The sequence below is a fragment of the Arachis hypogaea genome, chromosome 15, assembly GCF_003086295.3.
Source record: "Arachis hypogaea cultivar Tifrunner chromosome 15, arahy.Tifrunner.gnm2.J5K5, whole genome shotgun sequence".
NCBI classification, from domain to species: Eukaryota; Viridiplantae; Streptophyta; class Magnoliopsida; order Fabales; family Fabaceae; genus Arachis; species Arachis hypogaea.
In genome coordinates this window covers 115,417,947-115,490,035 of record NC_092050.1, presented here as the reverse complement: position 1 = coordinate 115,490,035, position 72,089 = coordinate 115,417,947, and the positions used below count along the sequence as shown (strand labels likewise).

Genomic DNA, 72,089 nt, shown 5'->3' with positions numbered 1-72,089 from the left:
TAGGTTATTAGGTAGCTTAGGCTGTGGTTAGTGGATCTAGGTCTGTTTACTTGCACTGTTCCTGTTTATGTTTTATCATAACTGCAATTCTGCTGTTCCTGTGACCTCGTTCATATGCTGTGCTTTCTTGCAATTGCTGCTTGTTACTCTAAATTTTCCTGTTTCTATTCATTACTGGTAACTGCAGCAAGTTTTTAATTCATATGAACTGCTATGATTGCTGTTTATTTTCCGGGACAATCCAATTTTAGCCGGAATGCTACCCAAATTGTTTTAAAAAAATTGTTTTCTTTCATGTTCTGGTTTGGCATTTCTGAACTCTGTTTTACTCTGCTTTACCCGAACCATTTCATGAATGCTATGGCAGACTTTCTTATCCTCTTTGATTTCCTGGTTCATAAACTGCATTTGTGATTAACTGATTCCAATTTGTGCTTTCTTTATTTCTATTCGAATCAGCATCACCCTGTTTTCCTTGTTCGATTATGAGTACTTCTATTCTTACCTGTGAATCCTTGTTATATGGAATTTTTCTATGCCACTTACTTTAACCCGCACTTTACTAACTCACTAACTTTAATTTACTAATTTCTTTTTCAAATTCTACCCATACTAACCCTTTTAATCTATTTTCTGATTATTTTCACTTTCCTCTAACTTTCTAACCATGGCATATTGATTATTTTTCCATTTAACATAAATTCAATCATATTTCATATACTCATTTTCCTTATTTTACTTCTCCTTTGCCGCTTTGAGTTTCCTTTGTTTAATTGCCTATTTGCTTTCCTATTTTATCCATATCCTGGTTTTCTGTTTTTCAGGATGTCTGCCTCACAGAGGAAAGGCAAAAGCAAGGCTACTGGCAAGCGCAAGCGAGGATATTCCTCCCAGTCCATCATTGCTCTAATGCATGATTCTTCATGGCGGGAGAAGAACTTCACACAGCAGGAGAAAGCTGACCAGCTGCTCCCTGCAAATGATCCTATCAAATTTGCAAACCGGTACTGTGAATTGAGGTACCCAACTTTTGCAAACTCCAGAAATCTATACCTGGAACGAAGTCTGAAGATTCCAGAAGCCCTTCAGCAGTACACCGCTGAGCAAATCAAGCAATGGGGCTGGTTCTTTCTGGAGAGAACATTGACAGAGGTCAATTCCTCTTGGGTCCGGGAATTCTACTGCAACTACTACCTCACCACCCTAGATGCAGTGAACCTGAGAGGAAAACAAATTCTGGTCACTGAGGAGGCCTTAGAGGACATTCTCCGGCTCCCAGCCAAGTCCGATCAGCCTGATGGTTATTAAAAGGCTGAGGAGGACATGCGTCAGATGCAGTTTGATTGGGATGCTGTAAAGGCACGGATAGCTCTCAACCCGACAGTCCCTTGGGAGATGGGTCAGGACACCACCATGCCTAGAGGGATCAAGAGAGCGTACTTAAACGATGAGGCTCGGTTATGGCATCAGATCTTGAGTAATTATGTGATGCCGAGTACTCACGAGACGGAGATCCCGGCTGCTATGATCACCCTCCTTTGGTGTGTGCTGGAGGGTAAGGACCTTTATCTGCCACGTTTCATTCGGCACTATATGGCCAGGGTCCACGTCCGAGGCACCCTCCCTTTTCCATATCTGGTTACACAGCTTGGCTGTCGAGCTGACGTGCCATGGGAGGATGCCGATGAGAGACCACCAGCGACGGATTGCAGGAAGATCATTCCGCGCAGCCGGAACTTCTTAGCCCTGGGCCACAGACCACCACCATTCACTGCTACTGATGAGTCAGCCCCACCATCTGCTGGACCCTCTTCCTCCACTGCTGCTCCACCTACCCCTACTACCACCACTGCACCTCCACCTGCCACAGAGCCCGTCTATCATCTGGTGCACCGCTTGTTCCGACGAATTGACCAGATGGAGCGTCGCAACAAGCGGCGCTATGAGCACCTAAAGCTGATGATACGATCCGGTGACATTCCTTCCGAGCCCGACACACCGTCCGAGGCATCTGAGGAGGAGGCGGATGCGCCCGAGGCAGAGACCCATCCCCAGGAGGCAGCACCAGTCGCACCACAGGCAGCGGTCCCACATCAGATTGAGGCTGCGGATCTTGAGATTCCGATCCAGTCAGCACCGCCTCCACAGCAGCCAGACCCTCAGCCCATCACCACTGAGACTCCAGCTACCATCCCTCCCAGTGATGACACTCCTTCACACCAGGCTTGATTGAGCATCGGAGACGATGCTTCCTTTTAAGTGTGGGGAGGTCGTCATCTCTGGCGTTTATTTTGGTGAACCACTACATACTTTTTCTTTTATTTTGGATATTTTTTCTGTATTTCTCTTTTTACTGTTATTTTCTGAGTACTTATACATTGCTTTTATGTATTTTTACTCTATTTTCTGCATTTTGCATCTTTAGTTCATATTTTAGCCATTTAGTTTATTTTAGTTATTTAGTTTAGTTTGCAATTCTGATTTATTAAGTGGATTAATTAGTATAGTTTACCCTTTTTAGCATAAGATAGTATAATTTAAAATTGAAAAATATAAAAAGGAAGTAAGCTAGGAAATTGAACATATCAGATTTAAATCCACAAACCTTATATATAGCATTACATGATGTAGTTAAGCTGACAACATTTCATCAAGGAAGAACATTAAAACTTTAAAAGTTACCCTAAATAATTTTTTTATGAGAATAATGGGAATTTTTAACTAAACCTGTATACAATATATAAATGATATATGATGCTTGAGTTAGAGAACACACAGCCTGTGAGTCTTGAGCTTAATTGTATGGTTGTATTCAAACCATAATTTCATTTCTGTGTGTTTCATTTCTTTTTATTCTGATGTTCTTTACTTTGCTTTAATCTATATGTCCAATTATAGAATATAGAATAGATACATACCAGGAGAATGATTGAGGCCATCATTTGATTTCAGCTCACTTACCCCAAATTAGCCTACCTTTTACATCACCCTTGTTAGCCCCCTTGAGCCTTTTAAAACCCCTTTATTCTATCTAGCCAAATTACTAGCCTTAAGCAGAAAAACAAAAGAAAATTCCAAGTGAATCCTTGGTTAGCTTAAGATAGAAAATCATGAATAGAGTTAAATGTGGGAAACCTTTTAGGAACATGGATGATAGAAACAAAAGGTAGAAAATTTAAAAGGAATAAAATAAATTTGGGAAGCATGCTCATGAGAAAATCTAAGTGATTCAATTACCATGTGCATTAAAAAAAATTTCAGCATTTAATAAAAGGGGATACAAAAGAAATTCCCGAATGCAAAATAAAAACAATGCACATGGGATAAAAATAAAAAGTGAAACATGAGCATGTAACAATAAGTGGGATAATATGGGAGAATGGGTAAAGAAGTTTATCTTGCTAAATATGTATGTTAGGTGAGATCTTAGTCTAATTAAGGATTCACTTATTAGCTCACTTAGCCCTATACATAAATCCTTACCTTTACCTTGGCCCCATTACAACCTCAATTAAAGACCTCATGACTTTTTGGTATGACTATATTCTATAATTGTTGATTGGTTAGATGAAGAACAAAGCTATAAAAAGCAAGAATGAAAAGAAAAATAGAGTGAATAAACCCAATAAACACTGAGTGACTAGAGAGTAAACACAAAATTCAGTGAGGGTTCTATAACTCATCAACATATATCTGTACTTATATTTACTAATTGTTTTGCAAGTTTGTACAATGTTTTCTTTCCCATCTCATTTGCTAAAATGCTTTATTATTTAAGGGTTAGCTATATATATATATATATATATATATATATATATATATATATATATATATATATATATATATATATATATATATATATATATATACATGACTCCTTGAGAATGTGAATTAACTTCACTACATGTAAGCTCTATATATAAGTGAATAAATTAGAGTTGCATGATGCATCATCCATTTAGGTAGTTGCATTTAAATTAGGTTGCATTGCATGACATTCCATCACTTTGACCTTAATTATTTACCTTGGATTTAGCATGAGGACATGCTAGTGTTTAAGTGTGGGGAGGTTGATAAACCCATATTTCATGAGTTTTTTTGTGCCTAATTTGAGTGGTTCATACAATCCTTCACCTACTTATTCACATTAATTGCATGGTTTTACTTTCCCTTCCTTATTATGTGATGTAAATGAAAAACATGTTTCCTAAGCTTTAAAATTAATTAATTTAATTACCTTTATTTTCATTCGATGCCGTGATTAGTGTGTTGAGTAGTTTCAGATTTTCTAAGGCAGAATGACTTAAAGAATGGAAAAGGAAACATACTAAAATGGAAGGAGAAAGCAAAACGGAGCTTTAAGGAAACTGGTATCCACGTGATCGCATGGATGACGCGATCGCGTGCCAAGCACGAATCAGCAGCGACGCGGCCGCATGACTGACGCGACCGCGCGCCTTAAGCAGAACGCACATGACGCGGTCGCATGACTGACGCGACCGCGTGGCAAGGAAAAGCTCCAAATGACGCGACCGCGTGACCCACGCGGACGCGTGACAAAGGCCACGTATCAGAATTTACAGAATACGCCCCCAGCGAATTCTGAAGCCCCTTTTTGGCCCAGATCCAAGTACAGACAGCATAGACCAGAGGTTATAAAGTGTGGGAATGCATCCATTCAGAGAGAGCTCGCATATTTTACTTTTCAATGATTTAGATTTAGTTGAGAGGGAGATCTTCTCTCTCTCTCTTAGGATTTAGGATTTCTTCTTGTTTTAAGAGTGACTCTCAATCCAGGTTTTATATTTCTTTGTTTTAAACTTCCCTTTTACTTTATTTATTTATTCCAGTATCTGAGTTGGCTGTTTACCTTTATAATTGGATTTATGAATTTCTCCCATGTTACAGACTGTTATTCGAATTAATGATAATTGAGGTATTTTCAGTTTATGATTGTTCTCTTTAATTTAAGTTACCATTGCTTCCCATCCAAGGATATTTTTATTATTCCAGCAATTTTACTTTTTCCCCTTTTGGTCTTGGTTAAGAATTCAGTAACTCAACAGTTATTAAACTCAACATAATTGATAATCGTTATCTTGCTAATTGAGCTGAACTTAAGTAATCCCAACCTCTTCTTAGGAAATAAATAGGATTCAAAGGTCAATTAAATTAGTCCCTTGACTTTCCTGTGCCCTAGTACAGGTTGATCAAGTGGAGTTTAGATTCAACTTTCATTATAGTTGAGAGAGATAACTACGTTGGACCTCCAACTTCTCTTACCTTGCCAAAAGTCTGCTTTATAGTATTTATTTATTCTAATTGCCATTTACTTTACTTGTCATTCAAATTACTTGCTTCTCATCTTCTAAACCCCGATTACAACCTTTATAGCCAATAATAAGAACATACTTCCTTGCAGTTCCTTGAGAAGACGACCCGAGGTTTGAATACTCGGTTAACAATTTCTAAAGGGGTTTGTTACTTGTGACACCCAACACGTTTGTACGAAGGGATTTTTGTCGGTTTAGAGACTATATCTACAATGCAACTGTTTCTATGAATCTCTTTACTGGTAAAAATCCCGACGTCAATGTTCCTTATGAAATACTTCATAATAGTCGATTCTAATCCGTTTTTCAAGGTACTAAATCTTTTGATTTACTTGGTGAATTTTATGTAATTGTCAACGAAATAATGATAAAACTATTATGTTAATATGTCAATATAATTTCTAAAAAAGGATTGCATTGGAGCCATAGATGGTACTCATAGTCGTGTGAAGGTACCAAGGATAGAAGCCCCTCGTTTTTGCGGAAGAAAAGATCACACCCTATACAAAATGTATTAGCTGCCTGTGGGTTTGATATGAAATTCACTTATGTGTTGTCTGGTTGGGAAGGAACTGCCTCTGACTCGAGAATTTTGAAAGATGCTCTAAGTAGGGAATATCCACTTTGAATCTCCTAAGGTTTGTAATAGTGTAATTTATAAAATTGTCTACATAAATTCAAATTCATAGACACAGTATGTTATACTTTAATTTGTGTATGCAACTGTTGTAGGAAAATTTTATCTAGACGATGTTGGATTTATGTTAAAGCCTGTGATACTTACACCATATATAGGTATTCAGTATCATCTAAAAGAGTATTCAGTATGTGAGCTCCAAAATCCAAAAGAACTATTCAAAAGATGCTTCGGAGTTCTAAAGAAAAGATTCCCAATTATAGCTGGCGATACTGAACCTTATTATTCATTTGAAACTATGAGAGACATTTTTTGGCATGTTGTATATTGCATAACTTTTTGATGGGTGTCGATGTTGATCAATCTATAATTGATGCAGTTAACCGAGAATTGCTACAAGAATGCAACATAGATAGATCACAATCAAATCAACAATGTGATGAGGAATATAGATATACAGCAATGCTACGAGATAATATTGCAGCTGAAATGTGGAATGTGTATCAAACTTTATGAGTGATGATATGTTTCATATATATATATATATATATATATATATATATATATATATATATATATATATATATATATATATATATATATATATATATATTACATTCAGAATTGTTTAATTAGATTTTTTAAGGGATTTTTTTACAGGTTAAATAATGCCAAATAAAGAAAATAAAACAACAGAAGCTAATCAACCTTCTAAAGACAACTTAAGATGGTCTGATGAGATGGATGAAGTTCTGCTGAATGCATTAGTAGAAGAAGCATTGAAAGGTAATAGATATGATGGCTCGTGGACAACTGAAGCATATGCCAATGTTGTGAAGACTTTGAGTATAGCAATAGATCCACACATAACAAAGAATCACATTAAGAATAGAATGAAGACATTGAAAGATCATTTTGCTGAGGCATATGACTTATTTCATCACTTAAGTGAATTTGCGTGGAATCCTGTTATTAGACAGTTTGAAGCTGAAGAAGAAGTGTGGCAATACTTTATTAAGGTATCTTATACTTTTTTATTACTTATACGAATGACCAAGTTAGTCACAAAATAATTTTAACATTTCTTTATGCAGGAGAAACCACATGCAAAAAAATGGAAGAAAATGCAAATTAAGCATTATGATACTTTGAAGTTGTTTGGAGCTGATAGAGCTACCGGTAAAGGGGCTGCTACTTCACGAGAAAGAATTCAACAACTTGATAGAGATTCCATTGATTTGAATGACTCATTTGAAAATATTAGATTTTCTAACATAGATATTAATATGGGACATGATACCCCAACATTTTCTGCTAATTTAGATTCACCAAGTGCTCCTCATAGTCAGCCAAATCAATTAGGTGGGACTTCAACGTCAAGAGGAACAAAGCATAAGTCTCCTATGAATGATTTTTTGGAGGTACAATATGAGAAAGTTGTTTTGGGAATTACTACCATGGCCGATGCTGTCAAAGAGGGTAGTTATCTGTCTAGCAAGCTACATGACGTAGCTCAGAGGCAGGTTGAATCAGTTGAGAGACAAGCTTCTGTGGCTGAGAGGCAAGTTTCGGTTGCCGAAAAACAAGTCTCATTAATTGAAAGACAAGTTGCAATTGCTGAAAAAGGGTTGGCTATTATGCAACAAAGTAGACCCTGCCTTTACAACAAATCAGATGTATGGGATATGTTGACTTAATTGGGTCTGATAGGTTCAACTCGGATACTGTGTTATAAGTTTTTATGTGAAAATGAGCAGAAAAAGCGCCAAATTTTTGGGATCCCACCTGAAATGCGATTGGATGCTCTTTTTCATTTCATGACAGCTGCTGGTGTTCACTTAGGAGATATGGTACTTTCAGAAAATATCCACCATTACAGGTATAACTTTTATACGCACTTAATTTCTGGTTAATTTGAGGTTATTGCTTTCATTAATTGATTATGTGTTTCTGAGTGTCGTATACTATGGGTATATCTTCATGTATTTAAAGAAGATATCATTTTCTGTTTTATTTATGTTAACCATGGTTGGAAATCACTTTATGTATATATACTTTGAGATTGATTGGTTGTTTTAATAGAAAGACATCGATAAAATAGATTATCATGATCAACTCTGATCTTTGAATTAATTTGTCTTTATTGTATATGCTCGTGCAGGAATCATAATACTTGAAAATGTTTGGGAACAACGAGTACACTGCTTAGTACAAGTAGAAATCGATCATGTGTTAATATCTTTAATTCGGAAAAACTTTATTTTTTTGAAGTAGATGGGTACAGATGGCTCAAGTTATGTAGAATTGATTTTTTAGAAGTAGGCGATGACTCTGACTATGAAGAATTGCCCTTTTGAAAAGTATTATGTGGAGATAAAATAGTACTCTCCCTAGGAGTCCTGGTCGTCGTTACTTTTTTGACATTTTGTTATATGTTTATAAAAATTGTATATGATTTTTTGTCGCACGTAGTAAGAAAGAAATGCTACCCACTTTTGATAATATTTTATTTTGTAAGTATAATTTAGTGAAACTTTTTCTTAAATATGCTTAAGGAGATTAATGATGTAAAGTATGAGTAGTTTTATTATTCTTTTAGGAGATTATTTATTTATATATTTTTAAAAAGAATAATATATATTTTTATTTATGACATTAAAAGATAATTCAAAAAAGTATTATTGTTAATAAAGATAACACGTTAAAATTCTAAAATATAATTGGGATAATTTTTTTATTAGAAAAATAATTTAAATACATACATTGATATATTATAATTTATATATAATATAAGGAAGGGTATTAATGTAATTTCACTTAGTTATGATTTTTTTTCTTCTTACTTTTCCTTTCATCCAAACAAAAGAAAATTGTTCTCCTATTTTTTTTTCCATTCATTTTCTCTTCATCCAAATAACATAAAAAAAAAAAATCAACTTTTCCTTTCATTTTCTTTCCTTTTATTTTCTTTTCTCTCATTTTCCATCTTCCATCCAAACAAAACATTAGTAACAAATTCAATCCATTAAGGTTGGGTTTAAATTCTATCTTACCCTATCTATTGCTACCCCTAACTCCATTCTCACTTTTTCTGTCAACATGTTAAAATCTATGGCAGTGGTAGTCCCCCCAATAATGCTCTTTTGCAGCCAGTTTTAATTTTTTTTTTGCAACTGAAACTTTTATCTTCTTCATTCATCCATTTCCGTGCGGATCTATCACCTTTTCTGTCCTCTTTGTGTTGTCTAGACCATCTGCTCCTAATTCAACGTTTGTTCCACATTCAACTATACTTTTTTCGATGTATCTCATGTTATCTTCTTCTTTCTTAACTTTGTTCCCCTTAACTTCTACTTTCCTTCTATACTTGGCTTCTCTTACAAATATCTTCTTATCCCTTAATCACATTCTATTCATATCTGCTATTGCCTTTAAAATCCTTTTTTCCATAGTATATTGTATGAACGCAAATAAATAAATCTTTTCATTCCTTTCCTTCTATGACAGATATATGTCATTTATCCGACATATCCATTTAAACATATGGAACAACTCTTTCTTGGAGACATCTTTTGGTAGATTATCCACAAAGACCATGAACGATTCACTCTTCAATCATTAGTACTCCTTTTGATTCTAAACCCTCGGATCCTTTTTATAGTGTTGTGGTTGCCTAATTCTACCTCACCTTGTGTTTCCCATCTCTCTCGTTCTCTCATTGTTTTAGTGCCACTTAATTAATAAAGTAGGACTTGGGACTTGAGAAACTTCACCTGTAGTCTTTTCTGAATCACAATATACAAAAGCAGAGATGTAATTTAAAAGGACAAGTCAACATGCAGTTTTTTATTATGACAAATATCCTTTCATTTTATGTTTACTCTTTTATATACTAGTGGATTGATAGTCTTATTGTTTTGTTGATCATTTATAACTTGTATCACGTGTAGTTTCAATGAAGCCAAATTTGTTTGTTGCTGCACATGTTGGATCACTGGAACTGTTAATCGAATATCATCCATGCTAGTTCTCCCTTTAAGTATATGCACTCCAAACATGATATCATGATTCTTTAGCTTCGGTTGTGTCTATACATTCCAGATATACTTGAAAAAGAAATCACTATTTGATTCCATTCTTTTCCTAGAAGCTCTTCATTGGCATAGCCTTCTAAGTCATAAATATAAATATGGCTGGGACAAATCCTGACACTAATGTCAAAGAATCTGAAGTGAACATTGTCATTAGTGAACAGTGTTATTCAATGAAAAAGTGAGCAATCATTTGCAAAATCTTCCTTCAAAAGAAAAGACAAAAGATATGGCAGGGATCTTGTTATGAAACCAGAACAAAATTATTTGTCCACTGCTCTGATGCTCAAACCAATTTGGAATCCTTGTTTCTAGCAAATTGAATGTCTTGTTTCCTCCTTCTTCATGCAATTTTTTCTAGTCAATAATAATTTTATAATCAATTATTAATTTGGGATTTCATTAGTAATGTAAAAAATAACTAAAATAGATAGATACCTTATTCAATAACATCCTCTTAGTTGAGCAACTGAGAAAACACAGTAACTTGCATAGAAGCATTCTACGTTGCATTGGGTGGGATCCCACTAACTTCTTCAAGTAACTTGCAGCCATCCACCAAAAGAAACCTCAAAAAGCAACAATATTTGACGCAAGCTGGCAGAACTGTGAAACTACTATCTGACAAGTCTAATAATTTCACATTCAAAAACCGAGAAAGAAATTTTTTGAAGGAATTCATTTGATAGATTTCAAGCTCGCAAATAAACTTGTGTTGTGGTATTAGTTGACAATACTGGCACTACTGAGTTCACTTGCACTTCTTGTTGATCTTCCTCTTCTTCGCTTGGTAATAGCAAATCTTTATATTCTCAAAGTTTCAAGTCATTAAGTTCTGGCATCATGACAATGCTGCTTGGCAATTGAATGATTCCACAATAATACAGACCCGAGTAAGATTACAAATGGAATAAGGCAATTCTTTTATAGAAGTTTCATGCAAATCGAGCTGTGTTATTTTTTTCATTTTCTCTAATATTCTAGGAAAACTCTCAAGATTTGTAGAAAAAGGATTGAATCTAGGGCCATTTTTTGTGCTTTTTAACTTAAACATCAAAATAAATTTAAAACTTAGTTGATTTGGTGTCTGCAAAAATAATTATGTAAAAGACATTTTATTTTTGTCTCATAAAATTTAAAAAGACAAAGCAGAAAAAAAGAGCTTGCACCATCATATATCTTGGTTTAGTCACTTAGTATAATGTAATTTACATTCAATTTCCACCATAACAATAGTAGAATTTTTACTATAATTTCAGAGAAATTACATTTACCAATTCTTTAGAATTCTTCTTAATCCTAGTAAGGAACACACAAACTTCTAACTAAGCTTGTCACCACTAAACTAACTTAGCTTAGACTTTAACATTAAATACTCTCTTAACTTAACAAAAAAAAAATTTCTCAAACTCATGACATAAAATATAAAAATACATTAAAAGAGTTTGGCATATTAATGACATTTTCTTTAAGTTAAATTCTGTTTATTTTTTCTCTCTATAGCTTTTACATATTCCCATATTTACCTTTTTTTCTAGTTAATTAATATATACATTAAATGAACTATTATTTGAATTTTTTATTTATATTCTTTATTTTTTATTTTTTTATAGGTGATTTTATTAAAAATGTCAAGACAATGTCTTATAAATTAAAAATATAAACGGAAAGTATAAAGTATATTTTGAAGTATTGGTTGTTTAAAAAAAAATGTGCATATATTTCCTTATAAATTTGGTATTTTTGTTTATTGTATTAGATCTTTTTCTTGCTTAAAATCAAATACTTTATATATTTTTATTTTATACCGTTATTTAGCATTTATATAAATAATAAAAAATATACAAACTAACTTATTTTATATGAGTTAAATATGTCTATAAATGTTTATTTTAAAAATTATTTTAAACATAAATAATAATTAATGATTTCTTAAACTAGTTTATATTATTATTATTATTATTATTATTATTATTATTATTATTATTATCATTATTATTATTATCATTATTATGCACAATCGTGCAGTACATCTAATAGTCAAACACAAAAGTCAGATGAAATCACCATAGAATTAGTTTTGTTTGAAGGGCAAACTCATCGTGCCTTTGATTTCTTAAACTAATTTATATTTTTCTTTTTTTTAAGCCAATGTTTTATTTTTTTTTTCTGTTAATAACACATGGTTACGCTCATAATACAAAATTAGTGCATTTTCTATCTTTTCTTTGGTTTATCAATTAGTTGTGAAGTTTCTAAAAGAGAGACACCTTGTTACCCTTAACAAGCTCCATAGTTTTTCTGCAAAACAAAGAGAGAGAGAAAGAGAAAGAGAGAAAAAATAGAACAAACACGAAGAAGGAAAGAAAATACATAACTCTTTTTTTTCTCTCTTTCCAAAAGAAAATCTCGATCTTCATTTGTCCTCTCTTCGTGTTTCTTCCCATTTTTCATTTCTTCTTCATCATTTCCCTTTTCTCACGAAATTTCATTCCTTTTCAAAAATTTAAAAAGAAATTCCTTTTGAACGAATTCCAGTTATTAAACTGTTTTGTTCCCTCATTATTGCACCGTGGTTTCTGTGAAAATAGCGTATGCTTGAATTCGTCACGTCCAAAACAAAAAAGATACAATGCGCAAATCTCTTGGAAGGTCAAAATGCAAGATCCAATCCAATTCTTTGCTCAACCCTTTCGCCTTCTTCGAATCCTTCCTATTATTGTTCTTCATGCACGTGTGAAACCGTTAGAGAATTTATCAAATGCCATAAATTTTCAGGCTTATTTTGTGCCAGCCTCTATTTTGGTGCAAAGATGTTTCTATGAGGGAGTTGAAGATATAACACAAAGGGGAAATAGTTTCCAATTCGGGTTGTGAATAACAACCAAAATTCTAATCGAGTCATTATATTAGTTTGACTCCTCCCTTTTTTCTGCATATAGAAAGAAAAAACAAGACATTGAAATAAAAATGAGGAAGGGTACTAGAAAATTAAGAAAGCTACGTCTGAGCAAGATCTACACTTTCGCATGTGGTAAGAAATCATTACTGAATGAAGAACATTCTCGAATTGGAAGTCCTGGCTTTTCAAGGGTGGTTCTGTTGAATGAGCCTTCAGAGAGCTCTGAAAATGCTTCTGGGAACAACAATGACAACCACCACTATGCAGATAATGTTGTGAGATCCACAAAGTACACTGTTGCAAATTTCTTACCCAAGTCACTATTTGAGCAGTTTAGGAGAGTGGCAAATTTCTTTTTCTTGGTGACCGGTGTATTGTCCTTTACCAAGCTTGCGCCTTATACAGCTGTCAGTGCCATTCTGCCCTTGATTGTTGTCATTACTGCAACAATGGTCAAAGAGGGTATTGAAGATATGCGTCGCAAAAAGCAGGTACTACATTCATAAACAGTTATTTAAAGCTAAATGTTGGATTTATTACTTTAATACTTAATTTAAATTCAATTTGAATCTTACATTATTTTTAACAAAAATACTATGTACACATACAAAATTAATTATCAAATTAGTCATTATGTATTTGTATATAAATATTTAATTTATTTTTAATATATATTTTATACTGCTAATTGAATTGATAGCCAATTTTTTGTATATATATAATATAATTATATTCTTAATTTTTCTATCAAGATAGTTCATAGTTATATAAGTGATAAATTTTTATTAGATCTCTATAAAGATTGATAGTACTATTTTTCTAAAATAAGATCAGTTTCATTTTATCAATCAATTTCAATGTAAATTTTAATTCTGAAGTCGCTAATTTGTTGTAAGTGTAAAAAATGAGACACCAAAGCATTCCATTATAGTACCTGTTTTTATCTTTTTTATTTTTAGTTGGAAGGAAGTGATTTCATAAATGAGTCTTGCATTGGTGTTAAAAGAAAGTTATTATGTGATAGTAGATAACTTTCCTAGTCGGAATATGAGCATTGCAGGATATTGAGGTGAACAATAGAATAGTGGAAGTGCATAAAGGGGATGGAGTTTTTGAATGTACTGAGTGGAAGAACCTAAAGGTGGGTGACATAGTTAAGGTTGAAAAGGATGAGTTCTTCCCTGCAGACCTACTACTTCTTTCATCAAGTTATGAGGATGCAGTTTGTTATGTTGAGACCATGAACTTAGATGGAGAAACAAACTTGAAGTTGAAACAAGGCTTGGAAGTTACTTGCTCCTTAACGGAAGACAACTTGAGTGATTTCAGAGCTTCAATCAAATGTGAAGACCCCAATGCAAACTTGTATACATTTGTTGGAAGCATAGAGTTTAAGGAGCAAGTTTATGCACTTTCTCCCCAGCAGCTTCTCCTAAGAGATTCCAAACTGCGCAACACGGACTACATATTTGGAGCTGTCATCTTCACCGGTCATGACACAAAGGTTATCCAAAACTCGGTTTCTCCACCTTCCAAGAGAAGCAAGATCGAGAGGAAGATGGATCGGGTTATCTATTTCATGTTCTTAATCTTGTTCCTAATGGCATTTGTTGGATCAGTTTTCTTTGGCATTGAAACTAAACAAGACTTGAACAATAATGTGATGAAAAGATGGTATCTAAGGCCAGATGATTCTACAATTTTCTTTGATCCGAAAAGAGCACCTGCTGCTGCTTTCTTCCATTGTTTAACAGCCTTAATGTTATACAGCTTCTTTATTCCGATCTCATTGTATGTATCCATCGAAGTTGTTAAGGTCCTTCAGAGCATTTTCATAAACCAAGATATCCTAATGTATCATGAAGAAACAGACAAGCCGGCTCATGCCATCACTTCCAACTTGAATGAGGAACTCGGCCAAGTTCACACAATTCTTTCTGATAAAACTGGAACTCTCACTTGCAATTCAATGGAGTTCATCAAATGTTCTATTGCCGGAGTCGCTTATGGTCGTGGAGTCACAGAGGTCGAGAAGGCCATGAACAGAAGAAATGGATTGGAATTTGATGACTTAAGAAACTCTCCTGATAGAAAGGCACCAATCAAAGGTTTTAATTTTACAGATGAAAGGATCATGGATGGAAATTGGGTTAATGAGCCTCATGCAAATGTTATCCAGAATTTCTTTCGATTATTGGCAATTTGTCATACAGCTATACCAGAAATTAATGAAGACACAGGAAATATCTCTTATGAAGCTGAATCTCCAGATGAAGCAGCATTCGTCATTGCCGCCAAAGAACTTGGCTTTGAATTCTACAAAAGGACTCAGACTAGTTTATCAATCTTTGAGTTGGATCCTGTTTCTCAAGAAAAAGTTAAAAGGCAAGCTTCTTTGTTTTTATATTATTTGTTTCTTTGTATGTTTGCCAATCAACTTTTTAAGGTGAATTCTTGTTGGAAACCTACATGAATTACATATTAACCATTTTGGTCTTTCAAAACAAAACATCAAGTGTCCCCAACGTTGTTGCTAGACCAATTAAAAACTACAAGGAGTGGGATTGTGTCAATTCCAACAATAATTAATGACAATGTTAGAGATAACGAAGAAATTAAAGATTTTTTTTTCACATATGTTTCATCTTGTTGTCTTGAGTTTTTTTGTTTAAAAAAAAAATTATTGATATGATAGGTAAATTGTATCAGTAATGTACATTTCTGGATTAAAAATTATTGACTAAATTTTCTTTGATGACATCTAACTTCTAGTTTATGCATTGGCATAAATGGTGGAAAAAGTTGTCCCTATTGTTTTGGATAAGACAATTTTGTAATCTAGCACTTTTTAAGCTTCTTTGTTGATTTTCTATTATTTGCCTATTATTTTTTTTGTTGTCTTTCAATTTAAGGAATTCACTTGTAAAGAAAATACATTTACGATGTTATATTCCAAATTTTCTTATTGTTTATAGCTACTGCTTTTGGAATTTTCAATTTTCAAGGTAAGATTGATTAATACACCATATATGTACTGACTAATCATATTTTACAGGACATACATGCTTCTCCATGTTTTAGAATTCAATAGCACAAGAAAGCGAATGTCAGTCATAGTAAAAGATGAAAAGGGAAGAATTTTGCTACTTTGTAAAGGTGCTGACAGGTTTGTGATATTTTTTAAAAATAAAAGTAATTTAAAGATACAATAATATAAAATTATATTTTTGTTCATTTATTATGCTAAAACATATTTACTTTTGCTTGAAAAAAATTGCCTAACACAATAAATTTTTGAATCACTTAATGGGTTCAAAGTTCAAACACACACTATATACATTTAATATTCGATATGCAAACTTTGCTTATGTCATTTTTATTTTCCTTGGAAGTGTCATGTTTGAAAGACTTGCAAACAATGGAAGAAAGTTTGAAGAGAAAATCTTGGAACATGTACATGAGTATGCCGATGCAGGTTTGAGGACATTGATACTAGCGTTCCGTGAACTTGATGAAGAAGAATACAAGGAGTTTCATGATAAATTTACCGAAGCAAAAAATTCAGTTTCAGCAGATCGAGAAACAATGATTGAGGAAGTATCAGATAACATCGAGAGGAATATGATTCTACTTGGTGCCACTGCAATAGAGGACAAGCTCCAACACGGGGTACGTTAGGGGGATAGAATTTAGGGCTTATAATTTAGAAGGTAGAGGTAAAAGATTTATGACGCAGAGTCAAAAATTTAAGATAAGTAAAATAAAAAAAAAATGATTAATATTGGCCGAAAAAAATTAATTTCCTAGCATTATTACTCGTATTTATCATATGAAATAGGACTTCAAAATGATGCTTCTATGTTTTGCTAGGTTCCGAATTGCATTGACAAGCTTTCTCAAGCAGGAATTAAAATCTGGGTTTTGACAGGGGATAAAATGGAGACTGCCATCAATATTGGGTATGACATTTTGGTTATGCAGTTTTTATAGTGGCTTCAGCATGAAAATTATTTTTCAAGATGTTTGACTACAACATACACTACAGTTTTGCTTGTAGTTTACTTAGAGAAGGAATGACGCAAATCATAATTCATTTGGATACTCCAGAAATTCGATCACTAGAGAAGGTTGGAGATAAGAGAGAAATTTTCAAGGTAAAAATAAATTCCAGCCTTAATTTTATGTTCTTTTACCCTAAATTTTATGTGCTAACCCATCAACTCATGGGTTTTGACCCAATCCAACTAGAAAATATGGGTTGGTTCAAACTCGAAAAAATAGCATCCCATGATTTTGGTAGACAGGTACAGCCTACTAGTAAAAGCAATACAAATATCTAACAAAAGCAATAGGGATGGCAAAATTTCCCGAGACGCGGGGATCCCTGCGGGGACTGCCCCGAATGGGGATCCGATTGTGGGGAATTTTCCCCGCGGGGATGGGGATGGGGGACAAAATTCCCCCGAAGCAGGCGTGGGGACCCGAGCGGGGATCCCCGCCCCGTCCCCGCTATTCCCCGAAATTTATGAATTCCTTAAATTATCCTTAATAGTTTATTTCTCATATATGTTTTTTAGTCATTTCTCACACATACATATATAGAAACCCAAAACTCCTAATCTTTATTTGCATAACCCTTCTTCAATTCAGAGATCTCTAAGGCTGTCCATACTCCATCTAACCTCTCTGCAGCCACCCCCTCGTCACCCTTCTCACTGAATCGTCACACCTCACCGTGCCATCACCTTTATCGCGTCGTAATTTCTATTTGCGGCGTTCTTTTTCATAACTCTGCCGTCGTGTCCATTCTCCTCTCTATTGCCACGTCTCTTACCTCGTCCACTGCTTTGTCGTTTGACTCGTCGTTGCGTCCCCCTATTGCGTTATTTCGAGAGAAGTCACCATCGTATCATTTAGACTTTTTGTATAAAATCTTGCAGTTTTTGTATAAGATAGATACTTGCAACTCTATTCATATGGAAATTAATAATTAGTTAGAACTATTATGTAGATGGGGAATGGGGTCCCCGCGGGGAATGGGGCCCCGTGGGGAATGGGGATGGGGAGCAATATTCCCCCACGGCGGGAAATGGGGCGGGGATGGGGAGCAAATCTGAGGGCGGGGATGGGGAGCAGGGAGGCATCCCCCGCCCCTGCCCTGCCCCATTGACATCCCTAAAAAGCAATGAGTAATATTTTCAATAAGGCAGCCATTATTATCAAGCAAATATATTAAATAGAATAATAATAAAAATATACTAAAATTTTAATATGAAAAACTTTTTTAACGTGAGAAGTAAAAATAATACTAAAAAATATATTTTTTATAATTAAATATAGAGTATAAGAAGAGAATCTTTAATAAAACACAAATTATACATACACCAGCAGCCAAAATAATAAAACTTACAAATAAGAGATAAGAAAATGAAAATATCTAAAATTCAGAATTACTTTGTAACAACAAATTTTATTTTTATAGACTCATACCAATGATCCAACTATTCAAAATGAAGAACCAAATAATCAGTCTAAATTTTAGGCCAATCTAATGGTAAATAAACAAAAAAATTGTTGTTAAAAAATGACAGCTCTGCACAAAAAACAGATATAATATTTTCACTCTTCTCTCGTTCTATAGTTGTTCTCTCTCACTCACAATAATCTCCCAAAAACCTAATTAGAGAATTGCAAGTGGGTGCAAAGAAAAAATTTCAAATTTTTTATTTGGGCGAGAAGAGAAATCAGTTCAATTGATTTGTGGGTGGATTTAATCATATATAACCTATGCCACCCACCAATAATGTAATCTTAAAACAAAGAAAACAATATATATATATATTTTTTGTTAGTTGATGGCAAAAAACAAATATATATATTATAATATTTCATTTTAAAAAAGATGAAAAGGACTAATACTGTTGTAAAAATTGGACTTTGTCATTGATCAAGTACGCATAATTTCTATATATACCTTCTTATAGTTACACACATATATATAATTCTTTTAAGGTGGAAAGAATTAAGGTCGAAAGGTTAAAAAAAATGACAAAAAGAAAACTTACCCAACCCAACCCACATACGTCTTTTAAGCGGTGTTTGTTTATATAGACAGGACACTGAGATAGAGATACAGAGACACAAAATCATGTTTGACAAAAGAGACAGAGTAACACGAATTATGGCCCGAACCGATCCGAAATAATGACTGGGTCTATTTTTGAGACCCTAACCCAACCCTAGACATGATGAAATCACACCAAATTAACATCTAAAGAGTTTGTGGCCGGGCCGAGTCTTCGGGTCAGGCCGCGTCGGACCATGAACACCCCTAACGTCCATACATATAATGATATGGTCCACTTATTTACTTTCAATATATTCTTCAATACGCTCCTTTATTTATCTTTTTTATTTTTTATGTCTTCCTTTTCACGTTATAAATCGTCTTTGTTGCTCGTGTTTTATGGAATTCACTAGAATTCAAATGTCTTGATGAAACTATAAAGCTATGATAATTTTGTTCCAACTTATATTATATCTTAGGCTTCAAGAAAAAGTATTCACCGTCAACTATCACAAGGTGCTCAACAAATTGCAGCTGCTAGTGGAACCCCTGAGCAAGCATTTGCTCTAATTATTGATGGCAAATCACTTACTTATGCTTTAGAGGATGATATGAAGGACTTACTTCTGGATTTAGCAACTAAATGTGCATCTGTTATTTGTTGTCGCTCATCGCCAAAACAGAAAGCATTGGTATGTTTTGGTCTATTGGGTTTCTTCTCCATTTGGCATCATCTCTTTTTTATTCTACTCCTTATGATAAGAATTTTAAGAGTAATATTCCAAGTCAACCTAAAGAATTTTTAGTTAAACACTTATTATTCAACAAATTTTAATGGCCAATTAGTCTCCAAACTTTTATTTTGTTATACAAATTGGTTCTCATATTATATTTTGCCTTTTTAAAAGGACTGATTTAAAAATGTTAAAAATGCTTAAAGACTATTATGTCTTTACTAAATAAACAATAAAGACTAATTTGTCTAACTTCTTAAAAACTAATTTGGTGATTAAAATTTGTTGATGATCACGACTAAAAATTCGTTAGGAACTGATTTAGAATATTACCCTCATTCTAATTATATTGTTAAAAAGGCTGGCTTAAAATAATTTTTCTTGGTTATTCTTTTAAAGGTGACCAGACTTGTAAAATCTAGAACCGGTAAAACTACGTTAGCTATTGGGGATGGAGCTAATGATGTGGGAATGCTTCAAGAAGCGGACATAGGGATTGGAATCAGTGGTGTTGAAGGAATGCAGGTTATTCACAAAAAAAAAAAGGATAAATTGTTCTCGTTTTGCTCTTTTCGTTGGTCTTTGCTTCCATTTCCTTTGTTTTTATTGCATGTTGTTATTTGTATCTTACAGGCTGTTATGTCCAGTGATGTTGCAATTGCACAGTTTTGTTATTTGGAACGACTACTTCTTGTGCATGGACATTGGTGTTACCGAAGAATCTCATCAATGGTATAGGCAACAATAAATATATTAGGAAAAGTATATTTTTTTTCTTAACATTTTGGGGTGATTTCAATTTTCTTCCAAACATTTTCTTTTTCTATTTTTATCTCTTAGCATCTTCAATGCAGTTTAATTTTCAAATCATTTTAAAAACTAAAAAGTAATATAAAAGTAATGGAAAAGTATAGGGTAGCAAGCAAAAATGCTGTTAGTAACATTGCGGGATTGAAAAGTAATTATATATGTTATTAAGGTTAGGATAAAAAATAAAACCAAAATAATGATTAGGAACAAAGTCGAAATCACCCCTAAAAGGTCACCTTGACTTTTATTTGGTATATTAACTTGCTCATTCTTCTTATTACAGATATGTTATTTCTTTTACAAGAATATCACATTTGGCTTCACTTTATTCTTGTTTGAGGTCCATGCGTCGTTTTCTGGAGAACCTGCATATAATGATTGGTTTTTGTCTCTGTATAATGTCTTTTTTTCGTCACTTCCAGTCATTGCCCTTGGGGTCTTTGACCAGGATGTATCAGCCCGGTTTTGTTTGAGGGTAAGCTTATTGTTCAAATATTTTATTAGGGTTTTCATGTTTCTAATAATGTTTTTCAAATGAAAATTCAATAGCCCTATTTTGGTTGACAGAATAGCAAAGATAGAGAGTCCATATAAAGAAGCTAGAAAAAAAACTTGCAATAATTTGTACATGATTAGGCCTTTCTTGACATATTGATTGATGAGTAAATTTCCTTTTTGATTTTTATCGTTTGTCGTAAAGACAAAATGCCTTTTCACAATTCAAAAATTTTAATCAGTTTTTAATTATTCAAGTGATTAGTTTAAGAAGCCTTTAATACATCAGTAAATTACTATTTATAGGAAGTATTTAGACCAATTATTTGAATGGTTGAAAACTAATTAAAAATTTTTAAATATGGAGAGACGCTTTGTCTTTTAGACAAATGATTAGGAATTAGAAAAGACATTTATTCTTGATTGCTTTTTAACTCTCATGGTGACTTTTCGATATTATCTTGACATTGACATAATAGAAATATGATATGGTTCGTGTTGAACACTTTACACACTAGCCTTAAAAAGTCTGGTGTAATCTTTCACTCTTGATCAAGTTTGTGGGATTTGAATTAGGCTTATTCAGTTTTGGTATCCAGAGAGCCCATTATAAAGGGAAGTAAATAGAACCCTTTCCATGTTGATCACTTGTATCTTACCATGTAAATAAATCCTCATGCTTATATGAAGTAAAATTCACTAATCATTGATTTATCTTATATTGGTTTCTGGTTTTCATTTCTTCGATAATCGGTTTCTGTTATTTTTTTATTGATGTGGCAGTTTCCTATGTTATATCGAGAAGGTGTAGAAAACATCCTCTTTAGCTGGCGTCGAATACTTAGTTGGATGCTTAATGGATTTATTAGCTCCATACTAATTTTCTTCTTCTGCACAAAAGCTATGGAGATTCAAGCCTTTGATGAAGGAGGAAGAACGGCAGGAAGAGATATACTAGGAGCAACAATGTACACTTGTGTGGTTTGGGTAGTAAACCTGCAAATGGCACTTGCTGTAAATTACTTCACCCTGATTCAACATGTTTTAATATGGGGCTCCATTGTTATCTGGTATATCTTCCTCCTTGCCTATGGAGCAATGGCCTCATCGTTTTCTGGAAACGCTTACCATGTCTTTGTTGAAACTCTGGCTCCGACTCCATGCTATTGGCTGTTGATATTTTTTGTGGTAATCACAACTCTTGTACCATACTTCACTTTCTCAGCACTACAGATGCGATTCTTTCCCATGTATCATGAAATAGTGCAGTGGTTAAGGCACAAAGGAAAGACGAATGATCCCGAGTTTTGCGCTATGGTGCGGCAAAGTTCATTGAGGCCGACAACTGTTGGATCAACGGCACGCAGAGTGGCCAAGACTAACAGCCTTAGAGGCAGCTTCACTGACCATAGATGATATCTATATTTTTGACTATTCTTTTTTCCATATTCAAAAAAGAAATGTAGTTTTGTGTATAGAAAGTTGAAAATATATTTGTTGTGCATATAATTTTTGAATTGCTTACTCACTACAAGGGAATGTTGCTTGTATATCCACTTTCATGGTAAGCGCATAATGCACAAAACCTTTTTTCATTTTGGGGGATTGTTTTTTTGTGGATTGGGGGAGTTGAAGTTTGATTGCAGAATGGAGAATAAACTATCTATTTGTTTTATTTGTTAATTTGTCTTCGTCACGGAGTAAGTATTATTTCAAATGGTTCTGCTAAGATTTTTAACTTAATAGAATTTCTATACCGTCAAGATCAACGTTTTTTTACATATACCACAATTTCCTTCCTAACCCAGAGTCATCAAACAAAGTTAAGTTCTTCTCTATCTTTTTCTCTTAGCATTACTTCCCTACAGAAAGTGGAGGAAATTTAATTGGTTCTGCTCTTTTGAGTAATGAAGAGAGCAAAGTTCTGAAAATCGGACCGATCATCGAACCGTTTTAGTGATTGGTTCATTAGTTTATTAGTCCAATCGATTCAATCGTGGTTCAACTAAAATAACCGTTTTATAATAAAATAATAAATAAAATATAAATAAACACACTAAAATTAATAAAAACTAACTATATTTAACTAAGATTAACAAAATTTTCAAACATAATTTTAACAAGATCAACACAATAATTAACGCGCTTTAACAAAAATCAACAGTTTTCAAACCAATTTTAACAAGTTCAGCACAATGCTTATTAACAAAAAAAAAAAAGCATTGAATGAGCACTATTAACTCTCTAATAGCTTAATAACATCCTTTCCTTCCCAATAGTTTCAAAGTAATCTCTAGCTCATCCCACAATAAATTATATCAATTAGAAATTATCAAACCACATTCATTTTGTATGCAAAAACAGTTTTATCATGGAAAGCTTCATTGCAAGAGTGCAAGAATTCGAGTTGGTGTGCAGGTCCTCAGACAACAAATCAATACAAACATTCGAGAAAAAGAAAGACAACACAACAACAACGCAACAAAGAATCAAGAGAACTTTAAAACACAGCAATAACACAACATCTATAGGAACATTTAAAACAAAGCAACAAAAAAAGAAATATCTAAGAATCACCATTGTTGAGAACAATAACTTAAATGTGTATGCTCAAAGATCAAAGGCTAAGTTTCACTGGAAAAGTGAAGAACACCCAAATGAAGGAAACTTCAATCACAGCTTAAACCAAACTTCACAATCCCTTTAAATTAAAGCAGCAAGCAACTTGAGAACTAAAGCAAGGTTAGCAAGGTTAAGTAGTAAACTAAATCAACGTAGTTTTAACAAAGATTAACCGAACTAAATCAACTAATTTTTTATGATTTAATCCAAAACAAGAAAACAGTATTATACAGCATAGGAGTAGAGCTAATCAATGATTCAAATTTCATTCTGAGTAGCACTAATTCTAGCAGAATCTAAAAAAATTATTGAAATCAATGTTCTGAACAAAGATCGAAAAAAAGAGAACAAAAATTTTTAGAAAAATGAAGCCATTGCCTTCGTGAGCTCAAGGAAGATGCATCAATTGTTGAATGAGGAAGAAACACGGAGCCGCAAACGACCGGATAAAGACATGTGGTGTCTGAGCACAATGGATGGCGACGCTGAGTGAGACCCTTGCAGCGGTGGGGGAGTAGCCTAGGGTTTGTGTTTCGGGGGTGAGGGGCTGTATACCTGTATCTAAATGAGGAGGAGGAGAAGTGGAGAACTTGCACTGCGCTTCTCGAGGGGAAGGAGAAAGGGGAGAGATTTTAATCAAGTACAAAGCAGAGTCAAAATAAAGTTTGCCATCTTTTAGACGAACTCCAGCTCACTGCGGAGCACCAAGACCTGCATCTGAAAAACAAAGGATATATATATACAGAAGTATGGTAAAAGTGCCAACATAAATACAATATATGGTAACAGGAAACTCACTAAGTAATCGTAAACTTCATACATTAACATTTCCATCCTAGGTTCCCACTAATCTGTAATCAGGCAACTCTCCTAGGGAATGTTAGTCTAAGTCACTTTTATTAAAGTTTCCACAATCATTCCTCTCAAGGTTTTCCACTATCCTCCATACTCCAAACAGAACAGCCCTCAGCGTCAACCAACACTAGCATGAGGGACCTCTCAGATATGCAAACACAAGCAAAGCAAGCAAATAATACAAGTAGATTCAATCAAGACATTTAGCATGTAGACATGTAATTATGCACAACTAATCAAGCCAAGACAAGAATAGCAAGCCCAAACAATTCAATCAAATACAAATGATGTATGCTTGCACTATGGCTGATGATATCATCTGTCAGTTATACAGTCAAACTCGACATGTCCGGTAGAAAATCCTGGATAAGAACACTACAACACGGAGCAAGTGGGACCAAACTGCAACCCTTGCATCTTACCCGCGTAACTCGAAGCAAGGGAAACAACCTCAACCCTTGCCTCTTACCCAGGCGGTGTTACAATTCTCAACCCGGAGCAAGTGTGACTAAGCTCAACCCTTGCATTTTACCCGGTGTCTCGAACCTTTACCCGGAGCAAGTGAACGACACCATTACATCTTACCCGGTGTCTTAACTTTTACCCAGAGTAAGTGGACAACGCCACTGTATCTTATCTGGTGTCTCAAATCTTTACCCGGAGTAAGTGGACAACACCACTATATCTTACTTGGTGGTATTTCTCAATCAGATTCAATATCATTTTCAAATCCATTCTCAATATCATTCCACTTCATTCAAAAATCATAATTAAAATCAATCCTCGTTATCCTTCATTCTCATAACCAACCTCATCATTCTCATTATCACACTCATCCTCATGACACCTCTCATTTCATTTAATCCATCTCTCCTCAGTCCACTTTCTTGACTCATTAGGTATTATTTCTAACTCCTCTACCCTCCATTACACAAACTCTAGACTCATAACAGGGTTTATAAAGGGTTAGAAGACTCGAAGAATAGTTAAAAACACAAAAATATATTTTTCGCAAAAGTGTGTGGTCATGCCTACAATTGCCTTCCACGTACGCATAAGTCCAACTTTTGGCAGTGTTGCGTACGCGGACCATAGTCGCGTATGCGAGTACCCGGGTAGAAGCATTGGCTTGCGTACGCGAGCCACTTCTGCGTACACACAAACCCAAAATTTTCCAAAGTCGCATATGCATATTGTGTCTGCATACACATGAGTACTTAGTAGTGGCCAATGCTCACATCGCGTGACACCTCCGCGTATGCATGCATATTAGAATCCAGAAAAAGCTGATATGTTGCAAAAATGCAATTTTTTTATCACAACTTTAAAAGCATATACCTTTTTCGTTAAAAATTATTTTTCAACCATTCTTGAACCTTTGAAAGATCGATAAATAAACTTCCATAAAAATCTATTTTCGTTAAATTTTTAACTTTGAGGACGGAGTTACAGCCCGCCGAAGTTGGCCAAAAACCCGTTTTTGTCCAAAAACAGAATTCACCAATTTTTCCAAAGATTCACAAGCCATATCAATTTCTACTTAATATAATGCCTCCCAATCATCCTAATTCACTCATTTGATATCAACCACGTTCATGCCTACTTAAATTACATATTACAATTCTAAATAATCATTTTCACATCTCCAACCCTCAATTCCTCTATTATAACAATTTGTTACCAAATTTTACATGCTCAATCACATAATTACCATTTTAAGTTCATGCATCAACATTCAATACATTCACCAACTTACCAAACTTACCTTTCACGGCCTCCAGTCCAAATTCATGGCCTTTCACCCAACATTCACTAATTCAATCAACTCAATATTTCAACAATTCATCAATTCATAATTTTAATCATCAATTCATATCACATTCTCGTAACTCATAACATCCAATTAACAAATCAAAATAAAATCCAACACTTCATAAATTATCACATCTTAATTCCATCCAATCACACAATTCAATCTTATTCCTAGGGACACCTAACTTAGGACTTCATGTCACATTAACTAGCCTAGAGTGGTGAGATTTTGTCACTCTCCAAACAGAAAAGTGGAAGAGATGCAATAGACTCTGAAAGTTGGAGTCTGAATTCTAGCGCAAGTTTGGGATCGAGGAAGAAGAAGAAATGGGTTGCCCCAGAATGTAACTGCGGTACTTATGCCATTCTGTTCATGTCAGGAACGGAGTTAAATCCAGCCAGACTATTCTTTGGTTGCCCATGCTTGATGAGTATGTTTTCTCATTTAATGAGGATGCTAGCAAGAATCTTTATTTTGGTGGGTTGAAGCAGAAGGAGGTTCATTTTGAAGGATATTCTCATGGTGTTCATGACAAAGTAGAGGAGCCTGAGAAAAGATTGGTTGGATTGGAAGTTAAGTTATACAAATCTAGAGTGAATTAGATTCAAAGCAAGTGCAGTGGTGTTGGATGTATTGTTATAGCATTTGTTGCAGGAGTAGTTATTGCAAACATCCTAAGGGCTTTTGAGTAGGAAGGAGCAGTAGTTCCATGATTTATATGCAGTCTTACCTTCATCTTCAAATGCCACTAGACTATTAAATGCCTCACTCTCATATTCATAAGACTTCTCATAGTCAGAATCGAGTTCTTCCCCATCTTGATCATTGTTAGAATTCTTAACATCTTTCAGACCATCCACATTTTCTTTTCCCTTACTGCCACCACGAATAACCCCATTGTTTTTGTTCTTATCCAGCCCATCCCTGAGAATATGTACTTCATAGAAGCCCTTCTCTTTGTAATTTTTGTCTTAGGTGACTTACTTTGTTGTTTGTACCATTAGGCCCAACCGTATTCTTACCAATTGGGCCAATTCTGTCGACTCTTTTTGGGCCTTGAGCAGTCTTCTTCTTAGGTGAAACCTTCTTCCTTATCTTCTTGAGTTTATTTCTCTCTATCTCACTATCTTCACTACTATAACAATCTTCAAACCCAGGAGGAGGAGGCTTGTAGGCCTCGTCCTCTGCACTCTCATATCCATCATCTGAGGATGAGGATAATGACTCAGAGAAAACAACTTCAACCTTCACCCCATCATCAATAATCTCAAGAACACTCATTGGATGATCAAACTATAAGTAAAACTCATTAGTCTCCTTATTTCTCCACATGTTATCTCTTATTTGATTTATCTCAACATCACCTTTGATAAGATGTAGCCCAGTTTTCATATCAGGTGTAGCACTACAAAAAAAAGGAGTTTAAAATGGTATTGATATTACAGCGGTTTTAAAGAATCGCCGTAATATCCAGACATTATGACATTTTTTGTTGCTGCCATAATTAGCTTTGTATTTGGTGGCGGTTCTGGTGATTATGGCAGTTTTGAACTGCCGTTTTCACACGTATATAAAATAAAAAAAAACTGCAATCCCTAGCTCATTGAATGAAACACATATACGACTCTCGATCTCCCTTCTATCTCTCCTATTCGTCTCCTCCGTGTAAAGAAGCTCTCCGACAACGCCGTTCTTTCCTCTAAGGCTTCTCCTCTCTTTGCCGGTTACGATCTCTCTAGGTACCTCTCCCTCTCAAGTTAAATTGAAATAGTTACTATGTTAGAGAAGCCAAAACCGAAACTGAAATTCTGTGTTATTTTGTTTTTTCTGTTAGTGCAGTAGAGACGAAGATTCCGGCGAGAGGCAAGGCTTTGGTGGCTACTGACCTCAGCATTTCGATTCCAGAAAGCACCTATGCCCACATTGGTGATTAAATTGCCGATTTCTTCATTTTTGTTCGGTTTACGGTTTCAAAATTGTTTTTTGTGCTGATTTTTGGGGGTTTTTGTTTCTCTGCAGCTCCGCGATCGGGTCTTGTGTTGAAGCATTCGATTGACGTTGGTGCGGGGGTGATTGACACCGACTACAGAAGACCGATTGGGGTGATACTATTCAACCAGTCGGCGATCTCAGATCTTCTTTCGGATCTTGGATCTTCCTTCCTCGCATCTGCCGTCGACACTGCTTGCAAAGCCAACGAGGTTATTTTCATAACTTTACCCCCTCCTCTCTCTCTCTCTCTCTCTGATCTCAGATCTAGTGCCAATGTCTTTAGCAGCTTCTGCTCTATGTGATTTGCGGTTGAGGTAGCATGGTGTGACTGTTTTATCTACTCTATCTGCTCTAGTGCTAATGTGATTGCCTGATTGAGTGATTGGTGATGGGGTGTGTCTACATTTTGTTGTTTCTCTTGCTTTCTCTTTTCTACTTATCTATTTTCAGGTGACAAGTACTACTTTCAAGTTTAAAATCCAAAATAGAATTCAATTTTCAAACTACTTTCTACTTCCTTATTTTAAAGTATTGATCTTCAGTTATCCAACTGAGATTGTGTGGGCAAACTGGAACTAAATCTGTCATTCTAGAATTAAATCTGCCATAAAATGCATTATTTGGTCTTTTTTATATATGTGCGTGTGCTTAACTAATACTGTGAGTATTTTTTAATCCATTATCCATATAATCTTCTCATATAATCCTTTCTTTAGTGCCTTTAATTTGCATCTGATATATTTTAATTTGGTTTTTAATCCTTCAGGTTGCTAGAGGGTGAAGTTACAGGAAACAACTTTGAGGCAGATATATACCATCCACTTGTGAGAAAATTTTGGTTGTAAATTGCAATTTGTAGGGAACCAAAAACTTAAAAAGTAATAGTTATTAAGTTGATGAAAAAAATATTTACAATGCATAATATCAATGGGAATCACTATACTGCTTGATGCTCCATAATGATGATCTAATGGTGTAGATCTCATATAAGTTGGTGGTGTAAAGTTATATTAAGATCTATCATTTTATTGGATTATCTTAGTGCATGATGTATCAAATTTATCTCAGTTCATTAATAGGATCATATTAAAACTTGAATTTAGTGATTATTAGCATTATCAGCAGTATGAGCCTCATGGGAATAGATCATCATCATCTGAAAATTTCACCACTAGTTAAAAAAGTCTAGTAGATTTTCTAATGAGGATTTATTCCCAAACCTCATATTGTTGCTGCACAAAAGTCATATGTAGCTGCTTTCACTCTTTTGCATTTTGAAATAGTTTACCTCTGCAGAATTTTAACTGAACAAACTCAAAACATTGAGATGTTTTCTTGATTCTACAGATAGAATAGCAGATCACAGCAATGGGGATGTTGCTGTCAATTCTTACTACTGCTACTTGGATTGAATGCCTACATAAACTGCATTTTTTCATATGTTTTTCATTATAATCTTATTTTGCATATGTTGTGCTGCATTAGGAGAACTTGATATCAAAAAGTGAGAAGGGAAAATTACTTGGCTCCAAAAATTCTGAGCTTAATAAGGTAATAGCTTCATGTTCTTTCATCTGTTAATATACAAATTATATTATACACTCCACTTTTGATGCTAAATTTAATTTTTCTAATTCCGAAACTTGTTTGTCAAGTAGCTAGCTAGTGTGCTCCATCAAATAATATAAATCAGTTTAATTTAAATCAGTTCAAACATTGCCATTTGTATTAACAGTTTTGGAAAAAAGCAAATTGTTGTCACGAAGGGTATGTATGTTTCTTTCTTTGTCCTATTTAACAAAAAATACTACTCCTAAAGGGAAATTAAACCATGTTATTTTAGGACGCATTTTATGTAATTTGACTATTCAAAGAAAATTATTCCCCTAATGTCAAGACATGTACAGTATAATAATATTTAATTTGTTTTGAGACTATATATATTTAATGGATTTAGTTAACTTATCTCCTAAAAACACATTTTAAGATTATCAATTAAAAAAATTGTATAAAAAATACAAAATTGAATTTTTAATGTATTTATTATTTATTTATTAAAGTGAAAAATTTAAAATTTTTACTAATAATAACATTAACTGTGTTCTTAGAAAATAAATTACCTAAATATTTAAATATTTTGATATTTAATATTTTTCTTAAACTTAGTTTTTACGTTGCTCCGATATTAGAACAAGTAATCCATAAAAAGAGATTTCTATGGTATTTGTTCGGATTGGCCTAATTCTGTTCCATCTCTGCCTACTCATAAGCTTTTTGTGCGTCATAAGCCACATAAAGCTCTTAACTCTTTGTATCCCTTTAATTTCCAGTCCCAACTTAAGTCCCAAACATGGTCTTGTGTCTCACCATAGTTATATAAGTTGTCTTGGTACTCATCTGAATTATAGGATCTTGATTCCTCTCATACAAGCTATATAACGTTTTAGCCCATAAAGTATTTTTTCATGAGCGAGTCTCCGAATAAATTTTGCTAAAAAGGCTTTATCCATTATGTGTAAGTTTTTGAATCCCAAACCTCCTAACCTTGAGTAAATTAATCAAATAATACAAAATGTGTGACACAACACAACTTTTTCTGGATTTTCTTCTTGTTCATTATAAAATTGAAATCTTGGATTGATATGTTATCCCACTTGTCTTGTTTGTTCACGGGCTAAATTGCTTTTTTGTAATTGACAGAATTTATAAATGGAATGAATATTCTGCAAAATTGTATTGATTGAATTATTATAGAAGTTACATGAATAGAAGTACATGCTATGACTATAATTCTGACTAAGTAACATGATAACTAACTAACTTGCTTTGACGATAATTCTGACTCTTATCTCTATAATTCTCATTAGCCTTACTCAAGCTCATGGTTAATTTTTGAGTAACCTTGAGTTTCAACCTGAATTTATGAAACTAATATTGAAAAAGTGACTTAATAAAAATGGTTGCCACTTGATAGTTAATGCTAGTAATATATACCCTTTGATAAAACTGTTGAGTGACTATATTGATTTTAATGAATCTGTTGGTGATAATTTTTCATGTGACACGGCTTTAATATTCTTCAACTCTTGCTGCTAGCTACTTTACTTTAAAAGTTTCAAGTTTTAATATTTGCTGAGAAAGAAAGAAAGAAGGAAAATTATCATTTGAAAGAGGTAATTATAATTTTCTTATATTTTCTTTTAGAAAATTATTTAAGTAAGTTTTTAATATCTAATTTGTGCATACAAGAATAATTTTCTTGTCTTTAGAATATATATATATATATATATATATATATATATATATATATATATATATAAAAGATGGCCCTAAGTGGATCAAGAAGGGAAAGGAGAAGAAGGGGAAACAAAAATAGAAAATGCAGTTATGTATGTATGATACAAAAAATTAAAATGCAGAAACTAAATAATTAGTAAGGCGGTATGGTAAAACCAGCCATTAATATTAGAAGAAAGCTAGCACTAGCGGTAGTCCGCCTGCACTAGCTAAGGGAGAAAGGAATATATGATATAAAATTATATTTTATTAATTAGAAATATGATTGATAAGAAGAAGGGAAGAAGAGCTAGAGAGCTTACAAGGAAATTCTCAGAGCTTCTCCCTCTAACCTCTCTCTGTGATTGTGTAAAATGAAGGGTCCCTCACAATGAAAACGAGGCCTCCTTTTATAATTGGAAATTTTACTGTTTCTATAGTACAGGTAAACATGACCTAGACTATAGCAACAGTACCGGTTTCAAATAGTTCCGGTAATTGTCTTGGCATTATTACAATATTTTCGATTTTAATCATCAGCTAGACAAACTTTGAAACAGTCTTCCTCAACTTGACTGTCTTTACCTTCTTCATTACTTTCTTCTTTAGATGAGGACTCTTCATCTTCTTGAAGCAAGTGAAGGATTGGTTTTGAACCATTCTCCAACCTTTTCTGGATAGGCCATTAATGAATCAAATTGAGACCACTATTTGACATAAGCATGCCTTTGTAAGATTGGGAATACTTTAGGATGGTCCGATTTTGTATATTTATATTGCCACGAGAATACCCAGGACAATGAAAAAATTGAGAAAAATTTTAATATTACAGGAACACATGTTTCCTGGATGTCAAATTTTGATTGAAATAATTTATACCCTTCATCGGTAGGTGAGGGTAGAATTTCTGGGATTGGCCCAAAGAAGTCCCACCATTGGTAGAACCAATTTGAAAAAATATAGTTTAAATTTCTTTTAAAATAAATTAACCATGAATGTGTGTACTGAGTATTTTGAAACCAAAATACTTTAGTCTAGGCTACCATGTAGTCCCAATAATTAAAACCTATTAGGTCATAGTTTTGAGAAAACTTTTGATTTTTGTTTAGATTGTTCCCAAATTGCTTTGGGGTCAGGACTTTGAGGATTTGAATTGTTGAATGGGTTATGAGTTCAGGATTGGTTTTGTCCTTGTAGTGTTTAATAGATACTGAGTCAGTATCTACTAAAATGAACTCATAAAATTGGCAAGTTTTATTGGGTGAGATTGGTTTGAAATGGAATCTGGTAGGAAAGATTTTTGGGATAACTTTGTTTGGCGATTCATCCCAAAATTCAGGCTCCATTTGGATAATGTTTGAATTTTTGTTTGTGGAGATATAATCGGCTTGGGCTTTTTGTGCTTTTGTCGTGATTGAGGATGTTTGAGGTGTTAGAGCTATGGCTTTTTCCTTTGGTTTTTGTGCGACTGTTTTTGTTTGGCTGCGTGGGATATGAGTTGGGTTAGGTCAAATTCTTCATCTGACTCACTGCATATACCAGCCCAAAATTTTTTTTTGATTTTGGTGACACCTTGGTCTTGTAAGGCCAAAAGAGTTTGGATTGGGAAGGCGTAATCTGCCTTAGTTTGTTTGGCTTGATTAGTAGCTGGTTCAATAGATTGTTGGGTTAATTTTTTGGAGGGTTGTTGGGTTAAAGACCCAGATTCATGATCAGATTGAGATTGCCTGGATGGCCCTGAAAGGGCTAAGAGAATGCCTTTGCCTTTGCCTCTTGAAGAGGCGATAATTGCCTTTTTAGGCATCCTGATCTTGCTTGATTCCCTGCAAATATTCACGTGTGAGAAAGTTAGGGAGAGAGTTTGAGTTGCCCTTGATGTACTCAATTTCGAAATAAAAAACGCTTAAGATAGCTTACCATCTGGCAAAAATTTGTTTTGATGCAAGATTTTTAACATCTTTTTGTAAGACTTCTTTGGCCGATTTGCAATCAACTCGAACTAAAAATTTTTGATTGAGTAAATCAGATTGAAATTTTGTGATGCACAAAACTATAGCTAAAATTTCTTTTTTGATTGTGGAATAGATTTGTTGAGTACTATTCCAATGTTTTGATGTAAATGCAATGATACACTCTTTATCATGCAATTTCTGTTTTAAGATACTACCATATCCTAAATCAGATGCATTTATTTCAACGATTTTGAATGCATGAGGAACAGGTAGGTAAAGACAAGGAATATTGCGAACTTTGGTTTTAAAAAATCTAATGATTTCAGAATGTTTGTCAGTCCAGGGTGGAGGATTTTTCTTAAGCCTATCATGAAGAGGCTTAATAAGATTATTAAGATTTGGAATGAAATTCGAGACATAATTAAGACATCCTAGGAACCTCTGGAGCTGAGATTTTCCAATGATATAATCTGGAAACTTTTCTGCAAACAAAATTGATCGTTGAATTGGGGTTATTGTTCCTTGGAAAATCATATGACCAAGAAAATAGATTTTTGTCTGAAAAAGGACAATTTTTTATTTGGAAACAGCAAGTCCGTTTTTCTAGATGATGTACATAAAAGTTTTAACATGTTTGAAGTGTTCTTCTAAAGTTTGAGAAAAGATTAAAACATCATCTATGTAAACGATTGCAAAGTTTGAATATAGGTTGAAAATATCGTTCATGATTTTTTGAAATTCAGAAGGAGTATTTTTCAAACCAAAAGGCATTACATTCCATTCATATTGACCGAATGGAACTGTAAATGCAGTTTTATATCTGTCAGATTCTTTGATTTGGATTTGCCAAATACCAGATTTCATATCAAATTTTGAAAAGATATTGGCTGAGTTTAGCCTATTAAGCAAATCCTTTTTGTTTGGAATAGGATAACGAATCCATTGTAAAGCTTGATTTAAAGGTTTGTAATTGATGACAAGACTGGCAGTTCCTCGTTCTATCTCAGCTTGCTTGTTGACATAAAAAGATGAGCAAGACCAAGGACTTTTACTTGGACGAATTAATCCTTTGTCCAAAAGATCTTTATCTCCTTTTGACAATGTTGCAAAAGCTGCTCATTCATTTGAATGGGGCAAGCTTTTGTAGGGATTTGTGACTCTTTGAAATTCTTTTCATAAGGAATATCAACAATGTATTTTTTACTTTTCCAGAAGGCATGAGGCAAATCTGAACAGATAGACTTTTCAATTTGGTTTAAAAGACTTTTGATATTATCTTGAACCCTTGGTTGGGAAAGTTGGGATTCAAGGGTTTTGAAAGAGATTTCTTCTTTCAAAAAATAAATCTGTTTGGTTTTGGATTCAATTTGGTTTAAAGCTTTATGGGTTGGTGAGTCTAGAAATTCAAAAAAATTTCCTGTCCACCCACATAAGAGGTAATTCTAGAAAAATCTGCTAGGTATGAAAACAAAAGGATTATAAAAGGTGTCCCCAAGATTACATCATTTTTTATATCTTTTGCTATGATGAAATTAGTTGGAATCCTAAAATTACCCTTTTCAACAAAAGCATTGGTTAGTTTGAAATTGATTTTTAGTCTTTCACCCGTTATCGAGCTAAGATGTTCAGCAGATTTTTCAAAATACTTTGTGGGGATCAGACCTTCTTTAATACAATTTGAATTTGCACCTGTGTCAAAGAGTGCGATGCTTTCGAGAACAAAATCTTTAACGACAATTCAGATATTAACACCACATTTCATAAAAGAGAATATATTAATCTCAAGATTTCTTTTCCATTATTGTCGTTAGAACTTTCATTTTCTTGTTTTTCAGAAAACTCAGGTTGTTTTTTAAGTGAGTCAAGTTTCAGACTCTTCACCTTGCATTAATTGCGAGAGAATGAGTTGATGATTGTCTTCATTTCTTTTGATTTTATGGATTTCTTTCTTAAGGTTGTTAACCTCAGTCTGGAGATCCTGAATAGTTATAGGACAAATAACTTGTTTTTCTAATTTTTTGAAAATGGGTTTGACATCATATTTATTGCTAAGGACAAGATTTTTGGGCTTCTGTTTCTTTTGTAAAGATTTTTTTAATTTAGAAAGAAAGTATTTCTTTTGTTCTGGATCACCAATAGCCTCTATAGCTTCAAATAAGAGATTTTGATCTTTGGATAAAACATTAATTTCCTTGACATTAGAATCTGAGGATGATCCAATATCATCGATTTGGATATTATTGATATCATCCGAAGATTCTGGTGCAGAATCATCATCTGAACTTTCAATTAAAAGATTGTTAATCTGTTCCTCAATCTGAGGATCAAGGTTCAGATTATTAATCTTTCCTTTTAACCTACAGTATTTGCTAACGTGTCCCAGTTTTTTACATGTATAGCAAATAATGGGGTTTTTCTGGGGATACTTTTTGAAAATTCTTTTGGAAACTTTTTCATTCTTGGGTTTTTGAAAACTTTTTCTAGAACTTCTGAAATTCTTTTCAGGATTAGGTTTAAAAACTTTTCGATTTGATGGTCTTTTAGATCTCCTTGGATGACAAGAAGGAAGACCAAATTGTTCACAGAAAGTTCCCAAATCGATACGATTTTGTGTTTTCTCACGAGCAAGTTGCTGTTGGATTTTATCATCTTGACAGATCTTTAGAGCAATTTTTTGGATAAACGAGATAATTTGACCATAACTTAACGCATAATAGGGAATTATCCCATCCGGGGTTAAGCTACGAATTTTGTCCCTTACTTTATCTCCCAGAGATTTAGGAAGTCCGGCTAGGAATTTTTCCTTCTAGAAAGGTTGTTGACTGTCTTCCCTGGTATAGACCTTAGTAAGAAAGGCGTCCTTGTACCATCTAAAGTCAGACAAAGTTTTGCATCTGAGATTGAAAAGTAATTCAGCAGAACAATCTTTCCAAAGAGATGGGTCACCTATAAAATGGCTTGCTATAGTAAAAATTAAGGTGTTAACAGCATCAGGGATAGGTTCCCCATCATCTCCAATGATGGGTTCATTTTGATCATTAACCTTTATAGCAGAAAAGATTGATTATTTTTGGTCATCAGAAAGGTAGTTATCCCACCAACCTTTGAGTTGACCAGAGAACCCAGAAATAATAACATTGGCTATTGCTTCCTCAGAGGTTTCATGAGCAGCTTGATAGGCTGTGCCTACCATGGTCAAATGCTGAAGTATGCTCATGATATTGTATTCGGTTTTGCCATCTATATTCCATTCATAGACATTATTGGTATTGAAGCTGACAAAACCTAGTTCTCTTTCTTCGAGAGCTAGATCAGGGGCAGATATACGATTATAACTATGCGCAGAGGGTTTGGTTAAACCTTTCCACTTAGTCATAGAATTGGTCATAATTGGGCTAACTTTGAGAGTAGATTTGTCAGAATTATCACTTTGGTCCGAAGAAGACTCATTAGAATCTTAGTCAAGGGCATTAATGGCCTTGGATGAGCGAGTTTGTATACAAGATGTAGATTCACCAGAGTTTGTAGGGGTTTTAGGACAGTACCAAGACGATTTAAAAGTTGGTCGATCTTTTGCATGATTTTAGAATCACTAGATTCTTGTTTTAGAATAGAAGTTTTAAGACTCTGTTTAGCCTTGCTACTCATTTTGAAAGGTTTAAAAAGGGGTTTTTCAATAGTTTTAGAAGTAGAGGCTTCAGAGACATTTTTTCAAAGACAAAGGAGATCCTGAAGATGAAAGGTTGTCACCCAAACATTGTAAAAACCTATTAGTGTAATTTGATTGCTCAATGAGATTTTTAATATCTTTTGGGGCAACAACTTCATCTACATTTTCTGTTTTAAATGGAGAGGCCATAACTGGGTTATGTCCTTCCGTATTTGAAATAACAAAAGATCCTTTTGGAGGAAACTCATATCTGATTAAATTTTCATCTTTAACTTTCCAGGTTGAAATAACATTTGCTGATGGCGAAAGATTTTTATTTTTAAAAGGATAATCAATATTATTTTTTATGGAATAAGCATGAAACCATTCAAAGAAAGGAATATGCATTTTGGCATCATTGAGAAAACTGTAGTAGTTTTCTTTAAATGATGAGATTTGGGAAGCTGTATATGTACATAAATACCATTCTCTATGGAGATCATACTCCTTGGAGTAAAGATTTTTACGTAAGGCTTTTTTGTTTGTAACAAATTCTGTGCTACCCATGGGCATCATCATTCATAGAAGAATATGTTGGAGATTGAATAGATTGTAAATCAATATCATCATCAGTTTGATAAAATGGTTGAGAAATATTTAAATTATTTATACCACTGAAATATTAATTCCAGAACTTGTGGATTTGGAAATTTTAGTTGAAAACTGAGATTGTAAAGTCACAAAAAGATTTTCTTGCTGAAGCAAAATCATTAGATGTTCCTGCTTCAGATCTGGAAGAGAAGGAGTTTCGTCTGTCAAAGAAAATCTCTACTCTTCCTGATTCATCCTGTTTTATCTCTCGTAAGAGAGGTGCTTGTCTAGGTTGCGTTGGAGTAGCTTGATCAATTGACCATGATTGGGGAAGGTAAATTTTATCCCACTTTATGAGCCTTGGTACCGTGACGTTGGCCTTTGTCATGTATGTGACGAACAAAGTAGTTTCACGATCACTGGATTTAAGAAAGACTCTAGAATTACAAGTGTTCATGACCTTGTATTGAATCCTATAGATTAAAGCAGCTGGGATAGATCCTTCCTTCATGTTAAGACCATGAATTTGGATGTTTAGGAAAAGGGAGTCAAGGATGTTGACATCTAACAAACTGACCGTTTTGTTTGGGAAACAGTTGAAGTAAACCGGACTGTGTCCTAGACTTGTTTCTACTGTTCCGATTAAAGAATCTTGGAAATCATTGAGCCTAATATCTCTGAGACACATAAGGATGGAAGCATTAAGACCTTCTCTGATGAGAGGTTTGACAGCTACCTGGACACATCCTATGTGAAGATATTTGTAGTGACGGGCATGTTCTCTGACAGATTGCTTGGTTAAAAGATGGAATTCCTCACCGGAGTCTGGTCCTAAAGGAATATTGTTTTCAGCGATTTTGATAATGTAATCCGATTTTCTTTTGTTGTCATTAGGGACATATAACTCATCTTGAGGGATTTTGGTTATTTTCCAATTATCTATGGCTTGATTGATATCTTCGAAGATATTGTGTTTGGGAGAAAGTTCTTCAGGCCGAGTTACTTTCTCAGTAAGATGATTGGAAGAAGAATGGGGTAAAGAAGTGGAAGAAGAAGACAGAGAAGATCCCCTAATAGAGAGACGTCTAGAGAGTGAACGGAAGATGTTAGACATATTAAAAGATGGAATCTAATATCATTGCCCTCCTTTGGTTCAGAAAGAACATTTATATTATCACTAAACTATTACTAAACTATCATTGTCCCCCCTCCTTTTTTACAATATTTAAATCCATAGCCACCAGGAACTTTTACGTTCGGATCTTATCACATTTAAGAACATCGTCAAATTAGCCTTACTACCCTACAACAAGGATCTTACTGCTACAGTCCCTTCAAGTGATAAGATTAAACAGCCCGTACTTCCAGATTTAAAGAATAGTTTTGTTGGATATGTACAGAGATTAAAAACATGAACAGTAAATATAATTTCCAGATCCATGAACCTCCTTATTTGTAGTCACTCTTAGTGTTCCGAGGATTACCTGAAACTGAAGGTTGATCTCGGATGAGATCTGCTGTGGTGGTTGGCACCAATGTGTCCGACTTGTGGGTGGTGGCTGGAGCCGCCGTGTCTGAATGGTGGACTTGATGATGATGCTGATCCTTTGTCACCGGAGGATGGTGGTACCTGCAAGGTACTCTGATGCTTAAGTTAGCAAGGGTATTAAGCAGGTTTTTAGTAGAATCAGAGTATGAGTTATACCTGGGTGCTCCAGTGTATTTATAATGGTGTGGAGTGACCTTCCTGGAGATAAGATAGTTATCTTATCTTATCTTATCTTTAAGTGAGGTCATCTTATCTTCTGGGGAATCGCCCTGATCTTTCTAGGCTTTAACTGCCTTTAGATTGGGCTGTGCCCCTTCGTTTGGGCCTTCTTGGACCTCTGTAGTGATTGGGCCGAACTCTTTGAGAAGAGGTCGGGTAATTCGGACCTGAAGAGGTCGGTCGACTTGTCGCCAAACATCCCGGGTCGGATAGCTCGACCCAGGGTATGAATAGTGCCCCTGCTCGAGTACGGCCTTCCTTTTGAGGTCGAGTCCTTTAGTCTTTAGGACTTCAATCCTTCTCTGGTAAAGCCGAGCTCGAGCACTTTGGTCGATTCTGCTGAAGCTTTTTGAATGTGAAGCATTTTCCTTTGCTTCTTTTAGTTTGAAAGGTGCGCGCTTTGCATTTGCACTCTTGTCTTGGGAATGTGTGAGATTTTTTAAATGCTCATTAATTTCCCCTTTGCCGTTTCCCTCTTTTCTCTTGTATTTTCGAATCCTTCTTTTCAGTTTCTTTTGCTTCCAAACCTTTCGCTTCTGCTTTGCTTTTGTTTTTCTCATCCCTTTGTATTCCGTCATTTTTGCTTTGAGGTGCTTCTTTCCTTCTGTTCGCTTTGACGCGAGGGTGCTTCGTTGCCGCCGTTTCCTCCGAACCTTTTCCTTACGCTCGTCTCTTCCTCCTCTTTACAGGTTAGTACTTTCTCTTCTTTTTAGTCGCTTTTTGTACATTTGCCTGATCTTGGAGAAAGTTTGGATCTTTCTGCTTTTGATGTGTCTTATTGTTGTTGTAATGTGTGTTCTGGGATTTTCTTTCGTCCTTTTGTATGAACCTTTTCGCCTTTCCTGATGGTTGAAGCTTTTAGGGCTTTGCATGTTGTTACCTGTTTCTGTATTTTTTTATTTTGGAGCTTCTTGGGATAACAGCTTGTTTGATTCTGAAAAAAGGTTGCATCTTTGATGATTTTCACTTGGCAAAAATTTTGCTGTTGATAGTTCCTTTTGCTGATAGACTGAAACTGTAGTTTGAAAGGTGGCTATTTTTGATGACTTATTTGATTTGTGGCTTTGTGGCTTTCTTCTCGGAGTGTCGCTTCTGTTGAAAGAGGGTTATAATTTTTAGGAGATGTAGAGATGTAAGCTTGTAGATTTTCCTGAGTCCTTGTTCCATAATTGCCTCCAAAGAATGCCCCTGGATCTTTAGTGTGGGTTCTGGGGTTTCCTTTTGTTGCTTTGTCTGACTTCTTGACACTTATATGCTTTAGTTCGAGTTGTATCTATTTATGCCCGAGTTGCTCTCTTTGACTTGCCCGAGCTGTTTGATTAGTAACCCCTTTTCCTTTTTCTTACTGTAGGATTTTAGTTGACCCATGTCGTCTCGCAAAAATATTGTCGAGAGCTCTTCTAGAGTCCCCGAGGGCATGTCAGACTGGCTGGACTCCCTCGTGTTGATGTGTGTTTCTGTGGTAAATTCTGAGTACTACGTGGAGATGAGAAAACATCACAGGATTTGTAGTAATCGGGAGCAGGAGAAAAATTATGAGCTAGTAGCACCTGAATCTGATGAGAGGGTCTGTTTCCTTACTTCGGTCCAGGGGGAACGTCCCTTTTTTTACGCCTACGACTATTTCTTCAGCCAAATGAACATTACCTTTCCTTTTACTCCTGTTGAGACCAATTTGTTGTGGTCGTGCAATGTTTCTCCATCCCAACTTCATCCGAATTCATGGGGTTTGTTAAGATTTTCCAGTTGTTGTGTTAGGAACTAGATGTTAAGTCTTCTCAAACTCTCTTTCTTTACCTTTTTGTTTTGACCAAACCCGGAATTTCTGCAAAAAAAGAAAGCTTCTTGGGTTTCTTTTTGGTCTGCCCAGGGAAAGAAAGTATTTTCGATGTATGATGAGTCTTTTAGAGACTTCAATAATTACTTCTTTAAGGTTCGAGTTGTTGAAGGAGCTCGCCCCTTTTTTCTGGATGAGAATGACGAGCCCGCCTTTCCTTTAGAGTGGCAAAAGAATGTTGTGGTGTCGTGGTATTCATGGGAGATGTTGGACGAGGTCGAACAGGCCTTTGTTAATGTGTTGGAGGAGAACTGAGGACAACCTCCTTATCTTGACACTAAAAGTTTTTTAGGGGATCCCTCGCTTCTCCGAGCTGAGCTGGGTAGTGGTTGACTTATTTTGTTTTCGTTTTGTTTTATTTTTGTCGAGCTTGTTCTTTTTCTTCCAATTTGTAACTGGGTTTTTGTTGTGTTTTTTCAGAGATGGTTAAAAATAATGATTCCATGAAGGCCTTTAAAAAGGCGAGGAAGGCGACTGCGGCTCTAAACATCTCGGCCAAGGTGGCTGGGGAAGGATCTTCTCATGCTTTGCCGAAGCCATCGGTACCGAGCTCTCCTGGACCGAGGAGGATGATTCCTACCCCTCGGGTTCATTTGGTCGATCCCCCACAGACTTCTGCTACTACCTCTTCTCCTACCAGCGCTCCTCCTTCGAAAAAACAGAAAACAGTTGAGCCCTTTAACCTTGATGCTCCTGACTTTGATGCTGTCGAGTTTGTGGACAAACTAATTGGTCCTTATGGTACCATCCCTACTGACGATGTTTCTCTTCTTCGCCATCTGGATTTTATTACTCGGAGCAGCATCAAGATGGCACACATGGGGCGGCTTTATATTGGACTGCCCATGATCTTCCCATTCATGCTACAAAGACCTTTATGGAGGAGGCTAAGTTGGAGTTTGACCGGATGAAGGGTTTGAAGGAAGAGCTCGAGGTGAAGGTGGGCAAGTTAGAGAAAGAGTTGGAGGGGGAGAAGACTCGGGCTACTGCTTTGGTGGCTCTGCCAAGTTGTCTGAAGATATGGCTTTGAAGTACAAGGAGAGTTATGTCACGACCTACAGGGAGATGATGGGTCTTAGGGAGGATTTGGAGTCTGCCCGAGTTGATTACGCTGAGCTCCAAGGTCATCTTGTAGGCAGTATAAATGCTTCTTATGAGAATTTGAAGGATCAAGTTCGAGTTCTTGCACCCGAGCTTGACCTTACTCTCTTCAGCTTGGACAATATCGTAAAAGATGGTAAGATCGTCCTTGATGACCCTGATGATGATGATGATATCGACCCTCCTCCTGTGCCTTCTGCCAAAGTCTCTGTTACGCCAACTTCTTCAACTCATGCAGGTGGTCATCTCGAGTCGGATCCTGATTGTCAGATCTTGAACTGGGATGATGGGACGGTAGATGCGGTGCCTCTTTAGACTCGCCCTCCTTCACCCCGTGATGCTGCAACTAAGAAATCTTTGGATCCTCAATGATTATTTCTTGGTGTTTTTGTGTATAGCCCGGCTTGTGGGCTTTGAACTTTTTATATTTTGTAGTTTGTGGTTTCTAACTGTTGGATACCTTTAGTTGCTTCTCTGTTAGCAACTTTACTTTTGGAAAAACAAAGGTAGCTTTTCAGGCTCTTTGGGGTTGACTTTAGGTGGCCTCTCGAGTCCTGTTATTATTATAACCTTGTTTCTTGAGTGATATGTTTATCTGCACCTATCTGACACCTTTTAGGTTCTTGGGAGTGTTGGAGCCTTGTCATCCGACCTCTTTTGATTTCCTTCGTACTTTCATATTTGATTCTCTTGAGGTCGCGGATTTCTGGGTCCAACTTGTATGCCTTCTGTCGGCCGACTTCTTCATCTCGGCCTGAAATTATTTGTAGTAATCCATTTTGTTTGGACCTTTGTTAGGTCTCTTCCATGGATTTACCTTTTCATTTTTGGCATCTTGGTCGGGCCGACTTCATTATGTCGGTCCCTTCTACGTTATCTCTAGTATTCCATTTTGGATTTTTTTGTCAGATATTTTTTGTGGATTACTTTTATAATTTTGTCTTGTGGGAGGCCGATTTCATCATGTCGGTCCCTTCTAAGTTATTTCTAGTAATCCTCTTTTTTGGACCTTTGTTAGGTCTCTTTTAGGGATTACTTTTTATAACTTTTTGGTTTTGGGCCGACTTCTTTATGTCGGTCCCTTCTAAGTTATTTCTAGTAATCCTCTTTTTTGGACCTTTGTCAGGTTTCTTTTAGGGATTAATTTTTATAACTTTTTGGTTTTTGGGCCGACTTCTTTACGTTGGTCCCTTCTAAGTTATTTCTAGTAATCCTCTTTTTGGACCTTTGACAGGTCTCTTTTAGGGATTACTTTTTATAACTTTTTGGTTTTGGGCCGACTTCTTTACGTCGGTCCCTTCTAAGTTATTTCTAGTAATCCTCTTTTTGAACCTTTGTCAGGTCTCTTTTAGGGATTACTTTTTATAACTTTTTGGTTTTTGGGCCGACTTCTTTACGTCGGTCCCTTCTAAGTTATTTCTAGCAATCCTCTTTTTTTAGGACTGGCCAGGCCTCTTTCCAGGGATTTACTTTTTATAACTTTGTTTGTTGTGATCGACTGGTCTGACTTCTATACGTCGGCCTGTCTTTTAAGTTATTTTTAGCAACCCATTTTTATTAAGACCTCGTCAGGTCCTTTCTATGGATCACTTTCGATAACTTCTTGCATTATTTCTGTTTTTGTCGTTTTTTCATCTTTGCCGATTTCGTAGAAATTGGGTTTGATCCCCGTTGGTGGACCTTCTGATGAATTTGGTTTTTATCTTTGTTGGTCTTTATCGTGATTGTGCAGTGAATTTAACTTTCACTTTCTGCCGATCTGTAGCTTTATAATCGGGCGATGAATTTTTTGCGTTTCAGATTAATGCGTCTTGATAAAGGATTTGTAGGAAATCTTGAAAAACTTTATTTCAAAATGAAAAATATGCAAATATATACACGTGGGAGTTTTACTCCTCTAAGTTAGGTATTTCATGAATCTTGGCTTGGTGCCTCATTAAAAAACCTTTTCAGGAAAAAGAGTGCACCTTATCCTAAGATCCTTATTACCTTTAACTATAATACCTTTGTAGGTTGTAGGCGTGCCATGACCTAGGAAGCTCTCGCCTTTCAAGTTCGGACAGTCTATAGTAGCCCTTTCCAAGTACTTCTATGACTCGGTAGGGTCCTTTCCAGTTTGCTGCCAGCTTTCCTTCTCCAGGTCGAGTTGTTCCGATATCATTTCGGATTAGAATGAGGTCGTTCTCGACAAAACCTCGCGGCATTACCTTTTGATTGTATCTTGAAGCCATTCGATGTTTTAATGCCTCTTCCCTGATCCGAGCTTTTTTTCGGATTTCTGAAAGTAGGTCTAGTTCTTCCCTTTGAAGTTGGGAGTTGGCCTCTTCATTGTAGTGGATCACTCTGGGCGACCCTTCTTCGACCTCCACTGGGATCATTGCCTCCATTCCGTAAGCTAATTGGAAGGGTGATTCTTTTGTGGTGGAGTGTGGAGTTGTCCGATATGCCCATAGGACTTGTGGGAGCTCTTCGGCCCAGGCTCCCTTTGTATCTTGTAATCTCCGTTTGAGCCCGACTAATATGACTTTGTTAGCAGCTTCCGCTTGTCCATTAACCTGGGGGTGTTCTACGGATGTGAATTGGTGTTTTATGTTTAGATCAGCCACCAACTTTCTGAAGCTTGTATCTATAAATTTAGTGCCATTGTCTGTGGTTATAGAGTATGAAACCCCAAACCTTGTGACAATGTTTCTATATAAGAATTTTCAACTTCTTTGAGCAGTGGCATTAGCTAGGGATTCTGTCTCGATCTATTTTGTGAAATAGTCTACCCCCAGTATGAGGAATTTGACTTGTCCCGATCCTTGAGGGAAAGGTCCGAGAAGATCGAGTCCCCATTTTGCGAATGGCCAGGGTGAGGTTATACTAATGAGCTCCTCTGGCGGGGCGATGTGAAAATTGGCATGTTTCTGACATGGTGGACATGTCTTCACGAATTTTGTTGCTTCTTTTTGTAAGGCCGGTCAATAAAATCCAGCTCGGAGTACTTTCTTGATGAGTGCCTGTGCTCCGAGATGGTTGCCACAGATGCCACTGTGTACTTCTTCTAAAACTTCTTTTGTATTGGAAGTCGGTACGCATTTTAATAGTGGTGTTGAAATCCCTCTCTTATATAGAGTATTATTTATGATGGTGTAGTATTGTGCTTCCCGTTTTAATCTCTTTTCCTCCTTCTTATCTGTAGGGAGTGTTTCTGTTTTGAGGTAATTAATTATGGGAGCCATCCATCCTTGATCCAGACCTGTTATGGCTAGGATCTTTTCTTCTTTCGAGATTGACGGGTTCTGCAGCATCTCTTGGATGAGGCTTCTATTGTTGCCCCCTGGTTTGGTACTGGCTAATTTTGAGAGTGCATCAGCTCGAGCATTCTGTTCTCGTAGTATGTGGCGGACCTCATATTCCCCGAGTTGTCTGAGCTGTTCCTTGGTTTTGTCCAAGTACTTTTTCATGGTAGGATCCTTGGCTTGGTAACTCCATATTATTGGTGAGGTGACTACTTGTGATTCACTGAAGATGATAAGCTTTTGAGCTCCAACCTCCTTATCCAATTTCAAACCAGCTAGTAGTGCCTCATACTCAACTTGGTTGTTCGAGGCAGGGAACCCGAATTTGAGGGAAAGTTCGATTTGGGTTTCCTGGTCGCTTTCAATAATCACGCCTGCGCCACTTCTAATTTTGTTTGAGGAACCATCTACATAAAGATTCCATTCTGTAGGAATTTCTGGGGTGTCTGTAAATTCTGTAATGAAGTCGGCCAAATATTGCGATTTGATGGCTGTCCGAGCTTCATATTGAAGGTCGAATTTGGACAACTCGACCGCCTATTGTAAGATTCTTCCTGCTAAATCTGTTTTCTGCAGAATACCTTTTATGGGCTGGTTGGTCCGAACCTTGATAATGTGGGCTTGGAAATATGGACGAAGTCGTTGAGATGTTATTATGAGAGCATAGGCGAATTTTTCTATCTTTTGATAGTTCAATTCGGACCCTTGTAGTGCTTTGATGATAAAGTATATAGGTTGTTGTCCACTATCATCTTCTCAGACCAGTGCTGAAGCTATTGCCTAATTTCCCACCGCGGGGTATAATACGGGTGGTTTTCCTTCCCGTGGCCGGGTTAGGATAGGTGGTCGTGCCAGGAATTTTTTGAAATCCTGGAAGGCCTGCTCGCACTGTGCTGTCCATTCGAACTTCTTTCCCTTTCTTAGAGTAGCGTAGAAGGGTAGAGATCTTATTGCCGATCCAGCTAGAAATCTGGACAAGGCTGCCAATCTTCCATTGAGTTGTTGTACCTCTTTGACACAGGTTAGATTTTTCATGCCAAGTATGGCCCGACATTTATCTGGATTTGCCTCGATTCCTCTTTGTGTGAGCATAAAACCCAAGAATTTGCCTGCTTCTATTGAGAAGGTGCATTTTGCAGGGTTAAGTCGCATGCCATGCCTTCTTATAGTATCGAATACTAGGGTGAGGTCGGATAGTAACGACTCTTCACTTTGTATCTTTATTAACATGTCGTCCACGTAGACCTCCATGATTTTCCCAATATGGTATGCAAAGATCTTATTCATTAATCTTTGATAAGTGGCTCCTGCATTTTTGAGTCCGAAAGGCATGACGATGTAGCAGTAGTTTGCTTTTGGGTTAAGAATGAAGTTTTTTCTTGATCAGGTGGGTACATCGGGATTTGATTGTACCCCGAATAGGCATCCATAAACGAGAGGTATTTGTACCGGAGGAGGCATCTACCAGAGCGTCAATATTTGGGAGTGGATAAGGATCTTTTGGGCAAGCTTTGTTGAAATCAATGTAGTCGGTGCACATCCGCCACTTCCCGTTTCATTTTTTCACCAAGACGACGTTAGCTAGCTATAGTGGGTATTTGACTTCTCTTATAAACCCTGCCTTCAGTAGAGCTTGTACCTGCTCTTCCACAGCTTGGGATCATTTTGGTTCGAGCTTTCTACGTCTCTGCTGTACTGGCCGAGACCCTGGATAAACTGCCAGCTTGTGGCACATTAACTCAGGGTCTATGCCCGGTATGTCTACGACCTTCTATGCGAAGAGGTCGACATTGTCTTGTAAGAACTGCATGAGCGATTCTTTTATGTCTCCTTTTAGGATTGTGCCAATATTGGTTGTTTTGTCTGGGACATCTCCAATCTGAACTTTTCTATTTCGCCTTCGGGTTGTGGACCAAGTTCTTCCCGTCCTTCAATTCCCCTGAGTCCGATAGTATGGAATTCTTCTCATCTGCCTCTAAGGTTTAGATTTTCATTGTAATAGCGGCGCACCGTCTTCTGATCTGCTTTTATCGTAGCTATTCCTTCAGTGGTAGGGAACTTCATGCACAGGTGTGGAGTCAAGACTACTGCGCCGAGCTGATTTAATGTTGTCCAACCTATTAGGGCATTGTAGGCTGAACGTACGTCAACCACAATGTAGTCTATGTTGAGTGTCCTTCACCGGTTTCCTTTTCCAAAGGTCGTATGTAGCGAGATATACCCAAGTGGTTGGATTGGAGTGTCTCCCAGCCCGAACAGGCTGTTCGGATATGCTCTGAGTTTTTTTTCTTCCAGGCCGAGTTTGTCGAAGGTAGTTTTGAACAAGATATCTGCCGAGCTTCCCTGGTCTACCAGTGTGCGGTGGAGATTTGCGTTGGCTAATATGATGGTGATGACCATGGGATGATTCCAGCTGCGTCCTCTTTAGTAAAAGTGATATTGGGGATGTCGGGTGCTTCTTCTCCTCCCTCAACATGATATACTTCTTTAAGATGTCTTTTGCGGGATGATTTGGAGATTCCTCCTCCTACAAATCCTCCATGTATCATGTGGACATGTTTGTCCGGTGTACGAGGTGGTCGTTCAGCGCGTCCGACATCTTCGTCCCTTCTTCTTTTCCTTGGTTCGTCTGTTCTGCTAGCTAGGTACCGATCTAGCTTTCCTTCTCTCACAAGTTTTTCTATGACATTTTTCAAGTCAAAACATTCGTTGGTGGAATGTCCATAGATTCGATGATATTCACAGTATTCTGTCCGATTTCCTCCTCCTTTTTTACTTTTAAGCGGACGAGCTGGGGGTGTATTTTCAGTATGACATACTTCTCGATAGACATCTACAAGAGACACCCGAAGAGGGGTGTAATTGTGATATTTTTTTATCTTTTCTCCATGCTAATCTTCTTTTTTCTTGGACTCTTTATCCTTATCTCGGGAGGAGTAGGAGAATCCGGACTTTGAGGTCTCTCCTAATCGAGAGTTTTTCTCCATGTTGATATACTTCTCTGGTCGCTCTTGCACTTCATTCAGAGATGTGGGATATTTTTTCGATATAGAGTGGCTAAAAGGTCCTTCTCGCAAGCCATTGATGAGACCCATAATGGCGGCCTCTGTTGGTAGACTTTGTATATCCAGACACGCTTTATTGAATCTTTCCATGTAGCTATGGAGACTTTTCCGATCTCCTTGCTTGATTCCTAATAGACTTGGGGCGTGCTTAGTTTTGTCTTTTTAAATGGAGAATCTGGCCAGAAACTTCTTGACTAAGTCGTCAAAGCTCGAGATGGACCTAGGGGGCAGATTGTCGAACCATTTAATTGCTGTCTTTGTTAAAGTAGTTGGGAAGGCTTTACAACGGACTGCATCTGAGGCGTCAGTGAGGTATATTCTGCTTTTGAAATTACTGAGATGATGGCTTGGATCTGCCATGCCATCGTATAGAGTCATGTCGGGAAGTTTTAAGTCTTTTGGGATTTTGGTCTTCATGATCTCTTTAGTGAATGGGTCTTGATCCTTATGGGAGCTATCTTCGTGGTCGGATCGAGTAGTTTTGGTCTTGAGATCTGCTTCGAGTTTTAGGAGCTTGTCCTCTAACTCGCGGCATCGTCTAGCTTCCCTTCGTAGGTCTCTTTCGGCTTCTCGTTGATACTCGACATCTTTTCCGAGTTGTTTTAAGCAATCCTGAAGTGCCTCCAAGACTCCTGTGTTTGGTGAATTCTTATCTTTATTAGGCTGAGGAGTATCCTTGGATGTAGTGTCCGTATTCTTGTGCGGCATCCTGTCTTCTAGGTCAGAATGGTGGTCGTTGTCAAGGTTGTCCACCATGACGATGGGATGACTTCCAGGTTCCCCGGCAACGGCGCCAATGTTTCGAGGGTTACCTGAAACTGAAGGTCGATCTCGGATGAGATCTGCTGTGGTGGTCGGCACCGATGTGTCCGACTTGTGGGTGGTGGCTGGAGCCGCCGTGTCCGACTTGTGGACTTGATGATGATGCTGATCCTTTATCACCGGAGGGTGGTGGTACCTGCAAGGGACTCCGATGCTTAAGTTAATAAGGGTATTAAGCAGGTTTTTAGTAGAATCAGAGTATGAGTTATACCTGGGTGCTCTAGTGTATTTATAATGGTGTGGAGTGACCTTCTTGGAGATAAGATAGTTATCTTATCTTATCTTATCTTTAAGTGAGGTCATCTTATCTTCTGGGGAACCGCCCTTATCTTTCTAGGCTTTAACTGCCTTTAGATTGGGCTGTGCTCCTTCGTTTGGGCCTTCTTGGGCCTCTGTAGTGATTGGGCCTAACTCTTTGAGAAGAGGTCGGGTAATTCGGACCTGAAGAGGTCGGTCGACTTGTCGCCAAACATTCCGGTTCGGACAGCTCGACCCAGGGTATGAACACTTAGTCATGTCAATCAATAAGTCATGGATTGGAAAACCATGAACCACATATGAGTATAAAGATGGTTTAAACAAGTTTTGGGATTTTGCTTTTGAGCATCGATCTCTCGCAGGTCGTCAGATTAGTTGCCCTTGTTCGGTGTGTGGTTTTGGAAAGTGGCAAACAAGAGAGAAAGTTTTTGAACATTTAATAGTTAAGATATTTCCAAAAACTACAAAGTTTGGTAGTGGCATAGTGAAGAAGAAGTTGGAGTTGGGTTACAAGTTCATCAAACTAGTCATATTGTACAAGATGATTCGACATCTCAGCATCCAATGGTAACAATGCTCAATGTCACGTTTGGAGTCACTGGACCTGACTTGAATGAAGATGGAGATAGAGATGGAGGCAATACAGAAGATGGAGATGGAGACAATACAAAAGATGGGGATGGAACTCAAAATGAAGAGCATAATGGAGAAAATGTAGAATTTTACAAGTTGTTGGAAGATAGTAATGAACAATTGTATTTAGGGTGCACATGTTATGCGTTTATTGTTCTTGTCTTTGTCTTACTTTGCTCCACTTGAGTTTGAGCTTTTACTTTCAAAAAAAAAGGGTGCACAAAGTATTTAAAATTGTCTTTCTTGATTAGTCTGTATCACATAAAGTGCTTATATAGAATAAACAACAAAGTCATTATTGAAATCCTCAAGTTAATAAAAGATGCTTTTGGAAATGCGAAGATTTCAAATACATTCTATGAGGCCAAGAAAATCATAAACAAACTAGGGCTTCATTATACCAAGATACCAGCTTGCCCTAATGATTTCATGTTATATTAGGGGGAGGATGAAGATTTGCAAGAATGCAAAAGATGCAAGACATCTAAATGGAGCGATGGTATAAAAAAGAAACCGGCAAAGATCTTGCGATACTTTCCACTAAAACCGAGACTTCAACGATTATTTATGTGTTCTAAGACTGCTCAATCAATGCGATAGCATGCTTCAGCAGAAAAGAAAGATTCGAAGATGAGGCATCCGCGCGATTCTGAAGCTTGGAAGACATTCGATTTACTTCATGATAGGTTTGTCGAAGATCCTCGAAATGTACATCTTGGTCTTGCAGCTGATGGATTCAACCCCTTTGGAGCTATGTGTACAAACTATAGCGTTTGGCCAGTGGTGCTTATTCCATACAATTGACCTCCATGGGAGTGCATGAAGCCAACATCACTTATCTTGTCAATGATTATTCCCAGAGAGAAAATGCCGGGGAACAACATAGACGTATACTTACAACCGCTTATCAAAGAGTTAAAAGAGTTGTGGCATGATGGTGTTCAAACATTAGATAGGTTCAAGAATGAAATGTTTACATTGCGAGCAATATTAATGTGGACAATTAGTGATTTTCCAGGCCTTGGTAACTTATTTGGGTGGAACGTACATAGTAAATATGCTTGTCCCACATGTAACTTCAATGCTGATTCATATAGATTAAAGCATGGTGGAAAATGGTGTTTTTTGGGGGCATCGCCATTTCTTAGAAAGGAGTCATAAGTTTAGGCTAAGTCGTGCAAAATTTAATGGAAAAGTTGAGTTGAGGGATCCCCCAGCAGTACTAACAGGGTCAGAAATATTGGAATAATTTGAAGGCATCAATATTTCATTTGCCAAGAAACTACAGGCAAGTAAAGGTAAAAGGACTCGACGAAAAGTTGTTGAAGAAGATGATGAATCGGGGATGTGGAGGAAGAAAAGCATATTTTTTTATCTTCCTTATTGGGAGTCTAACTTATTGCGCCACAATCTAGATGTTATGCACATTGAAAAGAATATTTGCGACAATGTGTTATACACTTTGGTCAATGAGACTGGAAGGTCAAAGGATAATTTCAAAGCTCGTAAGGATCTTAAAGAAATGGGTATAAGGAAAGATTTATGGCCAGATGAAAATGGGAGATATCATCCATCTTTGTTCACAATGTCAAATTCCATGAAAGATATATTCTTACGTACTATAAAGAATATTAGAGTACCAGATGGTCTCTCGAGTAATATTTCTCGGTGTGTTGACTTGAAGCAAAGAAAGCTCTCTGGATTGAAGAGCCATGATTGCCACGTCCTTATGCAGCAACTATTACCCATTGCCATACATAATGTGCTACCAGATAAAGTTACTGCAGTGCTAATAGAGTTGTCTTCATTCTTTCAACATTTGTGCTCTAAAAGCTTAAGTCTTACAGAACTTGAGAAGCTCCAACCTCGAATAATCCTTACCCTTTGTCATTTAGAAATGTTGTTCCATCCTTCTTTCTTTACGATTATGGTTCATTTAACCTGTCATCTAGTTGATGAAGCAAAACTTGGAGGACCAATACACTATAGATGGATGTATCCTATTGAGAGGTAAATATCTCATTTCAATCATTGTTCATTTAACCTGTCACTTAGTTATATCTTGCTTACTAAAGCCAATTATACAAACTAGGTATTTAGGACATTTGAAGTCCTATTTACGAAATAAAGCTAAATCAGAAGGTTCTATAGCTGAGGGATATGTAGCTGAAGAAGCTATTACATTTTGCTCTCGATACTTAGAAGGGATTGAGACAAGATTTAATAGGCCACCACATGTTGATGATCGTCTGGATGATAATTACAATACACATGTGGATTCCCTTTTTCCACAAATGGGTAACTCTAATGGAGCTTTCACAGTATTTGAGTTGTCACGTATGGAAAAAAAACAAGCACATCGTTATGTGGTTCTAAATTGTCCATATGTCAAACCGTTCATTGAGTAAGTGCTTAAGAATTTTTGTACATGTTTTTTATTTACTTGAAAATAATTGTTTAGTTAAAGTTAAACTTTCATATCTGACAGTGATTTCAAAGATTTTTTACGAAGACGATCTAAGGGTAGAAGACCTTCAAATGTAGAGATAGAAAAAAGAGTTGATAAAGATTTTGTTACTTGGTTTCCTGCGCAGGTAAATAGAAAAGTGATAATTTTTTTGCTAATATTGAACTAGTATTTGTGGATATAATAACTAATATGCTGTTCTATCATAATAGCTTATGAACCCAGACATTATGAATACTGTGCATGAGGATTTGAGATACTTACCAAGGGGTCCATCATGATATGCCAAGAGGTTTTCTACATTTAGTATTAATGGGTTCTCCTTTCGAACTACCAATCGAGACAATGGGTTAAAGACCCAAAATAGTGGAGTTTTCTTAATGTCTTCAACTCCTTGTGTTGCTAGCGCTAGTGATGCTAATATTAGGAATGCTGATTAGTCATATTATGACAAATTAGAAGATATTATAAAACTAAACTACAATGGCCGATTTTGGGTTACTTTATTCAAATGTAAATGGGCTGACACAACTAGAGAATGGGGCTGTAGAAAGAATAGTTGGGGTTTTACTTCTATTAATTTGTCACGAGTAATACACAGTGGTGACCGAAAGGAGGATGATCCATATATTGAAGCCTCACAAGCTCGAATGGTGTATTTTGTCAATGATGAAGTGAATAAAGATTGGAGTATTGTCGTGCATCTGAAGCCAAGAGACTCTTATGATATGGGGGGAAATGAAGATGATGAAGCATGCGAGAATGAGCCATGGTTAGAGCCAAACTTAGAATCTTTATTTGAAAATGGTGATAATCTATCATTGTTAAGAGATGAGGTAGATGATGAACTACTAGATGATGACATTGGAGAAGATGAACACATGTCAGAATAGTTGGTAGGTTAAATTAATTTATGGTATGAAATTTATATTTAAGTTTTCATTTAGTTATAATTCATATTTTATCTATACTTATTAATTATTTTATTTCTTACCAAGGATGCTAGATAGATACACGCATACAGATTTGAATATTTAAATAGAACTACTAATATTTGAAAACTTATAATTGGAAAGTTTCCATTGCAGATTGGAAATTATAACTTTGCTTTCTTATTCTATACTTATTAATTATTGATTTGATCTATTATGCAGATATGCCAAAGCAAAAGAGGTACAAGAATCTACTTAAAGTAGCATATGCTACAAATTCTTCACAAGACAAGTCAGTAGTAGTTGCAAATTCATCCCGAGACAAGCCGACAGCCTCAAATGCATCACAAGTCAAGTCAGCAACAGCTGCAAATTTCCTCCTGAGACACATCGGCAGCTGCAAATTTCTCCCGAGACAAGTCAGCAGCAGCTGCAAATTCCTCCCGAGATAAGTTGGCAGTAGCTTTATATTCATCTCAAGATAAGTCGGCAGCTTCAAATTCCTCCCGAGACAAGTCGGCAGCTACAAATTTCTCCCGAGACAAGTCGGCAGCAGCTGCAAGTTCATCCCGACATAAGTCGGCAGCTTTAAATTCTTCTAAGCCATCATTCAGTTGCTCCAACTATATCTGAGCATCCATCTGAACCTAAACGTAAACGTGGACGTAAATCTAAGCATTATTGGACTGTTGATGCCATTGGTATGTATAGATGTTTTATTAGTAAGAGACAAAGTTAAAACTAATACATTATATATGGTACATATTTCAGAAATTGAACACATAGCTGATATAGTAATTAAGCCACTGCACCTCATTATATATGGTACAAATAAAACTACTCAAATTTACATTCTTCTCATCTTCTCTTCAATTCTTCACACCTCTATTTCAATGTGTATACAATCAAGAAGATAATAATGAAATGTTTGCTGATTCCGTGCATCATATAATGAAAGCAATGTGTATAATGTACCACAATTTGGATTTTCATTTATTTTATTTTATTTATTTTATTCTTTAATCGCTTAATTACTCATTTACTTATACTCATTTATCTATTTTAGATGAATACAAAGATACTACACGCCTTCATTTATTAGCGAAGGATATGCATAATTTTTCAGAAGGTTTGCGCATAGTTGTCAATTTTGACAAACAGCATGTAGCAATAGGAGAAGCCGCCGGACTCCTTGCAGGAGTTTGTGGACAATTGGCCACTGATTGTGTAGCATTTCCAATCAGTTTTGAAAAGTGGTTAGACATTCCAGAGAGCTTTTTTGAAAATCAATGGAAAATTTTTCCTAGTAAGAAGATTACTCAAACTCTAAAGCTTATTTCTTTGCCATTATTTAGTTATATTTGTTGGTTAATATATATTCTTTGTTATATATTGAAGGCTCGATTTTGCTTCAAAGTGAGTGATAGCTTGGCCAAACGATTTTTGCTCCAATCGCTTGGCAAAAAATAGAGGGAACATAGGATAAAGCTTTGGAATGAGTTTTATGATCCGAGGTTGAGTAAAACCGAGATCATAAATAATGCACCAGAAGATACTGCTCCTCATCAATGGGCTTTATTTGCAGAATATCGTTTGAAGCCTAAAACTCAGGTAAGTACTTACTCTCCTAGTTAAATGTTGTCCCACTAAAAAGCCTTATATAGTTTGCTGCTGTAAATATATGCTTTTTTCTTGCATTTCTTTTATATACAAGTTAATATATGAAGCAGATATTGCTACTGCCTGCTCGTCTTTTATTTTATATAGAGTTGGTAATGAACCGGTGATATGTTGAATGCATGTTATATGTTGAATGCATGTTTGACTCTATTTAATTGTGTCCAAATTTATCTTGTAGAATCTTTGTAAGAGGAATCAAGAAATTTGGCAAAAACAAATAATTCCTCATACTTTAGGTGCTAAATCAATTGCAAGAAGAAGGGCTGAATTGGTAATCAATTAATGCATGCCCTCTGTTGTTAGTGTTATTCATGATAGCATTGTTAAGATGAAGGATTTGGACATATTTTGTAGGGTGTTGTATGATTTGGTGATCCTTCTTCTAAACGTTTATGATTTGTCCCTGTTGACTAAAGTCTTTTTAGTTGTTTATACCATTTCAGGAAATAATTATCTTTTCCTACATATATGAATCTCGTGTTATTATCTACATATTCATCCCAGTTACTTGGTTTTACTTTAGAATCCATTGTTTAGTTTGCTGCCACCTTATATTTTATATAGGAGTAAAGTACTAAATTGGTCCCTTATGTTTGGGCGTAATTCTGTTTTGGTTCTTAAGGTTTAAAGTGTTCTATTTAAATCCAAAAAAGTTTTATTTAGCATCAATTTAGTCCTACAGTGAGGTCAAAGTTAAATAATTAACGGAATGTCCTACATAACAATAGTACAAGAACAAAATCGATAATTTGGAGAACAATACAGACTCCAGAGGCACAAAATTAACCATGGATACATCAATACATTTATTTATTATTTTTCTTACAATATAAATAAAATATTTTCTATAAAACTAAAGAGAATGATAAATAAATGTATTGATGCATCAATGGTTGATTTTGTGCCTCTGGAGCTTGTACTTGTTCTCCAAATTATCGATTTTGTTCTTGTACTGTTGTTATGTGTGACATTTCGTTAATTATTTAACTTTGACCTCACTGTGGGACTAAATTGATACTAAATAAAACTTTTTTGGATTCAAATAGAACACTTTAAACCTTAAGGACTAAAACAGAATTACGTCCAAACATAGGGGACCAATTTAGTACTTTACCCTTTTATATAGCATAGGAGTCATTTATGTTAGCACCCAATGCATCTCAGTTATTATATTGTTGCTATTAGTTACTTAATTTCATGCATATCTGATGTATCTCAAATAATAATTAGATGAATGATATATTTTTTGATTGAGTCTTTCTACTTTTCTTGAATTTTAGACGGAAGACACAGGAAAAGAAGTTAGTAGGGTTTAAATGTGGGACATCACTCACAAGAAAATAGATGGAAGTTATGTTAATGAAAAGGCTAAAGAAATAGCGGTAAGACTAAAGTGCAATAAGTAACTTGTTTATATTTCTTTTTCTTTCTTTTTTTATAAGATAATACTATGTTTGATTCTTTCTCTTTCTTTTTATATATGTAGGAGAAGATTGAAGCACATAGCAGCTAACAAGTGGTGGAATCAACCGTTAATTCTCCTCTTGATGCTCTTGGAGCAATTTTTGGGAAAGAACATCCTGGTCGTGTTTGAGGTTTAGGCATGGGATCTGTTCCAACAGTTGCTTTCAAGAACAACACTACAAGGATTAGTCAGATGAATTTAGGTTCTTCAAATGATGCTGGCACATCATCTACTTGTGGTCCAAATGTGCAAGAAGAGTTGGATACCGTTAAAGCGCAATTGCAAGCACTAGTCTTCTATATTGCTTCTAAGGAAGGAGGTAAAATTCCAGGGAAATTGGCTAGAATGTTCCCTACTCAATAAATTTCATAGATACAAATACAAAATTTTAAGCTGACTGGCCTATATTATTGTTTAGCAGACTATATAAGCCCATTACATTCTTTAATCTATATAATTTAAGTCTAATAAAAAAGCTAACAATATCTATTGTTTAATGTTATATCCGTGCATGGTAATATGATAAAAGCATACAGAAAGAGGATAATGAAAGAACTTTTGACTTAGTGATATAATTATACCTCTTGTTAAAAATGACATGCTTAATTTTCCAAGCATGAACGTGCTAGAATATTATTATATATTCGATGTCAAATTGTCAATTGATAATTAAATTGGTTTCTCTTAAAAGTGCATGACTTTTGAGTATTGACTTTATCTTTTAAAGATCCAACAAACTTCCTAAAATTTTATTAAGTGGGCCACTAAAAGAAGTTATTTTCATATCTTAATAATTTAGCCGTAAAATGACATATATTAATTTTATTGTGTTGATAATAATTATATTTTTGTTGTAGGAATTGGATCAAGAGAGTGAAATTTCATCACCAAAAGAGTTAGAAAGTAGGTCTTCTGGAGCAAGCAACAAGGAAGCATGACCTTGCATAATAAAGATTTTATGTATTAAGGATTACATGCATGTTAAGACGAATTATTGAAAATCTTACTGTGATACTTAATTTTTGGATTATGACTTTTCAATTATGACTTGGATTATGATTTTTGGATCATGTATGAATTAAAAATCATCTTATGATGTTTGATTTATGACTATGCCTTTTGGTTATTACGAGATTTTATAGTTTGAGTTTTGAAAATATCACTTCTAATAGGTGATTTCAATCTTATTTTAAAAAGAATAAAATTGTCATCATAATTAGATAAAAATGGTGGTTAGAAACCTCCATTTTAAATGAAAATGATGCCATTAAATTCTGGTAAAAACGGCGGTTAGAAACCTCAATTTTAAATGAAAAGATGCCAATTATACCCTGGTAAAAACGGTAGTTAGAAACCCCCATTTTAAACGAAAATATGCCATTAAACCCTGGTAAACGATGCCATTATATCTCGATAAAAATGGCGGTTAGAAACTACCATTTTAAGCAGAAATGATGCTACTATATTCTAGTAAAAACGGCGGTAATAATCGTCGTTTTAAACAACTTAAAAACCGTCATTTTACATAGAAATAATGGCGGTTTCAAACCGCTATTTTAACCGTAAAAAAGCCGCCGTATTATCCACAGGTAATTGTGGCGGTTTTTTGAAAACCGCCATAATAACCAGAATGGCTGCTAGAATATCGGCATTTCATGGGAGTGCCATTTTTGAAAAAAATGGTGGTTGGAACCGCCGTAATTTAAAAAAAAAACTGCCATTTTAATCTTTTTTTTTGTAGTGTAGTCATGTCAAGCCAATACATCCCTTTATACTCTCCATATCCCAACTTCTTAAATAAAGTCTGTAAATCAAAGAAATTAAGATAATCTAAATCCATCGGCGGATACCTTTGCACATTCCTAATAACGTCACACAGTATTCTTTTCGAGTTCCTCTTAAAAGAACCACCGTAGTTAAACACATGGACTACCATATAATCATCCATCTGTTATAACAATAATAATTATACAGAAAAATAAGTTATGGAAAAACCTAATTATAAAAATAATTTTTGTCAAATAAGCATAATTATTCAAAGTTCATATCAATCATACATAGTTTAGCTCAATGATGTAATAATAGAGAATAATTAAAAAAAATTTCATGCCAACCCTTCAATTAAATGAACCCAACCTTGTGCAAAATAATAGATACAATGTGCAACCCTCAAACCCTGGAGAAAAGAAAATTCTTTCCAGATAATCCATGTTCCTAACATCCAAGAAAACAAAACACAATAGTACAAATTCACCAAATTTTTTAATACCCTAAATCCATTCTTACCTCTGTAGCTACTACCTTCAACTTCGGTCGACGTTGTCACGGAGTCTGTTACTGACGCCGTCAGTTCCCTCTCCTCGCACTTTGTCAGCAGCACTGTTAGAGGTCCACTCAGCAGCATCACCACATGCACTGTCATAGATTTGCCTTTTGGAGGGAAAAGAGGAAAAGAATTTAGGGTTTCTATAAATACAAGTTAGGGATTGGGGGGTTATATGGGAAGAAACTCAACGAACCAATTTTCTAGTTACAAAATGGCAGCGTTTTGGACTTTATAATTTTGACGAATCAGTCGCTATCCATTTTTGACTTGTCACTGTGACACTTAACAGACAATCCATTGACACATTATCATTGTTTTTTTTTAACGAAAAGCTCAACACAACAAGTGGAGCATAGGGAGTAGCAACATAGTATCAAACTAAAAATAAATAAACAAAACAAACGAAACTATAGATACCCCTTTGTCATCTCCAGCATTGCCATTAACAACAGAAAGGGTCAGCACCTAACCACTCCTTGTAGCTCAGAAAAGACATGTTGATAATCTCCGCAACCCCTTTTCCTTTGTTCTGAAAAATCCTCCGGTTCCGTTCCAACCATATGTTCCAGATGATCGCGCAGAAACACACCATCCATCTCTTGCACTCCTGTTTTGTACTTGAGTTCTCAGTCCAACTCTGGAAGTTCTCCTTTACTGCACCTGGACAAGACCATTGCATTCCAACATATGAGAACCAAGCACACATACCTGCCAAGCAAAGCTACAACCAAGAAATATGTGGTGGCCACATTCAACACTATTGTTACATAAAACACATAAAGTATCTTGTTGGTGAATGATCCGAAGGCGACTCAGTCTCTCCTTCGTATTAACCCTGCCTACCAGAACAAACCAGACAAACAACTCTACTCTGGGTGGGACAAGGCCTTTCCAAATGGTCCTAGTAAAACTGTAGCTTTGTATATCCTCCGGAGCCATTTCCACCTGCAACAACTGCACAAAAGAGTTAGTAGAGAAAATTCCTTGTTTATCATACTTCCATACAACTCTATCCTCTCTCCTAAGATCAAGTTTGACCAGCCTCAGAGTGTGGTGAAGCTGGTTCACTAGATCCAATGCCCATTGGAACAATTCTCTCCTCCACTGAAAATTCCATATCCAATCTAGCCCATCCCAAAATCCACAATCCCCTATCATTGATCCTGTTTGGTTTGAAACCGAGAATAGCCTTGGAAAGCGGTCTTTCAGAGAACCTTCATGAATCCAGACATCCTCCCAAAACCAAGTTCGTCTCCCGTCACCCACCTCCATGGACAACCCGGTAATCATCTTTTGTCTGACTTCTTGACTCTTGAACTGTATCTGACAGATATCCTTCCACGGACCACCTCGGATAGGTAATTCTTGAGAGGACAGGAGCTTACTTGGATTCAGGTTGTTACAGGAACAGACTACCTTCTTCCACAGTGGACACTCCTCTTTAGAGAACCTCCACCACCATTTAAACAGAAGAGCTGAATTTCTTATCATAGCATCTCCAACCCCCAACCCACTTAACTTTTTAGGGGCCTGAACCACTTCCCACTTAACCAAAGCCATACCACTCTTTCCATCCTCTTTACTCCATAGAAATCTTCTCTCAAGGAGATCAATTTCTCTGCAACAGCCTTTGGCATCTTATACAGGCTCAGATAATAAACCGGTAGGCTGTTTCACACAGATTTGATAAGTACCAACTTACCATCCTTATTGAGGATCTTGGCCTTTCAGAGACTAAGCTTCTCCTCCACTTTGTCTATTACTGGCTTCCACATCTTAACCAGCCTTGGGTTTGCTCCTAGCAAGATACCGAGATATTTAACTGGTAGATTGGCTTGCTTACAGCCCAACACACCGCACATACGTTGTACCCACTGCTCCTCACAGTTAACAGGAATCAAGCTAGATTTATCAAAGTTAATGCTTAAACCTGACATCAACTGAAAGCATCTAAGCAACCTCCTGTAGTTCTTGATTGTGTCTTCCTCCGGAGGGAAGAACAAAATAGTATCATCTGCGAACTGTAGATGCGACAACTCAATATGATCTCTCCCAACCATCAACGGTGATATGCGACCGTTTCTCACAGCTTCTCCAATCATCCTATGTAGGACATCAACAACAAGTACAAAGAGAAATGGAGACAGAGGATCCCCTTGCCTCAGACCCCTTTCCATCTTGAACGGCTTGGAAGGCGAACCATTTATCAACACTGACATAGAGCATGTGCTGACACACTTCATCACCCAACCCCTCCATCTTCGACCAAAACCCATCTTCTGCAATACAAGGTCTACAAAACTCCACTTGACTCTGTCATATGCTTTTTGGAAATCTAGCTTTATTATTGCCGCTTCCTTCTTCCTTTGTTTGATCCACTGAACCGTTTCACATGCAATTAGAGCCCCGTCATGAATCTTCCGACCCTTCACAAAAGCACTCTGTGTCTCACCTACTAACCCTGTCATAACCCCTCTCATTTTCCTAACCAGCATCTTCGAGATTACCTTATATACACACCCCACCATGCTAATCGGACGCAGATTTTTGATTTCCTTAGCACCATTAAACTTGGGGGCCAACGCCACCCATGTGACATTAGCATCAGGCGGCAACCTTGAAGATTGGAAAAAGCCCAACACCGCTGCCGTGAAATCCGAGCCTATATCATTCCAACACTTCTTTATGAAGTTCATGTTGTAACCGTCACATCTTGGGGCCTTGGACGATTCATAATCCTACACTGCCTCTTTAATCTCTTCAGGTGACGGTAGCATCTCTAAAGCAAGAGAATCCTCCTCGCTGATCCTTTCCACCAGACCATCTCTGAAACCCACCTCAGGGGACCTCTCTTGATGATATAAGTCTTTGTAAAACTCCCTGATGGCAATTTTAATCCTAGCTTGATTCCTTATCAATCTTCCATTAATAACTAGTGTATCAATCCTATTATTTCTCCGTCTCGCCGAAGCTAAGTTGTGAAAGTATCTCGTATTTTTATCCATGTCCCTCGCAAGCCTCGACCTTGACATCTGCTTCCAATGTAGTTCTTTTCTCACATACCATTTCTCGCAGCACGTAACTAACGCCTTCCTTCTTGCTTCCACTGTTCCATCAAAGCTCCCATTGCCGACCATGTCATCAATCTTCTGAATCTCTTCCTCAAACTTCAATATTTTCCTGTCCATATCACCAAAGTTGTCTATGTGCCATCTCCCCAAAGGAATCGTCAACGCCTTCAATTTATTGGTGAATTGTATCTCTCCCAGCCCTCTCCATTCCTCCTTGATCATCCTTAGAAACCCTTCATGAGTAAACCACGAATTCAGACTTTGGAACGGTCTCGGTCCATCTCTTAGCCTCTTCTCTTCCACTATGATAGGGCAGTGATTTGACAACCCCTGTGGACCACCTCTAAAACGAGTCTCCGGAAATGCCTCAAGCCATTCCAAACTAACCAAAGCTCTGTCAATACGGCTGCATAACTGTCCTCTGAACCATGTAAACTTACGGTCTGAAACTGGCAGGTCCACTAAACCCATGTCATGTACCCAATTCTTATAGTCCTGTGCCGACAAAGGTAAGCTTTCTAAACCTCGCCTTTCTTCCACTTTTCCAATCTCATTAAAGTCCCCCAGAAAACAACAGGCGCCTGATATTCCATGAACTGATAATCATTTTGAATTATAATTACACACCTTTTTGAGATTTTTAGGTTTGCTCCGTCTTGCTTTAGCCTTCTGTTTTGCCAATCTTCTTTTTTGAGCAATCTCTTCATTCTGTTCTTGGAGGATAGCCATAATGTCATCTTCTTCGTTAAGCAACATTGCTCCGGATTCTTTCGCTAGCTCCCATGCCTTCCAGTTCTCTAGCATTTGTTCATCCAAACTTACATACTCATTACTACTGTCCTCATCATCGTTGGCGTGTCTTTGTTCCCCTTCATGGTTGCCTCTATCACCGTACCCCTCCTCCACATTCTGAACCGGCATATTCGTGTCACTACCCGAGTCAATTCTCAAGCCTGACTTCACTGAATTTGCATTACCTCCAACAACTATTTTATGATAGGTGTCGTTGCTTTGCCCGTTCACCTCTTCGAACCCTTGAACCTCCTCCAGAGCCGTCACAGCCCCCTCCACCCTGACAGCATATTCTTCCAGTTTATAAGCCCCTGCCCTTACCAATTTAACTCCTCCTGTAGCCTTCCTCTCACCAGCGATGCCACCCCTACCCGGCGCACAACCAGCGAACAGCGAGGCGCCGTCACCGTCAGTCAACCTCCGCCTCAAGGTTTTCCCGCCGACGGATGCAACGCAACCTTCTTCTTCGTCACGCTCGGAGCCATCCCACTTTTCAAGGTCATCCTCTTCCAACCTTCCCGCATTACGCCGTGGCTCATCACCTGCATCGTGCAAGACGCGGCAACCTCCACCTTCTCCCTTTCCGAGGTTGCTGCAATAAGTCCCTAGCACGCGTGATTTCCCTAGCGGTGCAGATGGATCGCCAGTCACAAATCCCATCCCTTGGAGCAGCCTGACCCGACCCACAGCCTTATGATCCATTCCTTGGAGCAGCCCGACCCGACCCACAGCATCATGATCCATTCCTTGGAACAGCCCGACCTGACCCACAGCATCATGGTCCAGTCCATTATAGCAAGTACCGGTGCTCACCATTCGATCTGTTGGTGATTTTGGGCCTCCTTGGCCCAACACAATTTTTTTGTGTTTAATGGCATTGGTAGCCCTTCCCTTATCTCTCACACATGTTCCAATGGGCTTTCCTCTTTTCAGCCCATTATGATCATAGGTGTAGCTCCATGGAATTGTGAGCTTGGAATCTGTTTCATTACTCCCTTCCAATCCCATAAAATCTGCCAAGCCATCAATATGACCATAAATTTGCTGATTCGTAACCGAATTTCTTTGATTGAGCTTTAAGTGGTCATAACTCCATTTGTTTAAAATTGACTCTAAAATTACTAATCTATCCTCATCTTCTTCTTCCTACCGTACCCTTTCCGTAACTACTAACACTGCCTGATCTCCATAGCCTATCAACTTTGTAAGGTCAGACGACATTGTAGCATCAACATCAGGAGCTCTAATTGTTTCGTTATTTTGAAGAACGCAAACCACATCTTTGTCCGCTCTTTTTTCCAAAGTACATTGCGAGCTGTAGACTTCCTGTCCTACCTCTTTTACCAAGACGTCAAATCCACTGGTACCTAGAGTGATATGAACCCATTCATTGATCACATCCATAACACAAGTATCAATTAGTACCCGGCCAACACTAAACGAGGCGCACGATTCCGTCCCTTTATCACACCCAACCACATCTCCCCATTGGCCACACCGATCTTCTTGAAGGTATCCACTGTCCAAATATGTAATGGGACCCCATAACACTCTAGCCAGACTCTTCGAGAATCACTTTTCTCCGATTCGTCCAACCTCCATACGTTATGAAATATTTGTAGTAGGCTATTCATTTTGAACGTGTACGTCTCTTCAGCATTCAACAGACTGTCAAACGTCAGCAAGGCTTTGTAAGCTCCCAATTCTTGTACCTGAACAACTTGTGGAAAGTTCTTAGCAACCAAATCCTGTAACAACCCAAAGTCGATGGCCGTTGTTGTTCCACCTATCAGGCTTTTCTGCAACCAGTTCAAGTTCTCTTTCGCCACTGCTGACAAACCCCATTTGTAGGGTTTGTTTTGTATTGATTTTTGGGGATTTTATCACCTTTTACCCATATTTATTCAAGAAATAGCATGGTTTTGTATATTCTCCTTTAATTGTGCTTAAGAGTGAAAACATGCTTTTTAGGACTTAAAATAGCTAAATTTAATTCACCTTGATTCTATTGGATGCCTTGATATGTTTGTTAAGTGATTTAAGGTTTAGGAGGCAAAGATTGGATCAAGGGAATGAAGAAAGAAAGCATGAAAAGTTGGAGAACTCATGAAGAAATGAAAGAACCGGAAAGCTGTCAAGCCGACCTCTTTGCACTTAAACGACCATAACTTGAGCTACAGAGGTCCAAATGATGCGGTTCCAGTTGGGTTGGAAAGCTAACATCCGGGGCTTCGAAACGATATAAGATTTGCCATAGTTGCTACATGTATGGTGGCGCGCACGCGCAAAGTACGCGCACGCACCGTTGCTGCCACCTAGTTCACTTAAAGCAAAACGTGGCCAACGAATTCTAAAGCCTTGTGGGCCCAATCCAACTCATTTCTGATGCTATTTAACCCAAGGAGTGAAGAGGGAAATATATGTTAGTTACCAATTAGTTTAGTTTAGCTTTGTAGTTAGTTTCTAGAGAGAGAAGCTCTCTCTTCTCTCTAGGATTAGGATTAGATTAGTTCTTAGATCTAGATCTATTTCTTCTTATTCTCTCTTCTAATTTTCGTTCCTCTCCTCTATTGCACTTGTAGGATTCTTCTTCTAATGTAATTCCTTTGTTTGTAGTTTGTGAATTCTCTTTTGTAGATCTACATTTCTCCTTCAATGCAATTGGTAAGTTCTTTGTTGTTTCATGATTGATTTAGTTTTCTATTGTTGATCTCTTGTTTTTGTAGTTGTAGATTCCTTTAATTCTTGCATTTAATAATGTTTACTCCTCTTGCACTTTATGTGTTTGTTGAAATGTCTCTTTTAGTTTTAGTGTAGATTTTGTTCCTCTTGGCCTAGGTAGAGTAATTAGTGACACTTGAGTTATCTAATTCCTTTGTTGATTGATAATTGGAGAGATTGCTAATTGGTTTGGAGTGCACTAAAGCTAGTCTTTCCTTGGGAGTTGGCTAGGACTTGTAGCTCAAGTCAATTCATCCACTTGACTTTCCTTTCTTTAGTAAGGGTTAACTAAGTGGTAGCAATGAACAATTCTCATCACAATTGAGAAGGATAACTAGGATAGGACTTCTAGTTCTCATATCTTGCCAAGAGCTTTGTTAGTTGTTAGTTTATTTTCTTTGCCATTTATATTTCTTGTCCAAAAGCTTAAAAACCCCAAAATAACTCACAACCAATAACAAGACACTTTATTGTAATTCCTAGGGAGAACGACCCGAGGTCCAATACTTCGGTTTATAAAATTTAGGGGTTTGTACTAGTGACAAACAACTTTTTGTATGAAAGGATTAGTGATTGGTTTAGAAACTATACTTGCAACGAGAATTCATTTGTGAATTTCTATACCATCAAAAATCCCGTTCGTCAAAATGGCGCCGTTGCCGGGGAATTGCAATGGTGTTATGTTATTGGTTATTATATATATGTGAATAGTGTGAATATCTTGCTTTTTGCTTTATTTGCTAGTTGTAGAATTTTGTTTCTTTTGTTTTCTATTAGCTTTTGTTTTTATTTTATCTTTTCACCATGAATTCTCATTTTGGCTATGAGTGTAATTTCAACTATGTTGTAGGTGATGAGGACTATAATGGAGATGTGTATCAAGGATGGGACAATCAAAGGTGGGAAGAGCCATATGCTTATGATCAATCATCATGGCAACAACCTCCACCAATGCACTATGAAAAAGAGCCATTCTATGATGCATATCAATCCAATGGCTATGATGGATCTCCTTGTGATTTTCAAGAACCACCACCATATGCCTATGAGTCATATCCTCAACATGACCCTCAACCACACTCACAAGCCTATTTTCAACAAACACCTCCATATGACCATGATCCTTACCCACCATACCAACCTCCTTTTGAACCATATGAGCCATACATGGAACCACAATTCCAAGATTACTACTCCCAAAAACCACTTCAATACACACCACCACCTTACCAAGAAGAACCACCTTCCTATAATGAACCCTTTCTCCAAGACAATGAACCTTCTTATCCACTCCAACCTCTAATGGATGGAACCCTTGGTGTTCTTCTTCAAGGACATGAGGAGATGACAAGGGATGTGCAACAATTCATGACCGCCTTGGATGCGGTGGTAAACCGGTTAGCATCCCAACTTTTGGACACTCAAGGAACTCCCATGGCTCAAGAAGAGCATAGCATGAAGGAGAGATTGGAAACTCCGGTGGAAAGGGAGGAAGGCTACTTTGTATTAGAACAATTGGAGGAGCCTATGATCATTAAAGAAGAGGAAGAAGTGGTTGAAGACCTAGGAGATGCGGAACCTCCATGGGAAGCTAAAATCATAGAAAATCCATCCAAGAAGATTGAATTTGATGTCAAGGAGGAAAGTGCACAACCTCCAAAACAATTTTTGAATGAAGACTTGGAAAGAATGAAGCAAGAATTGAGTTCCCTTGGTGATGAAGATCATGCATCCAACCATCTTGGTGGTGAATCCTTTGAATTTGAAGAACCTTCTCCCAATGAGATAGAAAGCAATGTGGAGGTAGATTTCTCTCAACCTCCCATTTATGATTTGAGTGATGAGGAAGAGTTAGATGAAATTGATGAACAAAGGATTGGAAGTGAAGAAGCTTATGAAGAGGTGGAGATTAATAAGGAAGAACACAAGGGAGTAAAGCTTGCTAGCACGTTGGAGATACCTCTCCCCAAGCCACCACCATCCATTCTTTCATTCAAGTGGGTAAATTCCTTATACTCAAGCTTTATTATTCCCCTTGAATATGGTTTGCTTGAGACGGATGGTCAACTTAGACATATTTGTGGCTTTAAAAGCAAAAAGAAAATGGCTAGTGGTTGGAAACATTATTCTAGGCTCATTATGGTTGCATGTTCAAAGCTTAATTGCACGGTTTGGTATAGAGCTAGATTGTTTGGGTCTAGGAGAATGTTTGGTCACTTTATTGAGAATTCTAAGGTCATGCCACCCAAATGGAATAATGATAATCAACTTGAAGATGGGTGTGGAAATAAGACATGGGATCCGGGAATATATGAGGATCAATTTTGGGAGCCCATGGTTTGTGAAGAACTCCATCAAGGCTTGAAGATATTAAAATTGAAGAATGGAGCTTATTGGAGATTCAAGCATTGGTGGATGTTCAAGGATAGCTTCAAGCACAAGCCACCTTGAGAGGAGCGCCCCATAAGTCCAACTTAAGGACACTAAACAAAAGTGCTAGGTGGGAGACAACCCACCATGGTAAAATCCTTTCATTTTCTCTTTTGCACATATTGATAGAATTAGTTTAATTTCATGTTTTGTTTAGTTAGTTGAGTATGTTTGGTAGTTTAAGTATGTTAAATAAGGTTTTATGGTGTTTTGGTAGCTGTTTGGAGGTTTGGAATGCTTGGATTGGTGCAAAAACATAGAAAAAAGAAAATTTTTGAAAAACAGAGCACCATCCACGCGTACGCGTACATGGCGCGTACGCGCACTTACAGCATTTCCGACCATCCACGCGTGCGCGCCATGCGTGCGTACGCGTGGATTGAGAAGTTCCAACCTCCATACATTTTCCAGAGAGTTGTGCCTGCGCCGCGCCAACGTTGTGCCTCTGGCACAAACCGCACTTGCGCACACGCGCACATGACGCGTACGCGCCACTCTCGAAATAAGCCAACGACGCGTGCGCGCCATGCGTGCATACGCGTGGATGCCCTTTCCTCCATCCACTTCTTTTCTTTTCCTCTTTTTATTTCTTTCCTTCTCCTTTCTTCCTCCCTCCTACTACCCCTCATCCAACACTTCCAAACACCATCGATAACCATTTATTTTAGTTGGTTGTTAGTTAGTTAGTTAGTTAGTTAATTAGTTGATTAGTTCGTTCTAGTTTAGTTTTCATTTTATTTTCTCTCTTTTCATCATAAGTGTTGGATTATTGACTTTGTTTACTATACATTGCTATATCCCTTATTGCCTAAATGCTATTTTAGCATGAATGTTTTTAGATAATCTTTGTTGGATTCTATGATTGAGGTTATATTTTGTTACTTGGTTTTGAGTTTTTCATGCTTACCTTTTGAAAAAATACCAAGTGATGAGAATTGTCTTCGAGCTTATAACTCTTTTGAATTGCATGTTGTAGCTAGCCATCATGTGATTTGGATCCTTTTCCCTCGATTAGGCAACCTCTTGATGGATGATGTTGTGCATTTACCTTAATGCATTGTGTTCATGATTATATCCATCCATATATTTGACTTGAATGCTTTCATGCTTCTCTAATGCTTGTCTTACCTTACAAGCTTACTTAAAGCATCTCAAGCACACTAGGATAAGTGAAGTGCATGCTTCTTTTGTGACATAGCTTTTATGCTAATGTGTATTCTAAACCGCGCAATTTAGAATTCACACACCTAATATTTCTTAATGTCACACTAATTCACTCACCTCATTCTAGTGATTTACCTCATTCCAACAATGTATGCTTCCTTGCTTTTATATCTTCTCATCTTATGGTGTTGTATTTTTGTTTTTCATAACGAATGCACCACAAGCAACCATGGAAGCAGAAGAAAGAACACATAGCAATCCGGAGAGTCGCCGTACCCCCTTGCTCATCTTTGAGTGCACCGAGGACGGTGCAAACTTTTAAGTGTGGGGAGGTCGTCTGACCGGTTGGCGATTTTGGGTGACAAATTTCTAATCCCAACACTTTTGCATTTCATTTTTAGGTTTTTAGGATTTTTACTTTCATTTTCTTATTTTTGCATATATATACACAATAAGCTTAGTCAAAATAATGAAAATTTTCCAAGGATTTCTATCTATAGGGCACCAATTGATTTGAGTGAAAACTTTTCATAGAACTTGCTTGAATTATATATTGTAGATCATGTTTTTGAGCTAAGAACACAAGCAAGAGAGTCTTGAGCCTAATGGTGTGGTTACATCTTATAACCACTTATTTTTCCTTCTTGTGTGCATTATTCTCTTTCTATGATTGTAATCTTTGATTTGTTTGATTCTTTATTTCCATTATTTTGTATATTCATGCATTTATATGATTGAGGCCATCATTTTATTAGCTCACTTACCCAAATAGCCTTACCTTTTATCTTCCTTTGTTAGCCAAATTTGAGCCTACGCTTAACCCACTTATTCTTATTTTAGCACATTACAAGCCTTAAAGCGAAAAACAATAATTGTCCCTTAATTTGGATCTTTGATTAGCTTAGGCTAGTGTGTGTGAGTATCATTCAAGTGTGGGAACCTTGGGACATTGGGTGAATAAAAGGGTATTTTGTATTGTTATTGAAAATATTGGGAATTGGGTATATATTCATGTATCGATCAAATGTAAAACCTTATGCATTGATGCTCTTGCATATAGAAAGAAAAAAAATGAGAAAAACAAAAGAAAAAGAAAAGAAAAATAATATGGAAAAGAAAAAAAATAGAAAAAAAAAAGAAGAAAAAAAATAATAAAAAGGGGACAAAATGCCCCAAGGCAAGGTCCAATAAAATCAATGCATAAGTGTTGTGAAATGAAAAAGAAAATGCATGAGTATGTGAAAAAGTGAAGAATAGGTAGCTAGATTAGAACTTAATTGTATAGGATGTCATAGGTTAGGTGGGAAGTTTAAGCTTATCAAAGATTCAAATTTCAAGCTCACTTGACCAAATATGCATCCTACCTTGACCCTAGCCCCATTACAACCAATGAAAAGACCTCATGATACTTGCATGCATGCATGGAATAAATGTTGATTGTTAGAAGAAAAACAAATCTTGGAAAGCATGAAATAGAGGAGAATTGAGTGAATCAACCCTAAACACTTGAGCGAATAGAGTGCAAACACATCCGGTGAGGGTTTGATGCTCAATTACATGTTTTCACCTATGATCATCATTCTTCATGCAAGTTTGTAAAAATATTTAATAACTCAATTCAATTGCGGATTAGACTTGCTAGTCCTTAGCCCTTGTGCATATATGTTTCTTGGGAATTGATTTATTTTGACCAAGCACTTGCATTCATTTAGATAGTTGCATATAGGTAGATTGCATTTAGTTAGTTTCCATTGAATAAATGCCATACCCTTACTTCATTCTTGGTTTAAGCATGAGGACATGCTTGGTTTAAGTGTGGGGAGGTTGACAAACCCCATTTGTAGGGTTTGTTTTGTATTGATTTTTGGGGATTTTATCACCTTTTACCCATATTTATTCAAGAAATAGCATGGTTTTGTATATTCTCCTTTAATTGTGCTTAAGAGTGAAAACATGCTTTTTAGGACTTAAAATAGCTAAATTTAATTCACCTTGATTCTATTGGATGCCTTGATATGTTTGTTAAGTGATTTAAGGTTTAGGAGGCAAAGATTGGATCAAGGGAATGAAGAAAGAAAGCATGAAAAGTTGGAGAACTCATGAAGAAATGAAAGAACCGGAAAGCTGTCAAGCCGACCTCTTTGCACTTAAACGACCATAACTTGAGCTACAGAGGTCCAAATGATGCGGTTCCAGTTGGGTTGGAAAGCTAACATCCGGGGCTTCGAAACGATATAAGATTTGCTATAGTTGCTACATGTATGGTGGCGCGCACGCGCAAAGTACGCGCACGCGCCGTTGCTGCCACCTAGTTCACTTAAAGCAAAACGTGGCCAACGAATTCTAAAGCCTTGTGGGCCCAATCCAACTCATTTCTGATGCTATTTAACCCAAGGAGTGAAGAGGGAAATATATGTTAGTTACCAATTAGTTTAGTTTAGCTTTGTAGTTAGT

The 72,089-nt window shown here is 36.5% G+C and overlaps 2 protein-coding genes across 14 annotated transcripts; both read left to right on the top strand.

Moving 5' to 3' along the window:
- Positions 1–12,312: 12,312 nt before the first annotated feature.
- On the top strand, positions 12,313–22,752 carry LOC112750502 (putative phospholipid-transporting ATPase 9). The gene is made up of 11 exons (XM_025799253.3): positions 12,313–13,454; positions 14,024–15,348; positions 16,019–16,129; positions 16,356–16,632; positions 16,834–16,922; positions 17,009–17,117; positions 19,510–19,722; positions 20,164–20,289; positions 20,398–20,496; positions 20,858–21,049; positions 21,853–22,752. The coding sequence occupies exons 1-11, from the start codon at positions 13,032–13,034 to the stop codon at positions 22,483–22,485; spliced, it is 3,597 nt and encodes a 1,198-aa protein (XP_025655038.1). The 5' UTR covers positions 12,313–13,031; the 3' UTR covers positions 22,486–22,752.
- Positions 22,753–27,768: 5,016 nt separating this feature from the next.
- LOC112748738 (uncharacterized) lies at positions 27,769–58,238 on the top strand. 13 transcript variants are annotated; one of them, XM_072216629.1, is made up of 16 exons: positions 27,769–28,098; positions 28,194–28,285; positions 28,379–28,560; positions 29,118–29,175; positions 29,837–29,902; positions 41,845–52,597; positions 52,680–52,991; positions 53,076–53,181; positions 53,267–53,950; positions 54,209–54,687; positions 55,053–55,292; positions 55,385–55,597; positions 55,845–55,937; positions 56,947–57,048; positions 57,153–57,450; positions 57,989–58,238. In XM_072216629.1, the coding sequence occupies exons 6-9, from the start codon at positions 51,933–51,935 to the stop codon at positions 53,333–53,335; spliced, it is 1,152 nt and encodes a 383-aa protein (XP_072072730.1). In that variant the 5' UTR covers positions 27,769–28,098; positions 28,194–28,285; positions 28,379–28,560; positions 29,118–29,175; positions 29,837–29,902; positions 41,845–51,932; the 3' UTR covers positions 53,336–53,950; positions 54,209–54,687; positions 55,053–55,292; positions 55,385–55,597; positions 55,845–55,937; positions 56,947–57,048; positions 57,153–57,450; positions 57,989–58,238. The 13 variants fall into 13 exon arrangements, 6 of the variants coding, with proteins under 6 accessions (XP_072072730.1, XP_072072728.1, XP_072072725.1 ...); XM_072216627.1 differs by having other exon boundaries at positions 27,773–28,098; positions 28,199–28,285; positions 29,699–29,902; XM_072216624.1 differs by having other exon boundaries at positions 27,774–28,098; positions 28,199–28,285.
- The last annotated feature ends 13,851 nt before the right edge of the window (positions 58,239–72,089 follow it).

Excerpts from the sequence above, each read along its gene's own strand:
- LOC112748738 (XM_072216629.1), top strand. The coding sequence starts at position 51,933 with ATGTGGAGGAAGAAAAGCATATTTTTTTATCTTCCTTATTGGGAGTCT. Across the intron at positions 52,598-52,679 it reads TGGATGTATCCTATTGAGAG|GTATTTAGGACATTTGAAGT; the intron begins GTAAATATCTCA and ends TATACAAACTAG. Across the intron at positions 53,182-53,266 it reads TTACTTGGTTTCCTGCGCAG|CTTATGAACCCAGACATTAT; the intron begins GTAAATAGAAAA and ends CTATCATAATAG.
- LOC112750502 (XM_025799253.3), top strand. The coding sequence starts at position 13,032 with ATGAGGAAGGGTACTAGAAAATTAAGAAAGCTACGTCTGAGCAAGATC. Across the intron at positions 16,633-16,833 it reads AGGACAAGCTCCAACACGGG|GTTCCGAATTGCATTGACAA; the intron begins GTACGTTAGGGG and ends ATGTTTTGCTAG. Across the intron at positions 16,923-17,008 it reads GAGACTGCCATCAATATTGG|TTTTGCTTGTAGTTTACTTA; the intron begins GTATGACATTTT and ends CATACACTACAG.